Genomic DNA, 68777 nt, shown 5'->3' with positions numbered 1-68777 from the left:
TATTTAAGTGTGAAAATTCACCTCTGCGTTCTCCCTGCTCACGTACATATTCAGGAGTGTTATTTTTGCACAGCTGTGTAAGCCACCTGTGTGTACAGTGTTGAGAACAACCAGGCTGGTCTGTCTTTATTTATTTTCAGGAAGCCTGTCACTTCATTAGCTCTCAGTCAATAAACACTGTTCCTCACAAATGTATGTGTTCAAGAAAAGATTCAACATTTTGACAAAAGCACATTTTGTACAGGGCAGTACTTTCAGCATCATCCAGGGATTTGAGGGCCAGCTTGTTCTGTGTCCAACTGTTGTCAGATTATTTATTTTTCTCTTTGGGGGACAGCAGATACTTATGATAAATGAGTCTTTCTAAACAGTCAATGTATATTTTCAGTAATTCACTCATTTGTATTCTGTATTTCTAGCTTGACATTCATGTCCAATTTATTATACTGCTGTTATATTATGTACCTTCTAGGAACATTCCCCCAATTGGAGGACATAAAGCACCACATCTATTTTTCTAGCAACAGAGAAACTTGATGGAAGCTACATAGGGCGAGAGGCAGGGTACACCGTGAACAGGTCGTCAACCTGACACAAGACTAACAGAGAAACAGGCTGACATTTACACTCACGTTCACAACTACGGGCATTTTAAAATCACCAATTAACCTAACCTCACTAACTGCATGTCTTTGGACTGTGGGAGGAAGAGGAAGCCGGTGTACATGGATGGAGCATAACCGGCATATAAAATGAAAATTAAAAAAAGGATCTAAAATGGATCCTTGAGGGTCGCCACAGTTAATAGAAGCTGAGGATGATGAGCGATTTCCTATTTGGACAATAAAGGTTCTGTCTTTTTAAGGTAAGAGAAATCAGTGTAGAGCGTAACCATTAACAATACAAGAGTCAGAATCAACACAGTGCACAGATAGATTCATTCAGCTGTTTAGGTGGAGCTATGTTGTTGATTATAATGGAGCAAGACATGTTAAAGAGAGTCACGAGATACTAGGTGTTTGTGTAAGCGGCATCTATGCTAGATTGTTAAAGGCACTGGAGAAACTTGAGAGTAACAGCAGCTGGAATAATAAAATGAGCAAGGGAAGCATAGACTCATATGCAATCATTAAGTAGCCAGAGACACCGATATCAACAGTTTCAAAGTTAACAGAAATGCCAGAGGATAAAACAAGATCTGCTGTGTAGCTCTTCTGATAGATGGGACAGATCCACTAAACATACTGTGAACCACAATATTAGCAAATATTAAAATCCACTCAAATTAAAAGACTGAGTGAGAAATCATCCAAGATAAATGCTCTGAAAGCTCTTGAATAAAGTAACTATTCCCTTTCATTTCCATAAAAGAAAATAAGCTAAGGATAGAAAAACTTAGCATTTTTTATCCTTAGGGTTTGCTAAGGATAAAAAAACTGAGTTAGATTCAGTTTGTTATCCTGACAGTAAATGCATCACTTTTTTTTAATAAAAATTTGAAAAACAGTTTTGAATTTTGTTTTCATAAGATCTCCATTCACTTTGGACCAGTAAGTAAAATTATTCATATGCAAAAGACTTTGAAAGAGGTGACAAGGCTACAGAGGATTGTCACTACTTTTAAAGCTGCAGAAACTTAGTGAACAGCAGTTTTCAACAAACACATGAAATACATCCCATTCAACCATAGGCAGTATGAAAAAAAGATGGACACAGCTTCTGGGTCTGAAAAATGAACCCAATACAGAACTGCCTTAAACCTGCATTCTTTCTAATGGCCTGGAGAGGTTGACTCCTCTGGTTCAAATAGAGGTCAATTTATATAGAATCCTTTGCTTTATGACCTCAGTAAATACTTTCCTGATATGATTTCATAGTTTGAATTTTTATTGAATACAACATAGAAGTAATTTTGTAATTTCCATTTTGTTGTGTTCAACATTAGAGTAAAAAAAAGAGGATAAAATAGGGGATGTTTTTGAGCAGGCCTACCTTTTGACTGAGAAGTTTCCTCCATATCATTATCCATGAGCTTAAAGAGCAAAGCTTGAGTCTTAACGAGACTACACTAACAAATGAGGGCAACACACATAGCAAAATTTTAACTTTAGCTAATAAAGAGTTAAATACAACTCTCAAAGGAATAAAAATCCAGTGCTACTTTCATTTACTCACCTCTGTTTATCACGCGCATGATCTGATTTCATTCAGCAGTGATTTGGCTTATGGAGCGCTATGATAGTTTTAGAACTCTGAGGAAGGATGATACAATAATTACCCACTTCGCTGACCACTATGTTGCTTTAAAGGCCAGCTGCGGTTCAGTTTAATCTCAGCATGGTCAAGAGCTCAGTGAAAAGTGATTGCGGGTTCTGGGCTGAGTCTAGATGGAGGAACAGCAGGAAATGATATTAACTCAAAGGTCACGGTGAAACTCTGGTGACAGTGAAAGCGAGCTAAGAATGAAAGTTTTTTTCCGTGTTACTTGGCACTTGGTAACTCATCTGGTACTACAGTCCACCACAAATATTCATCCCTCGACCTCTGTGGCTCTACAGGGTTAGCGGTTCAGTAAAAGTAGATTGTAAAATGATGGTTATCTACTGATTGTTATAAATTTAATCTAGTTTTCTGACTAGATCACTTGACGACATTGCTTGTCCTAACAAACCTCTTTGGTTACATTGGGCTTGTATTTGCAATCATTACTGATGATATCATGTACTGAGTTTTGTCGCATTTGGCTCAGTCTGAGCGCACAGAAGCCTCCTGCACCACTGCATTTGTGTTTCTTCCACCGGCACTGAAATCATCAATAAATGTCAGCGTACTGGTTCCACCAGCAAACCATACACACTCAGTAACAGAAGCACCACCATATTTGACAGATGAGGTGTTGCTTTGGGTCATGAGTTGTTCCTTTTTTCTTACTCTTTCTTCTTTCTGTCATTTAGATAGAGGTTTAAAATTTTGGTTCAATCCACAGAACTTTGTTCCTCAACTCTACTGCTTTCTCTCTGGTTTCTGTTATTTTCAGCACCCTGACCTTCATGTAACCTTTCATTCATCTGCATTACACTGATGTTTTTTTTCTTTTTCCCTCAGTGTCATTCACAAGGAAACATGAATGCTTACATTGAACATCAGGTACAGATACCCAATAGGTCTTTAATGTCCAAGTTTCTAATTGCCTTAATGAAAGACAAATAACAAAACAAATAAATAAGCAGAAACAAGAGGCAGTAACTATAGATTAATAATTACAGGTCACAGCTAAATAAATGTCAGTAAGGGATATGTCCCTCCTGATAACTTTCATCCTCAGAAGTCCTTTCACTAACACACTGTGACCCTTTCCATAGTTATCATAACTTTAATTCCCATCACAATCAAGAAAAAGTTCATTTAAGTCTGCAAAGACTACTTGTTTAATGAACAAGAAATCCATAAACCACTGATGCCGACACTATAATAACACTGAGATAATAATGAACCTTTTTTTCCCCCCTCAGTCACAGTCAGTGATGAGCAGGTGTTGCTTTAAGATGCTCCGATTAAACATACCAACATCAGGATTAGCGTTCAGTAAGTCCAGTCTGTTTAGCTGTAGATACAGTGGATTTGTCTTTTTGTGAGCACATTCACAAAAGGCTTTTTACATTTTGTTACTAAAGAGAAAGGCAAGCCAAAAACCAATGGTGAAAAGCAGATTAAGGTTGTCTTCAAAGCACAGTGCTGTTCTGCATACAGTAAGAATTGTGTTCATTTTATTTTTCTTGTTAATTTTTTTCTTACTCTTTTTGTCTTTATTCTTCCATTTCAGGTTTGAAATTATAATGTATTACGCAAAGCATAACTTTATTGCTTTATTCCTGAAGTTTTCTAAAGTTCAGTGGTTTAGCACAGCTCCAAATGTACCATTTTTAATGGCCGTTTGCCATTTGTAAATATATCCACTCAGTTCACATTATTTAGCTTGCAAGGTCATAACATCTTCACTACAAGCACTCTGTAGGAGTACCTGATCAATAGGTTGGACGACAGATGTTTCAGTTCTTTGGTCATATTTCCTTTTACATACGAGCCGTCAGGCTCTAACAACATTCATCTCAAGAATTCTGCCACTGGCTGTTGGATACAACGAGCTCCTTGCAGCTCAGCAGCACACCACACACCAATTAAAATAAATAGCACACACTATTGGGTTAGTAATATTTTTAGAGAAGGAAACAGCATTACCCCAAGAGCTTCCTACACTTTAAACTGTACATTAAAACTCATGCACTCCAGTCCAGGAGATAGCATGTATTAACTGTAACATCAATAAGTAAAAGGTCTTACAATACTTCAGTTCTATTTTAATGTCTTAGGACACGTAAAGTACTTCACCATATAGTAAAAAGAAATAATATTAAATCATTAGAAATACAGAATATTCCTGTGAAGAACACAAATCTTGGATAGGACGTACTTAAAACCTCTCTGTGATTGAAAATGATGCTACTGACCTTGGGAAGGGCAGATGGCCAAACACTCATACTTTAAGGTTCATTTAGTATGTTATGTATCACATGATGTTAAATGGACATAGTTGATCATGCAGATTGACAGTTTTATGAAAGATGAATGTGACCTTCTCCTGGCTTTTAGCAGTGCCACTAGGCCTGATCTGAGATCGTCGTGTTGGTGGTGTTCCCAGATCATCATGAAAATATTGTTCCAGGTTCAACATTGCAAGTGACCAATCACATTGTTGTGACGTTATTCTTTTGCGCGCCAAGCCATTCGTGCATTTATGAAATTCCAATGTTGCAAGGAGAATATCAATTCTGCTTAGCGTTTATTAAAGGGTTAGGGTTAGGGTCAGGGTCCATTGATCGGCGGACAGAGGCGGTTTCTCGCAGCTTAAGTACAGCTTTTTGTTTTACGGCGGTTTTTCCTGAAGTCGCAAAAGTATGACGTCACAACATTCTGATTGGTCACTTGCAATGTTGATCCTGGAACAACATTTAGTATGATGATCTGGGAACAACACCAACACGACGATATCAGATCGTGGGTTTACTAGGTTTATTGTTTTGCTGTCTGGCTAACTTTCTCTCTCTGTCTTATAACTTGGTTTTCAGCAGTTGTAGCAGGCACCTGCTTTCAAATTAAAAGCTCCCAAAAATCCAATATGCAATATCTGCGCTTCTAAACAGAATTTAAGCACTGAACAGCTACTTCCCCAGGTCTTATTAGACATCAACTGAGCTAAAAGAGAAATAACATTCAGTAACACAACTTAGTGCATAATCATCAGGTATATCTATGCTGCTATCCATTTGTTTGGCTCCAGATGATTTTTTTCCTTAGCTATCCAGCTCCACGGGTTCATTTTGAAAATGACATCTTTCATGGTTCTGCCTGAATTATAAAAACATGATCATGCTGCGCAGAGTCGCTCTCCACCACACCTCCTCTGTAATGTTGACCCAGACTCACTCTGCATTCCTGCCACAGATCAAAAACAGCATCAAGGGTTTCAAGACAAATTGTCTGAGTTTGGTGTTATTATGTGTCTTCTCTTACGTGACACATTTAACTCTGATTGTGTGTGTGCGTAAGGAGGAACTGGTGGTGAATCATACTGATGGGGGTGAGTGAGAGCCTCAGGAAGGATTAGAGGGATTGTGAGAAAAGACAAAAAGGGAATCCATCTCTTGTGGGTGTGCTATATATGTGCATGTCTGCTGTTTGTTTAAAAGAATATTGAGGATTGATCTATGCACATTTCGGACTATGCTATCAGGATTAAATGTAGCCGAAACAATTTGTATCTGTCAAAAGTCAATCGTTAACTTTTTGATTGTGGATCTGTGCTTTGCTTCTTCCACAGCACATTTCCTTTATCTCTACATTTCCTACTCAGAGTTCATGATTTTACTTTCATGTAGTCGGTGTGACTGTAAAGTGAGCTGTGGTAAAGGAAATGTGGGCTTGCAGAATATCATAACATTGTAGCGCATTAATTCAATAAACCGGATTCTTCATTCATGCAGAAAAATATGCACAGGCAAGAACAGACAATTTGCATATATGCATATGATGAGTTTGTTTGGGTTATATTCATCACAAGCAAATTTAATTGGAACTCCATAGTAATAATAATACCTTTAGCAACTCAATTAGTTTTTAATGCATTTCAAGAAACTTCCCGGAGAGCTGGAAGTTGGGCTCAACTTTTAGGAGGGTTGAAGCCCAATAAAATTAGTTGCAGGACTTTAAAAACATGAAATCAAAGAGCCATCCTGGTGGGAAATGTTGTTCATTAATGCCTTGGAAGTGTGAAACAAAATTGAATGGAATCACTTAAGGTTAAAATGCAGGAGATATATGGAGCATTTTAACATTTTTATGTGCTTATATTGGCTTTAACACTTTGGTATCTTTCCACTGTTCTCATCAGTATAATTTCTTTGATAAACCACTTACACTTACACACCAAATACAAAAGGAAAATGTGCTATAACCTCAAAGTGCCTTAAAATGATTTAATGCAGGTTTTGCCACATGCATCTTTTCGAACAGCACTGTATTGATTACTTGCAGAGGTGAAGATAAAGCATAATAATACAAAGATGCTAGAGAGTCACTGCATCAACAGCAGTAGCTACAGACATCACAGATGGGGTAGACTACAACTTAAAGTCATGTGCCAAACACAAGAAAATAACTGTGCCAGTCACAAGATCCTCACCAGCTATGACTGAAGGAAAGTTTTATCAACACCTCAAAATACAGCAAAAGGGAAAAACATCTCCACGCAGCTGACTCGACACCTCTGGCTGTTCCAGTTTATGTTAATTGATGTGGTACTGTACGACATTAAAGTCATGAAGACCCGAAGTCTTTCTTTCTTTTTTCTTTTCTTTTTTAAATTTGACATTAGGTGCTCATAAAAAGCACAAACCCATAATCTATCATCCATAACAGCAATCCCATAATGAGGATGTGTTTTAGTAGGATGCTATTAGATAAGTTGTAATATATCACAGACATTATTAATTTATATCTTCTTATCTTTTTAGAAGAAAATGTTTTCATTGCTACAAACACATAGGCTTAAAGGAGTTGTTTTATTTAAGAGGAAATTAAAAATACTTATTGGAGTAGAGGGCAGTCTGGTGGGTTGTGTAACTGCCTTACAGTAAGACGGACCTGGGTTCAACTTCACCATCTTCCTGGGCTTTTCTGTGTGGAGTTTGTGTTTATCAATGCAGTTAGTGGGGTTAATTTGTGATTTTAAATTGACCATATGTGTAAAATTAAGTATGAATGATTGTAGGTCTCTCTGTGTTCAGCCCTGTGACAACCTGGCGAGCTCTTCAGGGTGTACCCTGCCTCTTACCTAAGGTACCTGGGTTAGGCGGCCATTAGAAAAAAAATGGATGGATAGATGGTTTGATGAACAGCAACATGGTGGTGCAAAAAAGGCCAGGGTTGAGTGGAGCCTTTATGTGTGGATATGTTCTCCCCACCAAGCCAATTAAAATTAAAAAAAAGAAAAAAAAAAAGAAAAAAAAAAGGTAATCAGGTAGGGAAATGGAGAAACCTTGGTCAAGTGCTAATCAATGAGTAACGTCCAGAAGCTTCCCTGAGTGGTGAGATGTTAGTCTTGAATTGACAGTTTAGCTCAGGCGAGACCTGAGTTACTGAAGTATCAGGATGAAAGCTTGCAATAAAGTTAATCACTTTAGATTTCTAAGATAACGTAAAGAACTAAATGCAACAATAACTTAATCAAAAAATACTAGCAGCTCAACGTTTACATAAACACAGACTCTCCTTGTTAAAACCTGCATGTCTTTTGCAGATTGTTCAAAGTCAGTACCCTGACTTTCATTTCAACCTGCTTTGTAGCTTTCATTTTAAAACCAGTGCCCAGTCAAACAGCGGTCTCATGCTCCACCACAGTTCCATAAGAGCCCACAGGTCTTATACTGATCACAGTATAGCCTGATGTGAGCAGGCTAATAGTTACAAGTGAGTTTGGAGTCTTCATTTTCTGCAAAGACCCAAACTTTTAAGGTCTCTCCAACTTATAATATCTGTTAATTAAAATAAACAAATATATTTTCACACTTATATGAGTTTATAGGTATTGCAATTAAACTTTCTGAGCTTTCAGAGTTTTTCAGCGCCTTGTGGTCCTAACAGTGGTTTGGAAGCCAATTAGTTACTAATAGTCAAGTGGAAACTTGACTTTTCTGCACCACATACATGGAGAATGGATTATCTACGTGACCTCAAATAGTGGTTTCCACGAACTGGTTAAACCTTTGAAAGTCATAATATTTGCCTATTAACTGAATAAGGAAGGGGGAAAAAACAAGTTATCCTTTTTTGTGGAAAAAGTGTATGAGACAAATTTTGATTCAAAACAGAGCATGCCTGGAAAGGGGGGGGCAGAGAGAGACCGATGTCATAAATAAATGATTCTTTGTTCATTGATTAAACTGCTCTCAGCTGACTGGAAACTAGATGTTTCTGGGAAATATTGTTTACACGTTAATCATTCAGCTTCCAACTCTCTGTGAACCTAAACATTTAATTCAATTTCACAGCTTGAAAAACTGTTTTTTATCGTTTGTATTGCAAAAAATAAAACATAAAACACTGCTGACATTCGCTCGTGTGTTAGCAGTATTCGTCCTTGCCCAGCATACGTTTGAGAATCTTGCTTTAAGATGAAGCTTTAGCAGCTCAAGGTCAGAGGCAACACTTACTGATTTGCACCACCTACAATACGAGGAAAGAGGAGGCAGACTGAGGAAGGCAGAGGAGAAAGACAATAATGTCTAACATGAAATAAGAGGCTAACTCAGAAAAAAAAATATTCAGACATATCTGACAGATTTATGAAGCTTTTTTGTGATTTTCATGCAAAGGCTGTGGCAGCTGATGACAGGCTTCTCAACTCAAGGTCCTGCCATGTGATTTAAAAACTAAGCCTCAACACTCAAACCCATTCCAGAATCGTGATATGACTGAGCTGGATTTCATTCTTCAGCTCCTATCACGGTTAATTAATTACCACGAGGAATTAAAGTGACAATCATCAGAAAACAAACGCTTTTAATGGCATAATGTGGAAAAGAAAATTCAGGGAGTAGATTAAACTGCCAGATAGTCGGACATTTTTAAAATCTCTGTGTTTAAACCACTTATTTGAAAGAAGAAATGTGCACTGTAACCTTTTTTGTATGCACAACAACAACTAGCCCACGTAGATAAATGGGCAAAATGTACACGCTTAATGAGGAGCTTTCATAAACACTGTCAGGCGCAGGTTCGATATGTCTTCCTCCTCACGTACTTATTCCTCTGCCAAACAATGTTTTCGCTTCTGTTTGTCTTGAAAATTGATAGGTAGGACTCAAGCCTTCTGCAGCAGACCCCTCACTGGTCAGCTAAGTTTTGGCATATTTTACTTCTTACTGCTTCATTCTCTGTACCATATTGCTTCATTCATTACTCCAGTCTAGCCGTGCCTCGTGGCTCCATTCATTTTTTCCCCTGAATCATTGTGCTATCAGTTTAAAATTCACATGGCGGCTCTCTCCTGACCAGCATCACCGATGCCAACGTACAGCACCCACCTCCTCTCTTTACTTTCTGTTTATCACTGTCTGTATAAAAATAAAGGGCTGCGAATGTTCAAAAGAAATGAGCAAAATTTAATGCTATTTTGTCATTTTTATGAGCATCACCTGTGACACAAATGTCAGCAGTTGAATAAGTACGTGTTTTTTGACACAGAAGAGGCAAATTGTCTTTTAAAATGAGTGCCCTGAACTTCCATTTAACCATATTTTCATTTTCCTGATGGTTGAGGACCCTGTGTTACTGCAGGCATATAGCCAGTTTACAGAGCTGAAATTGAAGATACTGGATAATAAACATGGTTTCCAGTATCATTTCCCTCATGAATCTTGTTGCTTTATCAGCATGTGGGTTTTCTACATGACCCCCACTTTCATGCTTCAGCAGTCTCAGTCGCCTACAAGCATGTTATCTAACTTGTTTCTGTATTACTACATGGTGAAATTGTTTTTTTGAAACTGCTTATTTTAAAAAACTTCTGTATGATATAAAATATGAAAACTGATATTGTGTCATTACCTATTCTCTACACTGCCAAACCAAAACTGCTTCATGGACATTCAGGAAGGCAAGAAAGTCAAAGTAATAGCTGCACAACATACTGTCTGTAATAAAATAATAAGAAAACATGTTCATTATTATATTATGCTCTGGAATACCAAAATAGATTACATTTGTTTGCTATAGTTATCAATGATGAGCTCAATATCATGAACAAAGTCTTTGAAGTCTTATTTTATCGTATACAAACAAAACCATGTAAGGTCTTCTGTGTAAAGAAACAAAGGTCAAAAAGAGAAACGAAAACCTTGCTCATATCATTTGTGCCATTGTTTGCCACAGAACCAAGCAGGAGAGCGCTGTCCTTTGATTGGTGAATGTCATGTAAAAGTCAATGCTTAATTCAAAATGCAAACTGACATTTTATATTTCTAACATATAAACTCCTGTCAGAATTCTAATATACTGTAGATGTTTAGGTTGTTGTCTAAGGTCATTTACTCTTTCATATATCATGCAACAAAAGACAAATCAAATGTAATTTTGGTTACTTTTGATATTTCACTTTTTTCCACTTGTTTTTACTTCCTCAAGCTGTGATCAACTCCTGGGAGTAGACAAGTCTGAGCAGTTTCTCAGCTGTTCTTATGAATGCACTGTTCTTAATAGAGAAATCAGATGAGCTGTCAGGAATCTTCTGAATTCACACCCCTAATTTCTTAAAATCGTATTCCTGCTGGCACCCATCGGAAAGGGCTTCCTGTGGTATTCTATATACCATATACTTGCTATTTTCTTTTTCGTTTCTTTTTTGTTGTCTTTGATCCGTGTTGATAGGTAAATTATGTTTTGCCCCATTCAAAGCATTTCTGTGCAGATATTTCTGAGTTGAGTTGCCTACAAACATCTATTATACAGGATTAGAGACGGAGGGGATTAGTACCTCACACAAACCCACTTTAACACAATAAAACTCGGTTATTTTCTGACCAGTAAATGTCCAGACTATGAAAATGACTTCTTCATTTTACTTGCTACTTCTTGTGTTTTTAAAGGTTTGTGATTTTTCTCATGATTTTAGAGGTTTACATAAAAACATGGCTTAAAACATTTTACAGTGTGTTTTCTATTGCAATGTTGCATGTAACCATCTTTTTAAATGCATCCATGGCTAAGAGTGGACAAAATTCATTTATTTATTTATTCATCAGCTAAATGTTGCCTCTTATTGACGTTTTCTGTTTTTTTTGTCCCTTTTAAGATACTGGGGGTGGAATCGTGATGGAGTCCTTACTCCCAGCAAACCACTGGAGCTTCAGTGTTAACAAACATTAAAAAGTGCACACAATGAATCTCTTAAGATGTGCTGACTTTGGAGTCATTTATTCGTGTTACCTCTTGAGTCTGCTGGATGGTTTTATTTTTTGCATTTATTTAATGATGTCTATTTTCACTTCTTCCCACCCACTCCCCACTCCAATCACTGTGTGTCACTGGTAACCATCAAGTGATCATTTATTTATTATTTTATTTTTATTATATATATTCCAGATGGAAAACTCTGCTGTGATCACCTCTTCAGGGCCAACACTTGAGTTAGAAAGGAAAAACATTCAATCACATTCAGTTAAAAGTACCGGTGGGAACGGACCTACATAAAGCTAACCGCGTTTAGGAATAAGGCTCCCGGAAGTTAAGCGAATTTCGTTTCATAATAAATCAAATCATGCCAAATTAACTTTTGTTATTATGGATTTACGAGGGAAAGGTGTAAAATTTATAGCCTAAATAAAATCATACAGTTGTACTAAGAAAGCATCTGCAATCGAAGCACATGTTCAGAGCGAATACCAGTTTTGCAGGTAGCTTTGTATCACAACATGTTGTGACATTTGTTAAAAGAAAAATGAGGAAAATTAAACACCTTTAAAATAAATGTATGACACGTTATATCGTCGGCTTTACCTCGACTGCTGAGAGCGTGGGCTCAGCCTGGGTGTCACTGGGTTTTATATTTCTTACCTTTTTTTGAGGACAGCACGATGGCACGGTGTAGTTAGCTATGCTGCCTCATAACATGCAGTGGGTTCAAATCCACTGGTTGGTGGAGGCTTTCTGTACGCGTTTTGCACGTTCTCCATTTATCTGCGTGGGTTTCTCCGGGTTCTCCAGCAACTGGTGATTCTGAATTATCCATAAGTGTGAATATGAATGCAATTGGTTTTATGTCTCTCTGTGTTAGCCCTGGACAGACTGGCCTATAGTAGCTGGGATAGGCTACGTTCCCAACGACCATGAAGTGGATAACTGGTAGGAAATGGATGGATGAACAGTTATTTCCTGGTTTGTGTCCAGTCATTTGATTTGTTATACCTTCCTGTTTTTTTTCCTTATTGTTTTTTTTTCTTTAACTTTAACTGAACAATATTTTATAATTTCTGCTGAGTTGTATATATACATATGTGTGTATATATATATATATATATATATATATATATATATATATATATATATATATATAGGGAGAGAGAGAGAGAGAGAGAGAGAGACAAAGCTGAAATCAAACTTAATATACAGTAGATGTGCACTGATTTTGTGAAGTCTACTTAGACACAATATATACAGTCCTACATGATAACTCAAGTAAACCTCCCACATAATGCAGCAGCATATTTAACACTTGGGAGTTATGGTATATTAGTGTAGCATTTTGGCCTGTTACTTAAGACTTAGATTCATTATAGTTTCCCTGCAGGCCTTTTTTTCTCCAGCATCTTTATTCTTGCACATTTTATTCGTGCACCTAATGTTAAATGACCTTCTACTGCCACATTCATTTGTTAAAGTCTAATCATTTTTATTTATATGGGTAAACACATTGCTCCTGCCGTTCATCATGTGGAGTTGTATTTTGAAACTTGACACCGGAAGTTGGACTCCTCGTTCTACATCGCTTTCTGTCCAGCTCCAGGAGCGGAGCGCCATAAAGAGCGCAGCATTGAGTACAGCGCACAGCAGACCTCACTGCAAAGAGAGCGACATTTACTTTAAAAAGTGGTTTACAGACATCAAGAGTGAAACAAACAAAAAGACCCAGTGCTGCTTAACTGGACTAGAGCTAATTTGAGAACTCACAGTTTGTTTTGTCTTTTTTTTTTCTTTATAAATCTGCCTCTGGACACGGTGATACATAGTCTACTGTCTGCTCTGGACCTACCTGCTGTGATGGGCCGGACGAACAGCGGGCAGTGTGGGGGTGCCAAGAGCGCAAGAGGAGGTCTGGACGCATAGGTAAAAAAAAGAAAAAAACGAAAACAAACTGGTTGGAGTTTGCACTGTTTATCTGATTTTCTGGTTTCTGTCATCACAGAAAGTGATGACTGATAATTCTGGGTGTCACATGCGAGTTTCGTTTCTGTTGAGGGACATTGTTTATGTGTTATTCATTTATTTTTTGTATTTTTTGTATTTTTTGCATTATTTTTCTCCGGCATCATTGACTGAAAAGTGAAGCTCAGCTTTTAGAAGTGTACAAGCTAAGGCTTTAGGTGATTGTTTCCTTCTTTTTTAAAAAGTGTTATGACTGTTCTTATTGAATGCCTTTACGCAGTTGCAATCCTTCTTGTCATTCACAAAACAGAGTGCAGTCACTTCCACGCCTCTGTGCACTTGTATGACTGCTTCTCAAGGATATGTGAGTGCGCCGTGCACATAAAGGGAAACCTTGCAAACCTTGTTAAATGTGCCTCTTCTTCCGTCAGTCATCATCGGAAGCAGAGATAGCCTTTAATATAAATTCGGACCAGTTAATTTGGGCTTTTTTAAAGGGATGGAACATCAGATAACTAAATAATATGAAATGCCAGTGTTAGTTTATCTCGTGTGGTTTGTTAATGTGGAACGAAAGGTCCGTGATCACTTAAATCGGATTGTGGAAAAGTTGAGTTGTGATAAATATCTCTAGCAAAGCCATGAAGTAGACAAGCTCTTCCAGCAAAGCAAGTTTTAGTGTTTTGCACTAACACAAAACTGCAAAGATGTAAGTTGTATATGAGAAGAATTGATATTTCGTTTTGCTTTGCTGCAATGTTACTGCTGTATGTGCCTAAAAAGTTCCAGTTTCCTAACATTTTTCATCTGCAGCTAAGGACGTTGTAACCTCAACAAGTAAGGTGTCTTTTCTTTAACCATAAATTTATTGTTCTTATGTAATCACTTGATTTTATAAAAAAAGTGACAGTAAAAATCGTCAGACCTTAGCCAATATCTGCAGGTAATTTACAGCTTTCATCTCAGCTGTCTAATGCAGCTTCAAAAAGAGCTCATAGTGTAATATGTCAGTGGAGGCTGAGAGTGCCCCTATACAGATAAGTCAGTCAGTGTTGTAGTTCTGTAAGGGTCTAATGTTGTGCTTGTTGTGATCATTTCCTTGACTGTGATATAAAAAAAGAGCATTACAACTAAATAAGAAAACCGTGACTGCAATTTGAATTATCTAATGACCTCACAAATTAGTCAAAGCTTTTTATAGCTATAATAGGACAAAATTTAGTATTGTTATGTATTGTAATTGTGTGATCCTAGTTCTTCAGTGTCTTAATAAATTAGTCAATCAGGAAGGCCATCTGGGGTAAAATTCTGCCAAATCAAATGTGCAGAGCTACGCTGTGGGCACCTCTTGTGAAAAATAGACCAGCTATGTGTATATATATATATGAGAATTCCTTGGTAATATAACTGAATATATTACCCATTCAGCATATAATGATAATATAATAATAGAATTCTGGATTGATTATTAATTAGAAAACTCAACAGTGTAAATAAAGCATTGAAACACAGAAAGAAACGAAAATAGTTATATAGATGCTTTTCATGGCTTTCTGTCATTTTGGTTTTTGTATTTGATGTATTTTTATTTGTGTTTGCACCTGAACACTCTGCACACTGATTGGTTTGCCCTTAGAGAAGCCAACTTGGCCTCTTGTCCCAGGGGCATTTTAGATTAGGTTATGACCGGCTACTTTCAGTCACAAGAACACCATATTCATTTCATCCATCCTTAACACCATATATGCATAGATACACCTGCTCTGAATTTCAGTCTTCTGAACACAAAATACTCAATGTTTGATCTGATGCTTGCATCCAATTTCTTAAAAATGGAACCTTTTCTCTCCTCTTGTGTCTTCTTGCCCTCTTATATGTTTTTTTCTTTCCAATAAAAAAGAAATGTCTTGGCTGAGGGCTCAGTGCTTTCACCCAGACATCAGACCACTCTTTTGTAATGGTATGATGGCCAGAGATTTGATTTACCTGGTCAGGATGGGCCAGCTGTATGCAGGGAAGATTTATAAAGGACAGATATTGATTCACAGAGACTGGTCTACAAACATGAAAGCAGGTGAAATAAGCTAAGGACATTTATCCATTAACCATTTCTACCTGCGACGATCATCGATGTTAAACTCTTAGGGCTTCACTGGCAGAACTTTTTCAATCAATAGTCAAAGACAGAAAGGTTTTGCAACCCCAAACCGGGGAAATCTCATTAGTTGGATTTTACATGGACCCTTTCGAGTCATTTATGATATACGACTGATTTTATTTAATTTAATAGACCCTTCTGTACTGCTAGAAGGTACAGTTAGGTCCACAAACATGACAAACCTTTGCCTCTGTACACCACCACAGTGGATTTTAATTCAGACAATCAAGATGTGATCGAAGTGCAGTCTTTCAGCTTTAGATCAAAGATTTTTTTTTTTTTTAAAGCATTGCATTAATAATTTATGTTTGTGGGTATCTACCTTCAGTTTTCTCTTCAATATCTGAAAAGCATGCTCTTCTGGGTTGAGATCAGGTGACCAGTTTAGCTATAGATGATTATCCCATTCCTTATCTTTGCCCTGAGCAAGTCTGGGTGTGGGTTGCTTTGGTTCATTATTCATTTGCACTGCTGAGTCCCATCCAATCAGTTGTACAGCATTTGTCTGAATCGGACCAGAGACGGCAGCTCTGTACATCATCAAAAAACACTAGTGCGTTGTTTCCACTGGCAGCATTGGCGTTTGTTAATACATTACATTCGCTAAACTCTGAAAGTCTGCCCTACAATCACATCTTAAATGCTTAGTTTAAAATCCACTGCACAATTGTCCAAATCTGTCAGTGTTCAAAAAGTGTATGGACCTCTTCATCTTTCTCAGTGGAAGTCAAGTCAAACATATTTTCAGTGTGTGACATTTACTGGGCTCGCTGACCGTCCAAACCATAACCAAGCAATGTTTACTTGGTTATGAGGCAGACGGCCAGAGGTCTAGTCTGAAGTTGTACAAACACACTCTCTTGTACAAAGCAACAAGTCTCGATGACATTTTTACTATGAAAACAGTGAATGTGTATGTGAGGTTGTGAAATTATTGTTATAAAAACTCTTCACAACCTACACCTGTGATACACAATTCTTTCAGATGAGAGAGTATGTTAGGCATTTACTTGTATCTACAAGTCAATTATGTTTATGTTTTTTTCTTTTTCCATGCTTGGAGATTTCTATGGATTCCTGGACTTTTAACAGACTTAACATTTGTTCCTCTAGTCTTCCTTAAGCAATGCGACCCTGTGCTCTGGTTCTCTTTAGTATGATAGCCATACTAAGTGGCAGAGACCACTTTACTCCCAATCCCAACTAACTACCCTAAGATATAAAGGCTGTGAAGGTTGTAAACCACAGATGTAAATTGTGCAGTTGTGGTTTGACAGAGTAACTTGTTAGGATTTGCCGCTATCACCCCATGTCACAGCATGCCAATTGTTTAGAAAATCAGCGCTTACTCCCTGGAATATCACATCCTAGCCATCATACCTTGATTGCCTTTTCTGTCTGCGTGGCGGGAACAGCGTGTGGGTGTCAGTGTTGCAACTCAAGTGATTTCATGCTTAGGGGATGCAGCCAGTGAGTGATCGCTGATATGATCCTTGATATTTTCCCGGGAAGTACTCCAAGAATGAAGCTAGGGCTACATACAGAGCCGATTAAGGTTTTTAGCCATTCTAAACATGCAACTCTGAGTCAATATCAGTGGAGCTAAATAAGATTTAAGGTTCGTCCACATTCACTATAATCACACCACGCCCATGTATGATTACCACCTGCACACACTGGCCATGTTACTTGCCCAAACATACATTCAGCACCTACTTGTGTGAAAATGCAAAACATTTTGCTTTTTTTTTTTTCAAATCTTATTGGTTCGGGAGGTGTGATCCATATGCATACAGGTGGGACAGAGAACTAGATTATGAAACAGCTGATCTGGAACAAAGTCTGCCTCTTCTTAACAGATTTAGGCATGCATCAGTTTACTTTGTGTGGTTGTGGGATGCAGTTTTTTATTGTTAAAATTTGATAAAAAAAAATGATGGCGTGTGGAGCTTGAACTTTTCTTGTTGGACTTTTGAAAATGAGACATGCCAGGTTTAAAATGGTTTTAAACCGCTGTATCAGAGTAAAGTGAAAGACTGTGGAAGCACCCTGATTGTTACTGTCCTCTATGCTATGCTATTATAGTTGTACTTAAGTTGAATGCTAACATTTTCATGCTGTCATGAAAGTGTTCACAAGATATTAGTTAGATTTTGTTGGCTAAATATAAAATACAGCTGAAGCTAATAGCTAGGGCAGGGCAATATGGCCAAAAATATTTATCACGATATATATTTGAAAATTTGCGATAACGATATAATTGACGCGAGACAAAATACTTTACAACTCCACAACTTTGTTAGTGCAAAAAAACCCCATCAATGTATTTTCACTCAAACAAGCAGCTGTTTTTTATGTGCATTAAAGTTATATAAAAATTTAACAGTGAAAATGCAAATTCCTCGCTGACAGTTTAACCAAAAGGCATTTCCAGTGGAAATTGGCCGACATATCCTGAGCATAACCATGTATAATATCCACAAAACTTAAGAAGAGGTTATACACACAATACGGTAATATAATGTTGAAGCACAGTACTTATCACTCTACGAGGCTCCTGACTGCATGCGCCGACAATCCATCAAGTGGTGCGACTTCATAGCTTAGCAAAGTCGTACTAAAACATTTTTTGACAGATTTTTGAGCGTCGTGTACCACATAAAATCGGTTCGGTAATAACGGTAATAATAACGGCCCGCTTGCATGCTCTACCAAAAAATGTGCTTTGGTGTGTATCTGAGGGACGAAAGCCAAACCAGTTCCACACCACTGAAGTTGCACCATTTTTACAAACCAATTCTGGTTCATCTGTTTCATTCAACAATCCGCTTTCGCCCTTCTCATTCTCCGTCGCCGCCATGCTTTTTCCGCCGTGTGTATGAAAACAAAGGCACTGCGCATGCGTGTTTTACCCATATTCTATTGCGATATTTCATTTATCATTGCCTAACATTATACCGGTATTACCGTGTACAGTATGATATGGCGCAGTCCTACTAATAGCAATTACTTTTATGACAATGCTTTATTTGCCATTATACTAAGATTTTGAAATGAATATGGACCTGGAGATATAACCCCCCCCAAAAAAAACCCTAACAAAAATCAATAAAAAACACAGACAAATGCGCACACACACACACACACACACATACGCACACACACACACACACACACACACACACACACAGCCACTCACCATTCTGGAGGTTCAGAAATGTCTGAATACAACAATCTATTCAGTTGACGCTGAAATATTTGGGTTTGGATTAAAAAGATGTATGAGCAACAGACTAGCGATGCATTCATTGTGGTATTGGTTTTTCCCCCTCAGTCGCCAAATGCTGGTGGGGTATTGTCCTCACCCGCCAGGTGGGCGGCATGGACGCCTAAGTTTTTGAATGTGATAACTTAAGAACGAGACGATACAGGAGCTTTGATACCAAAGGTGCATCGACTAAAAATATCAGATGAGTTTGAATTACAGTGACCTTGACCTCAAGGTCAAGGTCAAAAGTCAAGTTTTATGAAAATCTTGTGAATGCTATAACTTGAAGGACCAAGGGATTCTCAAACTGATACTATGGGTGCACTGACTTTGACCTCAGGGTCAGAGGTCAAGTTTTCTTAAAATCAAGTTTTCTGAAAATCTTGTGAATGAGATACAAAGCAATGTTTCTGTAAGTGGATCCCAATTGTATGTCCTTTGCACATCAGTGTCAGAGTCATTACTCAAAACTGTAATTTAATGTATTGTATTGCGCATTACTTGCTACTTTTCTTAAAATCAATGTAGTACATTACATACATTACATTACACTACTCTTTAGATTGCTTTCACATTACTTCATATGGTGATCTGAAATGTTTACCATCACTCTGGGTTCTTTGCTAGCTTTCTGTGCAGATTCTTGCAAAAAGCCGGAGTTGTCTTTGCAGTACAATCCACTTATTTCTGTCCTGGATCCAGTTTTCACTTTACCATTGTGCTCCTGTTCATTCGACTGTTCACTCCACTCCTCAAAACGTGTAGGGGGAGCAGTCTACATGTTTTTCACTCCTCAAAAGGTGTAGACTGCTCCCCCATTTTCCTTCTCCTGCTCTTGAACTAAAATAAAAGATTACTGTAGCGCAAGTGCAAATTAAGATAAAGGCCATGTTTGAAGTTTTTTTCATTCTATCCACTTGCCATGCAGATACAGTCACTTCAGAACCTCTGCAATGCAAGTAATGACATAATTGTAATTGTGTTGTGATTACTGAATTTAGCACAGTAGCACATTACATTACTGTGTTACTGAAAATGTAATTTGATGAAAGTAATGCATTACTTGCATTACTTGGTGCACACAACAGCATAGGGGCCGTAAAACTCAAAACCTGCCACTTGGTTTTCCATGAATTTACAGCTGAAGCAGTAATGTGCCTCGTAAGCTGAATTTGTTGCACCAAAGGAAGGAAAATTTCCTATATGCTAGTAATCAACCCCCCCCCAAACAAAACAAAACAAAACAAAACAAAGAAAACAAACAAACTGCATTTGAGGGTTTTTTTATTGTATAAATTTAAAAAACTATCTGTTATGGGATTGCTGAGATTATGCACAGAGAATATTTAATTAAATGCATAAAACACCAAAGTCAGTGAGGAACAGCTGAGATGTATTATGGCTGTTGATGAACTGGAAGGCTTAATTAATACTTAAATTACTCCACTCTAGAAACAGCTATAAATAAATAAATAGTAGCTCCACTGAAGGCGATAAGATTCTCCCCTGTTTGCTGTTTGCTTGTGCAAGGATGAACTCCAGTCTTTTCAGCAAATGTAAAGTCTAGCAGGTAAACTACAAGGAGCTGTGTTTGACTTCTGGTTTAAGCAGAAAGGATGATGTAGACATACACTGACATTTGCCGCTTAGTTGAACAGCCAGTTATTATTCTCGCTGTCTTTTTTATCTGTGGCATCACGCAAGAAAAACAGAGGCCCGTGATAGCATTATAAGAAGTGAATGGAAGCCCATGACAACATATTCAGTGATGCATTCAAACCACAGGCTAGACTCACACTCTTTTCTATAACCAGAAAGCACTGAACTCCGTGAGACCTAATTACCAAGATTAAATCAAACATCATAGGTTACCTCAGATCAGAAAGCATAAATACACACATGCACAGGAGCGCATTATTTTTTCTGCATTACATTACAGCATTACACGTTCAAAACAAAATAACCGACTGCTTAATGCTGATTGGATGGTTTGTTTTTCTTGTGTCGAACTTCAAAGTCCCTGAGTGTTGTTAACATGCTCAGAAAGAGAAGAAGGTTTATGTTAAAGCCAGCCTTGCATATTTCATTTTTATTTTCTTTTGTAGAGTCCTGTATTTGATCCTGCATTTGTTATTATTTCATTACAATAAGTTAAAGAACAGAGTGACTGATTACACTCAGAGTCTATTATTAGTCATTCTCTCCTGCATACAAATGTGCACATGTACGCTTCAGTCAGGAGCAGTTTGGTCAAGAGAAGACTGTTCCAGTTCCTTCTGCAGTAATTTATATTTGGCGGCATGACTCTGTTCTTGGAAATAAGAGCATAGACCCCTCATCCAGGACATCGATTAAGTTAGAGAGCATGAAATGGATACGCTAAGGTGAAGTTGGGTTACCAAACCTGGTGGTACATTGTTAAACAAACTTAAATGGTGTGCCCAATAAAATATTTGCCAATTGGATTTGTGAAGGGTAATTAGTTGAGCCATCAGGAGATACGGGCTGGCACTGAGATGGGTTGTTTCAGCTAATGTACTGGGATTGCTGGCTGACTTGGACTTTGTGACTTGCCTGAACTAATACTGATGTGTGGTTTGTGGTCACTGCATTGGTTGTTTTGTGTGCCAGCTGTGTCACCATAGCCCTGTCACTGTTAATACTGGAGCTCCAAACCTGATGCAGTACTCTGCTGAGTGATAGGTGTCGCCACTCAGTAGAAGAAATCAATTCAAAAAGCAAACATCAGCACCAGCTGAAAACATTGAGGAGATTAGGGGCTGCAGAGGGACGTAACATCCATTGAACTGGCGGCAGTGACGGACACAATAGTACAATTATGTCTTTAAGTTGCCCACGCCAGCCTGCCCGCTGCTCTCAGCACTGCACATGGCGGGTTACAAAAAAGTGAGAGGTGCACAACAAACAAAAGCACCAGCAAAGCTCTGGCACTTACAGGGTGAGAATGGTGTTATAGGCATTACTTTCCCTCCTTGAGTTTTCTCATTACATCAGAGGTCCTGCCTTTTTATTTTCTTCCCTCTGTTATGGTAGAACTCAGTATGAACTGTGCAAAATGTCAGTTTCAACAATGAGCTTGAAGGAAATGTACTAATCTCGGATTCTTGTGAATTTCCTTTTTTTTTTGAGTGGAAAATTGAGGGCACATTTGCTTTGTTTTCATTAGTTATGAAATAAAGACAGGATAGCGGAACATGCTGATGGGTGAAACTTTGTTGATCTGTGGGTATTTTTTTGTGCATGCGTGTTGAAAGAAGGCCTGCTATATAAACACAGTTGTTTAATTCATCAACACTGACCTAGAGTGGCTTGTGAGGCATTCTTTGTATACACACACACACACACACACACACACACACACACACACACACACACACACACACACACACACACTATAAGCACAGATTGCCCCAGCTTGCTCAAACAAAGTTGGTGTACGTCAGCTAAAATCATAATAATTTATCTCCTCAATCTGATGTCATCATCATGAGACACCCTTGTGGCTATTTAACTGGCTGCAGGGCAATGTGACATGAGGCCTTACAGATGTCTTAAATTGCTGAACTTTTAGTGTGTTTCACAAACACAGTTAGCTTACAGGGATATACGTCCTTGTGACTGTCAAAAATAAATTAATAGGAATATGTTGGGAATGGGGTATAAAAGAAAAAAATGGAATTAATACAATTTTGTTGAACATTTGCAATGATAATAAAATGCTATTCTATACCGTTCTATTCTAAGTAACACACGGTGTGTGAACGCTGTCTCTGAGTTGCTAATTGTTGAATGGTACAGAGGGACGTGTGCAAGAGTACCCGTGGGATGTTTGGGAGTGTTTAGTGCATACTTATAAAAAAAATAGCGATTAAAGAATTGCGAAAAGTTACTAACTCTTGCTACAAAGTTTGTGTTATGTGTAATGAAGCATGGCTATCATTGCTGTGAGTGAGAGGGATGTCAGGCAGACAAGCTGAAATGACAATAATAATAAAAAGCTCAGCCTGTAATTACATCAAACAAAGAATCTTGGCAGATGGCCTCATGTCTAATTTTGAAACTGTGACATTTTCTAACAAAATCACCACATATGAGTTAAAGATAATGGATGTGCTGTGATTTGGACTAGAGTCACATCTAAAATTATCCCTGCGATAACAAGTCAGAAACAGCAGAATATCTCTGAGGAAGTAATGTTATGTGAATAGGCTGAAAATGTAGAAGTTTTTGTTGCATGTTGTTGCAACAGTATTTTTTCTAAATTAAAAAGCACTGAATTGAAAATGTACACTAAAGAAATTCCTTTCTGCATTTTCTTAACTGTTTCACCTATTTAGGCTGCTGGGAGGCAACAGTGCTAACTACTGCACTGCTGTGCTGCACATGCTGAACAAACAATTATCTGACTAGTCAAATATGTGGGCACAGACCCAGCAGACTTTTACATTACTATAGCTTAAACACGAAATTTCCCCTTGTGGGACTAATAAAGATATATCAATATCAATGTCAATATCAATCAACAAAGAACAGTAAATGCTTTTCCATTTCCAACCTATTTCCATATCCTCATTACAAAGGTTTTATCTTTGCAGTGAATTCATAATGACAAAAGATAAAATGTTAAAAACTGTGTTAAACTGCTTGTTTCCACCACTATACAATGTTATAAACACATTGTCAAAAAAGAGAGATGTGTATATACAGTATTACCATCAACAATACATTACACTCCCTTTTCTCTATGAATGTCATTTTTAGAAATGCGGTGCTTAATATAGCATATACACGATAAAATTAAGACAGGGTCATCATTTCCTGCTTGTTACACTCATTATAAATATAGCTAACAGCTTGTTAACTCACAGCAATTAACAACAGTAATTTTTGATGGCGGCTATTAGCTATATTTAGTTTTATTTCTTTATTTATTTTATTCTGTGCAGCTAACTGTGACATTCATGCATGTGCCTGTGATGCCACTGTGGCTGCATTCATTAATGACTATCTGTCCATTCTGGAAGTTTTTCTAACTGGCAGCAAAATTGAAAAGAATAAGACCTTCACATTTATCACTACCTGCGTCATCCCCTGCTCTCTTTTGTCATTCTTACTCTCACAGTTTTCTGGACTACATCTATTACCCTGTAATAACCCTCCCTTTTTAAATCTAAAGGATTGGGTTAAACACACTCCCTTTGTTGTTTGGCTGGATTTCTTTCTTTTTCAGTTTCCCCCTATTGCCGTTATCTCTTCACACTCTACAATAACCATCTCTGTAGCCTCCATTATGCTCTCCCACACATCCTGCAAGTCTTGCTTTCAAATTACACCACTAGTATTCTTCCAATATTTTTTCATTCTCTTTCTTGGAGCGTAAAATTGAACTTTTTCTGTCTTTAGCCATCCCACAAACGTATGTGAGTGGGTGTTACCTAAATCCTTGCCCTTGACTTTCATTTGACCTTCACAAGACTCCATTCAGCCTTGTGAAAAACTCAGTATGCCTCATGATTTAATAGCTTGTAGAACTTTGTAGAGAGATGAAGCTTTCTTCTGACAGTCCTTCCAAACAAGCCATAGTTGTTCAGTCTTTTTAAATGAACTGTCATGAACTTTAATGTTTAACAAACTAACTGAGTGTGAGTTGTAGCTCTTGTGTTTTTTTTCTGAGCTTTGCATGCAGTGAATTTGCTGGAACATCCACTCCAGGATTGTGACATTGCATTAACACAGACCTGAATAAACCAGACCAGCAAACAGCCAAACTTCTGCTTTTATACTGGAGTTTGTTGATGATCCCTTAATCAAGTGGATTTGTAAATGTGCACTTAATTTCTCACAGGATTGCATAGCATTCTGTGGAAATCTTCTTTTCTACATGACTGTAAAAATTGTATATTAGTGTTCTGTCTCTCGTGTCTAAGGTGATTGACAGAAGTAATTATCAACAACAACTTCATAAAGAGAAATGAGTGAGAATAACTCATGTTAGTGTTCAATAAAAGGTGCATTTTTGGATTTCACTGCAGATTTTAATGCTACATTTATTTGGTTGCAATTATTTGTTACAATATTGTTTTTAATATAGCTTCAAATCCAGAAGCCACACAGGAAGCCTATCAGCTGGTGGATAATATAATATTATACACGAGTTCCTCTTCCACTATGTCTCTGTTAGATACTTGTTAGTACACTTTTGACAGGTACACTGTGTATATAATTGACTTACTAATGTAGTATAGTGATAGGATGGTGACGATGGAGTTGCTAGGCAGGAGGAAAAGAGGAAAACCACAGAGAAAATTCATGGATGTAGTGAAGGAGGACATGCACAGGTTTGGTGTGACCAAGGGGGATGCTAGGGACAGGATGAAATGGAAGTAATGGGAAGGAAGGATGGAATGGAGTTACACTGCTGTATTGGAACAAATGTATCACATCCTGCAGTAACTGAATTTAGTTGTCTAGTTTGAAAAAGGCTATTTTATGACTTGTTTTATCTTATATCTTAGATATAAATAGGAAACCATGTTTAAACTGTGAGAGTCAAAGCTACAGCCCAACATTATCATAAGATTGGCATATTTTAATGATTATTGTGTTTACTGTATGTTTTCATCGATGCTCATTGTCAAATGTTTCAGTGTAGCAGAGTCTCTTTTCTTATCTTTGTCAAGAAACCATTAAGATATCCTTTGAGCAGAAATATAGAGGAAAGAGTTTCTTAGTCTTAGTGTTAACTAAATCCTCAGTGCAGACAGTTTTTCCTGCAGCGACGTATCCCTCTGTAGTTTTCTAGTTGTGCAGCAACTGGTCCAGAAATATGCTGGAGAAAAAGTGGAATAAAAATAAGGAGAATCCATCGCTTCAGAACTTATCCATTAAACATGAAGAGCTAATATACATCATAATGTGATCTATCCTGCATAGCTAAGGGGGAAAGACAGAAGAAGATGGGGGAGAGAAAGAGTGAAAGATAGACAGGAAATTGTAGAGAAAAATAGATGAGGTTTGCCTGTGCTCTCCGGCACTTGGCTGAGTCAAGTCGGACATTTTGACACAATCAACACAGATCTGCTGTCACTGCTGTTTCCTGTCAGGAATGAATCCCAATAGACAATCCCCCAGTGCCACTTACTCATTAATTACTATATATAAATAGGCAGTAAACAAAGGATGATGAATTAATTCACTGCTAGATGCTTTTCCAAACCAGTGTGGGCACATAAACATTTTTATGTAACTCTATCTCTAAGATATGCACGCATGCCTGCAACTCAAGAAATGAACTGGGATGCGTCAAGGCTTATCGGTGCTGAGATCGCACAGGTGTTCTGGTTCTGTCCATCTGAGCTTTACTGAATGAGGTTTTATCTGGCTTGTGCACTCACCCGTGCACTCTCTGTATTGTCTCTGCGCTATTATGTAAAAGATAGTAGTGCTCGTGGAGACAGTATTTAGACTCAGATGGGCGACCATTTACCCTCCGGGATATCACTTACCCTTCCGTGTCTTTCACAGACACCTAATGTTTTAGTCATGCTGCATGTCTGTCGTCATGACTCCTGTTGTTGGGACAACCAATATCCTAGCTCTCTACAGGACACACAGGGCAGCTAAAGTTTACGGCAGTCTACTCTGGTACATGCTTTCCATCCATCACAAGAGGGATGGATGAAAGTGATGTTAGGTTAAATAAATTGCTAAATTACTTTAAGGCTGATCAACAGCCAATAATATTAAGTTGCAAATGTTCTTTTTTGTAAGAATAAACTGATAATTATAGATACAAATAGAAACCACAACAACAATCTGACCAAAATTCCCATCTGTAAAACTACATTCATGTCTGATAGGAGTTAGAAAATATGACTGTGGTAATTAGGGAAGGGAATTGATAAGGATTTACCGATTCCGATTCCATTATTGATTCAAGAAGCTGGAAATCCACCGTGCAGCTTTTCACTTTTGTTTTAGCTAAAGAGCCCGCACCATCTAGGAAACGTGTGCTGAGCACCCTGCATTCCTTCACACATAACTGTTTCTGTACAGAAAACATGCCCTCTACCCTCTGGAAACATGGGAATGCAGTGCCTATGGAAGCAATAGAAAAACAGTGTCTATAATGAGTTTGAGTTTGACATTGAAAAGACGTCCACAACAATAAACGTACAGTAGATGTTAAACAAAAAGATGTTGCCAGTGTACCAAAACTGAACATATTGATTGAACAAAACTGACATATAAAAGACGTCACCTCGATGTCAGTTTGCACAGTGGGAAGAGATCTTCATGCAATGGGTTTCCATGGTCAATCAGCCACATCCAAGCACAATGCAAGGCATTGGATGCAGTGGTGTAAAATACACCACTGGACTCTACAGCAGGATTCTCTGAAGTGACAAATCACTCTTCACCATGTGGCAATCGAATGGACAAGTCTGGATTTGGTGGCTGTGAAGCGATGTTTGACTGCATTGTGCCAAGTGTAAAGTTTGGTGGATTATGGTCTGGAGCTATTTTTCAAGAGTTGAGATTGGTCTCATAGTTATAGTAAAAGGAACTTCTCAGCATACCAAGACATTTTGGACAATTTCATGCTCCCAGCTTTGATAAAACAGTGGTGGAAGGCCCCTTCCTGTTCCAACATGGCTGCCCGTCGATGCACAAAGCAAGGGCCTAAAATCCTGAATGAGCAAGTTTAGTCCAGAAGAATTTGACTGCCCTGCAGAGAGTCCTGACATCAACCTGGTAGAACACCTTTGGAATGAATAAGAGCAGAGACTTTGAAAATGAATTAAAAATTCCCATAAACACGCTCCTAAACCTCTTGGAAAGCCCTCCCAGAACAGTTGAAGCTGTTATAACTGCAAAAGTTGGGCTGACATCATATTAAACCTATGGATCAAGAATGGGATATCGCTCAAGTTTACATGCATGTGAAGAAGACGAGTGAATACTTTGGCTAATAAAGTGTATGTATTCAAAGTCAATCAACAAGTCATGATGGACCATGTATTTTGTTGGCTTGTTGAAGGACTGCACATTGACTCTGCATTTCCTTTGATTGAATTCCTACAATCCCTCTTGTTGTATAGTTTGAGAGCTTAACTTACAGATGTAACTTTTTCTCAGTAGTTCAGAAAAAAACATTTTCTTTTGGTAAAATTTATGAAAGTAAGAAAAACTATTACAGTTTTTTTTATACAAATGATCATTTGTCATGACAATTTTCACCAAGCTCAAATCTTTTGATAAAATAATTACAGCTTTTTGTATTCTGTGTCATTTTGGCTGATGTGAGTACTTGATCAGATGCAATCATACTGTCAGATAAGCGGAATAATTTCGACAAATTTTTGTTCTGATAATTCGGTTAAACAAAATGGGCGTTATTTCACGCAGCCTGTTTGTGATTCATCTAGCAGATGGTGACAGTGAGAGAAGACAGAGTAGTGGCAGGGAGAACGCCGTCAGGTCAATAGAAATTTATGAATGATATCTCAGTATCAGACTTGAGAGGTTTGAACATCTGTTTGACTGAACACAGATGTCCCTGTAGCATTATTACACTGATTGCTCTCTTGCTTTGATTACATTCCAGATAACATGGAACTTGGAATTCAGCTGCATTTTTTTTTGTACTTCCAAGCAATACAATACATAGACATTATCTAGTTAAAGATGAAATGTAAAGTGGGTAATGTAGGTGCCAAGTTTTCATAATGAAGAAGAATGTATGAAATAAAAAACAATATCTGTAGTTATGCTGCGCTGACTGCAATGTCATTAAAGTGCAATGGTGCAATAATATTTTAGATGCTTCATCACATCACTGGAATGCACTAGAGCCCTCCAAACTTGAATTTTGCAGATACTTCTGTCAGTAAACTTTCATATAGTACACTATCTACACGTCTTGCTTAGGTGATTTTTTTCAGAGGTGTACTTTTGTCTTAAACACAACTAGCTGTATGTTTACTGGAAATGATTTTCATGGCTAACATTTACCATTTGCCTCTGACCGGAGTTGTGGCCTTGGGGGTGTTGAACTGCATCTCTGGAGGGGTGTCTAGGTTCTAAGATATAAAATGGATATAGTATTAGTTACCATTTGTCACATTCTAATATAATTCTACAAAGCTATGTCAGTCTTTCAACTACCAGAAGTACATACAGCCAAAACTTAACTGAAATGGTCCACAGAGCCAAGAAAAAATATTCTGGCTTACAGAAAATACTTTAACACTAATGACAATAATTAAACCCCACAGGGCACACATGTCACGCCCAAAAAAGGGTGAGCAAATCCATTATGAAACCATTAAAACATATGTCAGTCTTCCAACTATAAGTCAGACACAGCAGTCAAGGCATACAGTCAACCAATTTGCACACAACATCGATAACATTTTACTTGGCCCGAAAGACAGATTTACACAGATAGTCTGGTAACTTTTTGCAAGAAATTTAGGACTGTGAAATTACTGATTAATTACAATGTTAAACTGCATGGTGCCAACTCATAATAAGATTTACCTTCATCTGCGTGCAGGTCATAAGACTCCAAATGTGACTTGGAGATCAGATTTTTAGGCGATAAATATCCTTACGAGTGACATTGATGCCCAAAGTGTTAAAAAAATCTGTGAGGACATTTAATTGGCTCATTTTGGAAAAAGGCACCACTTCTGCTGATGTCTACTGTGTAACGTCATTTGACCATGATGCTTTACATGGGGCTTTACTCACATATTTCTACAATGAAAGCCATATGGTGTGGCTCTGAAGGGGGTAGCATTGTTGACTCAGAGGATGGGGGCTCGTGATTTGAATCCACTGGCTGGCATGTTTGAATGTTCTCTCCCGGTACTACAGCTTCCTCCCATAGTCCAAAGACATGCATGTTAGGTTGATGTTAGGTTGACTGGTGTTTCTAAATTGGCTGTGGATGTAAATGTGTGAGTGTATGGTTGTCTGTCCCTTCAATAGACTCAAAACCTGTTTGTGGTGGTTGTCCATTAAGGGTTATTGAATGTTTTGACTGTTACGGACAGCAATGTTTAACTCAACCCTGATGTTGCTTAAATGATGATTCATAGTCTTTTGCTCAGAGTGAGGAATACAGCTTGTTAATTTTACATTGGTATTAGATAGGTACTCAATACCAACAGATGGCTAAAGCCAATAATGGTATTAAATTGAAACTAGAAAAAGTGGGATTGGTTGAGCGCTAGCTTCAAGTTATCTAACAGGATGTTTATGGCTTTCCTGATTAAACTGTATCCACACCAGAACTGTAAAATGGAAAAAGGAAGTTACAATAATAGTTAAAGGAAGTGGATTATATTTAGCATCTGTTGTATCTGGGGATTAGAGCAACGCAATGAGGCATGAATGACAGAGTGGAACACTATCTGACAAAACATTGAAAAGATTTATCTAAATCTTTTCAAATTAAACCAAAGAGGCTCTTAAACATTTAATACCCATTTTTGAAGTGCTAGAGTTAAAGTGAATAGTTAAAATTTTAATTAATTTCCTTGCTACAAAAAGTCTGACAGAAATGGTAAGATTAAGCTTTCATTCCCACAATAGCTGCTGCTGTGTGCGCAGGTTTGGCTTTCTTTATGTATGACTAAACTCACAGATGCTGGAGTGAGTGTTCAAGGACAGCAATACACAGAGCAGCAACTGCATTGATCTTGAATAACAACAAGTCCTCTAAATTCAACCTTGACTCACACTTGAGGTCTTTTGTGAATCACTGATGTTTCACTTTATTGCACTCTTAAAACAAAATTTCTCCCAACTCCAAACATGTAATCAGCCTACACGTTCACAACTGACTATCTTCTCAATCACTGTGTGGAACACCTGTCCAGCTCATGTCATTATGCTGCGGAGCTGAAGCATGCCAGTTTAAGAGGCTGATTCACACGGGCGCACAGCCACCTCCTGTCACCGCAACCACAGTGAACAAACAGACACTCAGTAAAATGAGTACACAATGTTCCATGACATTCATTCCAGATTACTGCTAAAACCACCTGATTAAGAAAATGATTGAGAAAATAAACTACAAAAATGTCAAAAACAAGCTGTTCTGCCGTCTGAACTGAGCTTTTAACCAAATACCTTCAGGATGTCACAGTCCAAGAAACATGAAATAGTTTCTCACGAGCCTAAAATAAAACGAGAAAGCAATATTGAATGCACCCAAAAGATGTTACTTGCCTGATGCTTCTTTTAAAGCAGCTGTCACGGTGCTTTCACAAACTGTGACGTCAGGAAAGTGCCATAACCATTTGTGCCCACTCTTGAGGCACACTTGACTCACCGAGCTGTTCTCCTATAAACTACAGATGTTGCTGCACAAGTTAAATAAATAAAAAATTACTTCACAGTCGGAATAGAAATATAAGATGTTAAAACAGGAAACAAATTCATAAAGTCACAAAAGTTTTTCCATAGTTTTCTCCCAGACGTCTGTAGCCACCACCCACTATGCTGTCTTGCCATCCCTGTACTTTCAATTTATCCATCAGACAGACTGATGTTATAATATTTTGAGCAAGATGATCCACTGTGGTGACCCCTAAAGGGAGCAGGTGAAAGAAGAAAATAAAAAGACTGATTTTCTGTAGCCGTGTTAGGCGCCAGGTTGCAAAAATTACACTGGAGGGTACATTGTCAGCCTAAACAGTAGCAAAGTTTACTCAATTCCACCAGTGATGGCATCAATTCTGGTATTTGCCAGTGTGCAATAACAGCAATTAATACAATTATTAATTCCTACATCTTTTGTGTCATAAGAAAGCAGCATTAATATTTCAAATCCAACTTGTTGTATTGCTTCATATACACTTACAAGCTATAGGAAGCTCACTCTCACATTTTGGCACTGTATTTGAGCTCAGAGTCTCCCATCTCTCCTTCTAACATGCATGACTGGATGTTGTTTTGGCCGCTTCAGCCCCTGGTGAGCTATTTACTCATCATGTCCCAGTTTCTCAGTGTAACATTGTGGGTTAACTTTTGGGGAAGCTGATGAGCTCTGGCCCTAGACAAATAGAATTTGGCATTCTGTATTTTGCTCCTGTAATAAATAATTTTGGGTTGTCTGAATGAATTGTGGACAAGGTTACAATCTGTTATCTCACAAGAAAAGAGTTTTTACTGCAATGGAAACATGATGTCAGTGTGACATTTACTCATACAATCATGTGGGCCTTTAACTCTTAAAAATACATTTGATAAATAAACACATGCTTGCTGTCTGCATTTTTTTAAAGGAAATTATCTTTTATTTACTACAATGAAAATTTGATATTTGTGTTTTTTCTGTGCTGAGTAATCAAAGATAAACAGGTAACAGTTGAAGGAAAAACTTAAGGAAAAAGTCAACAAATTTCAGTTTCACTTTTATTAATTTCTGTCTTTTGGGCTTCATTGGAGCATATAACTCCATTATACAACTTGTTCAGCAAAGACATTTTAATCCAAACTCACCACTCAGCTCTACACACAATGGCACCACAACAGGTGTTGTGTGTAGTGCTGGCATCTAACTGATCTCTGGGACAGGAACTTTGATAGACTGCTGCCTCTGGCTGGGTGAGCTTCATGTTCAAGTTCAAAGAAATCCAGATTGGCAAGAGAGCCATGTTTAGCTTCATGAACGTGTTTGGATGTGCAACATACCTAGAGTGCTGATGTTGTACTGCAGTTTATGCAATGTTTGACCGGAAACTTCTTACCAGTATGTGGATGGGTGAAAAATATGACTTTGGATCGGTTGTCTGCATTGACTTCATATTTGAAGTTTCTTTTTAAATGAAGCCAATTATGCTTAGGTTTGCTTGTAGTATCTACAAGGTTGTCTCGGACTGTTTGAGCCCATAGAAATGATGGAGGACTTACTTTCAGTGATGGTTCTGCTTTTACGATCAAACAGTGTCTATTAAATTGATGACCGTTGTTAAATTCAGTGGTAAAAGGTTTTTTTAAAAAAAATGTTTTATATATATATTTATGTCAGAGAATTAATGACCTTAGGTCTGAAAATTGGTTGTCAGCCACAGCTCAAAAGGTCTTTAATTTAGAAGGTTGCTGATTTAGAAAAATGATTTAACTTAAGAATTAATTTTCAGATGTCATAATCTACTTTTTTAAAAACAAGCAGTGGTTTTTAAAATTAGTTAAATCTTTTTTTAAGGTAAAAAGAACAAAAAACCATGTTAGCACAGAACTACCATCTCCTGTTTTATGTTTTTGTAGACCGTTTCTTTTTGTGTCTGTGTGGATTTCCTTCTTATTCTTTCTTCTTAATCTGGCAATGAAAAGACCAAGAGGCTGGTTTAAAATAAGGGTGAGGCATCATGTTGATATCTTAATGAAGCCACTCATCTGAGCTCCTCTGTTTTGACACTGATGGTCTAATGTTATGAATGACATCCATCGCAGTCACAGGAGCTCTCCACTTTGTTTTTCTTTTTAACTTACTTTCTTATCTGTTATTTTTCATCTGAAGCAGAAAGACATCAGACGGAGAGATGTCAGTCATACCTGTCAGATCTAATTTAATTCACTCTGTCATTTACTTTTTGACTCTTCTATTTCCTTTATTTCACTCAAACGCACACACACATACACACAGACACTTTTTTATTGGCAGGTACCTGGCCTGTGTTTAATCCACTATGATTGGTTTTGTTGTCAAAGCAAAACTCCTGCTGAGTTAGTCTACAGGTGTCAGTGCCCTGCACACACAAACAAGTCTTGCTGTTTTCATCTCATGTGTTCGAGGCAGGTCTGTGTTGGTAATTCACACAGCTTTCTTTACTCTGATACACAAAACACACTATGAACTCCAGCAGGCACATCCTTGAGGCTGTTGTGTGTAAATATTTGTGTGTGGTTGATTCTCTGCAGAGCACTTTTAGTGCCATTGATGAACAGTATAATGAACCCTGGATAAGAGAAAGTAGTCCATACAGGGTGATTATGGAGGAAGACCATAGATTAAGCATACAGTGTATCCTTGTATGCATCAGGCTTTCCTTTTCTGTCACTTTGACACTACATGAAGTTCAGTTCAGTTCTATTTGAATAAATCTCTGTTTTTGCAGAGCAGGAAAATATGGGACTCACATCAAAACACTGAGAACTTAGTAGAGAGCAATAGGACAGAGCCAAGGTTTTGTCGCTGTGCTCACAGATTTGAGACATCCAGGGAGAGATTTTATCAGAATACACTGATTCTGATAACATTTTCCCCTCTTGTTCCAAATAATTAAACACTCCTAGCGGCAACAATCACACACATATCAGATGCCAAATAAGACACGCTTTTCTGTGTTAAATTTAGAGTGCAATTTACAATAAACTGCCTGCCACAAATCTTAGTTACTCAGGTTTGTGTGATTCATTACATTGTATCCTCACTTGGAGAAATAAATGAAGGAGCGGATGAGTTGCTCAGCGGCACAAACTGACTCTGATTATAACGTGCTAGCAATCTGTTTGTTGGAGGGCGAGTGGAGTCAGTCTGAGGTAGGATTCCTCCCACCAGGTGACCTGTGCAATTGTCTTGTGTCCAAAAGTGGTTGCCAAGAGGTTTAGGGTGCCGCATGCTCAACCTCTAGGTGACCAGTTGGAGGTTGCCATCCTGTTTTAACGCTAGTCTGATTGTAATCATGTACAAGACTGTTTCTCACATATTGCAAAAACAGTGGATACTGGATTTTTGGCCATTTTGTTAGTTAATAGGGCAACAGTAGTTTATAAAATCCCAATAATGGAGAACACCAACAGTGCTTTAAGAGCTGGGTTGAGGTTTATTTATTTTCCCCTATAGTTTTTCTTGCATTAAATCAGACAGTAGAAAATATTACAATATAAAAACACAGGGTTGTAAATTTAATGGGACTTTTGTATTGGCCAAAGGTTTTGATTCACCCCTCATTTCTCTATGTTCGTTTTCAAAGAGCCAGACTTGTAAATTTTAAAGGGGTTTTGAGCAATAGTTCTCCAGGCTTTCTGAACGTCTTTCAAAAAATGTCCTTTGAACATGGGCTGCTTTTTCCCTCTTTATAGGATCCCAGTGTTTTGAGTCTTTATCTACCGTGCATATTTGCTGGCTTTTCTGCATTTTGATATTCAAAAGTTTTCTTTCTTGTGAAGTTTCTGGGTTTTATGTTTATATTGTGTCCCTTGAGTCCTTTATGTATTTCTGCCTCCCTTGTGTTCCTGTGTTGGGTTAAGTACCATCTCTGTATTTTGTCTCTTGTCCTTTTGTGTCAGTTTAGTGGTAATTTCTCAGTGTTTAGTGTTTCTAGTTTTATGCATTTGGGTTCTAATCTGGGTTATTAGGTTGTGCTCCATTCATAGTTTTCATTATCATGTTTCCCCTGTGTTTTGTCTTTGTCTTATAATTGTGTGCATGTGATTCCAGGTTTTGTTACTTCATGTTGTACATTAGTGGTTATTTGTCTGCTGTGTTTGTGTATAGTTTAAGTCCTGTTGTCTTATCATTCTTAATTTGTTCCCTTCTGTGTTCCTTCGTGTCCCAGTCTCATCTGCTCTTGTCCTTTTATATTCCCACATTCCCCTCTCTAGTCATCTTGTTCTCCTCTATGCTGAATTACCTTCATTCACTGTTCAGATGACTGAATTTTCCCTTTATGCCAGTCAGTCATGTCTTCATGCTTGTTTACCTTTTTGTCTGTTCAGACGTGTGCATTGTAGTCCTGGTCTTTGTCGTAGTCAGTGTTGGGAAGGTTACTTTTAAAATGTATTCCACTACAGATTACAGAATACATGCCCCAAAATGTATTTTGTAATGTATTCCGTTACGTTACTCAGTGAGAGTAACGTATTCTGAGTACTTTGGATTACTTAATATATTATCAGGCTTTTTACAACTATATGAATGTACTATTGCTGTGTGATTTATTACTATTACTGAAGGTTACTCACCATACCAATAGCAACTAGATTTTTAAATCTTAATATAAAATGAGTAACAGTAGGGTGGACATTAGGTAAGGCTGCACTTTTTGCAGCGATCTCGTATAGAAAACTATTCCGTGCGTATATAAAACAGGTCTGCGGCTCCGAACCGTAGTAAAGGGACCTCTGGCTAATGCGTCGGGTTCTGTGTCAGGCTCGTAGCTGAAAACTAGCTTTACTTTATTGTCTGGGTCAACTTTGCTAGCGAGAGACAGAGAGAGGCGTTGAAAGGCTGCTCCAACGGAACTTATTGTTTTGGAGGAAAACACAAACACAGTGTACAGTCGAGTCTTACTAGCTTACTTACAACTGGGCTCATCAGGCACTCTTTTTAGCTGCAGTGGTTATTATTATATTTACATGCTTCCAGCTCCCGTTTTTGCTCAGTGACAACTCGTACTTTTCGACTCTTTTTTTCCCTCCCTCGCTCACTGACACATAACGGGAAGGCAGTCCCTTCCCCCTGCAGCACGGACTACACTGTCCATGAGGCTACATTCTTTAGCGCTATGCCTCTAACACTCTTCCTTCATATTAAATCATTTTTTGAACAGTAATTTCTGACTCATATTTTGTATTTTAAATACGTAACGGCGGTACATGTATTCCGTTACTCCCCAACACTGGTCGTAGTTACTTCCTGTTTTGTTGTTGTTGTTTTTTATTTATCTTGATAATCCCTCATCTCATGCACTTAACACTGACCTGCATATAAAGGCACCCAACTCAAGGTATGAACCCGTGTTGTGTCAGCACATAACAGACAGCTTAAGACCCAGTTTTAAATTTTATCTTCTGTAACTAGCAGCTTGTCACAAAATATATAGTTAGTTCCAACTAACATTGTAGCATCCATTGTAGCATTTTGCGACAACAAGTAGGCAGATGAACAGTACCTGAAAGTTATGGCCTTAAGAAATAAGAAAAAATCTAATAAAGACCTGACACAGGATCTGAAAGCTGCATCTGGCCCTTCAGCTGGTTAATCTACTGTTCCCCAAAGCTTCATCAGATCACAGTTGAAAAGTAGCTGTTAAGAACACGTTCTTAAGGAAGGGAAAAGGACAGAAAATGCTGGTGTATGCCAAATATTCAATTCAATTCATTTTAAATCAGTTTTATTTATATAGCACCAAATCACAAGAACAATTGCCACAAGAATAAATATGAATAATATAAAAATTATATCGATAGTAAATATCTGAGTTTTATGTATGTGGCCAGACTCTGTGGGTTTACACGTTATTAAAGTTGATGAGGAGTAAAATTGAATATTACATGAGCAAATGTGAACAGTTATCTACAACAGCTGAACCTCCTCTCTTCGACACTGTATCACCAAACACCTCATGTTACCAGCTTCGAGAGCCCAGCATACGTTGGCTAATGTGGCCAGTGTTTGAAAAGCTGCTAGTTTGATTTTCTAATTTATTCAGTTCTTTTCACTTTTATTGAACTCAGAAAGAAATAACAGTTGGTAATACTGCAGGAGGCATGTGTGCGTCTGTGACTGTGCGTGTTAGTCCGATGAGCTGCCATGTTCAAAATGAAAATGAGAATATTAGCTGCACAAACCAGATCATATTTACTTAAGGTCACTATTTAAATGCAAATAGAAAACCAACAGTGGTTGAAACACTGTTGATAAATGAAAAAATGGCAATGTAGAGATATGGATCAAAGGTTTAAACATAATTACATACAGTTTTAGACACAATTTATACACTGTTTCTTTAATACTTTTGACCAAGAGCCAAGTTCACTGTCTTCTAATTCCAACTACAGTCACTATCGCTGCAAAATTTCAGTATTTGGTTATTAATTGGCATTTTTTATGACTTTGCAGCATGTCAACTCACTTTGTAAAATGAAGTCTGCTCTGGTGCGTGAAAATACCTACTAATCATGGCTGGAGTTCCACTCCTGTTTCCTTGTTTTGGTCATAATAACAGCTCTCATTCTCCGGTTGTACAGGATCGTTTTCTTTTTATTGTGTCATTATTAAACAGTTTTGTGTGGCATGCAACTGTAAACCACCCATAACCCTAAAATACATGAATGTGTATGTTATGTGCAGTAATGTGCTCTCAAGTACCACAAAGAATTGGTTAATTAAGCTTCTTGAATGATATCTTATTTTACATATTTATTACATCTTTCTCGACATTGAAAATATGTCTTTTTCTCTGTGGGTTCCAAGCAATAAACATGGATATGTACAACAATTTTATTTTTAGCTTTTATTTTACTGTCAGTATGTATTCATATCTGTCACATATTCATCGGATATATGTAAATTCAAACCTTCATGTGAGAGTCTGACAAAGAAGCTTGTGCTTTGTAACTACAGTCAGTTGGAAGCTTCACGTTAAGTGAGCTGGAGCAAATACTCCCAGGGTGCAGGTGAAATGTGATAATAGCTTAATACCTTACAGACCTTGTCTTCGCTGAAGGCCTTTTAACTGTAGATAATGACATTAATTATAACTGCATTCCATTTAGTTGTGCCGGCTCCAAGGTCCTGGCATTGTTAGTGGTGTGCACTAGGTCACCTGAGCTCTTGAAATGAGATCGCCTGACATGTAAACTGTGAAAAAATGAGCCAGCTTCATCCTTAGCTCTAATCAGACCAACAACTGTACAAATACACTTGTTGCTTTCACACAGCCAGGATGTTTCAGCTTTGATGTCACCATATGCTGTCTTTAGTGCCTTCCCTTGACCCTGCAAATTCGATATTATAGTATAATGGTCTTGAATAAAACATTTAAATGCATTTGAAATAAAAGAAAGTCATTTTGTATTGCATTATGTGTTATCATACAAAAATCTATTTTTTTAAAATACCTTAAAGGACGAGGATGATCAGCTAGATCAGAGATTGTTGCTACTGCATTCGAATTGAGGATTGCGCAGTCATGGTTGTCAAACACGTGCTAGCAGTAATGCATGTTCTTGTGTGATCAAAATCAGGACCTGTTAAACTTGTTTTTGTGATTTTCTGCAGATTTTTAATTGTGATTTGCATCACAAAACAGCACCGTCTCATTGTGTCAGCACTGACACAACGCTGACTCATTTGACTATCATCCTTGGTGACAAGAGCTAGGACGTCACACAGTCCTTGGCAGTAGAATAGCCCAAAGAAGGGTGCAAGTCACTTGTGTCATTACAGGAAGGCTCTGAGATTTCTTCAATGTTCACAAAGTTTTGCACCAAGTTTTTGTTGTAACGTAGGGAGTTTGAGGGAGAGCATTAACAAATGACCTGATGAGATTTTGTTGTGTCACTTTGACAATGCACCCCTTGTGACACATTGAAAACATGCATATTTTTGGCTGCACTAACAAAATCATCATTATCCATTTTGCACTCTTTGTAAAAATACATTTGACACCGTGAAGCTTCCAGTGAAGCATCATGTGATGCACGTGGTGCTTCTAGCACTGAGACAATGCTACTAAGTAGGATTCCAAGTTTGGGAGGAGTTCTGGGTGCCGGGTATGCCAACTTAAGGCAACTGCTTTAAAGCTAGGGGTAACAAACTTTAAGTCAGGTACACTTGTTGCTTTCTTACAGCCAACATGTTTCAACTTTGATGTCATCTTGTGTTATCAGTATTGCCACTTTTTGCTGCTACTTGTAAAAGAAAAGTCAAAGCTGGTGTTTTTTGGTTTTTGTCACAATGATACTCAGTCTGGTTAAGTTGTTGCTTCTGTGAGTACCCCACACTCTTATTTAGGAAACACATAATTTAATTGAAGCAATAATTTAATTTTTAAAAAGAACTAGAAAAGAAAGATTACTATATTCATGTAGAGTTTGCAGAAGGTGTATTGAATTTGATGGCATAGTTCATTCATTTAGATAAATGTGCAGTGGTTAAAATTACGTGGTTGACACAGTTTGATACATCTCGTTTCTCAAATAAAATTCCTTTGCAGAAAACTGATTTGTGCCTTTATTATCTTTAATTTAACACAATATGTCGCTGAGTTTTTAATGCACTTTTTTTTTTTACCCCTTTGAGCTTCTCTCAAGCCAGTTAATTGAATCAGATTCCCTGTAATGTAATTTAAGAGGAATGGGACTGCTCCAAACACACTAGGTTGAGTTATGGGCTGGCCCCTCAGGATGCAAATTCATGCACATACAGTACAAACACACTCTTTGTATCTTTCTGGCTTGCACGTCAACAGTTAGACTGCATTTTGTGTCTTGTGATGCCTGTGGCGCTTATGGGTCTGTTTAGTTTTAACATAATTATGTTTCCTCGTTAAATCCAAAATGTATCTAATCTGACAGAGATGAATGGAGCCATTTACTTCACTCACTTTTCACAGTTACTGTTGAGCCCATCAGAGAGCACTGAGAAAATTTAGTGATGTTTTTTCGTGGATTTACCATTAATTATAGTAATACTTTAAACATATTTAATTGAAGGACAGTATCATTTACTGTGATCAGAAACGGGCATGCTGAATGAATGCTTTCAAGGCCCAACATCCAGCATGTAAATCAGCATTTTTTCCCTGTTCGGAAGAGCGGATTAAGACATTATGTATGCATCATTCTTCGCTACTTTGTAATTTACATCTCAACAGCTTAAGTCGCTGATGCAGCTATAGAGCAGTATTTTATACCATGAAATCACTCAATCTAAAGATGTTTTGTTTTCTGTAGCAACGGAAAACTTGGTCTTATGCTAACTCGGTTAGAAATATTACAATATGTGAATGTGAGTATTTTATTGAAAATAACTCTCTTTGATATTGAATGAGACTCATAAAAGTTTAGACTTAGCAGAGTGCATTTTATAGGCTTTGAAGGAGGAATGAATAATTGAAGCAGTACAACAAAATACACCATCCAACACTGACAGTAAACAGTCCCCTGTCCCTGGATCTGGCAGCAAAGATTGAAAGATTTAAAGATAACCAGACGAGGCTAAGCTGTTTTTCTGCTATCAGATATAATGAAGAAATGTCACCCGAATGAATTGAGGGGAAAAAAGAAAACTGTTTCAGGCCTTCCTGTGTATCAGATGTGATGATTTTCCTGTTTTGTTTTCTTTCTTTACTACTACATTGCCACAATCAGCATCTAACACTGTGTAAATCAGAGCATCCCTCCCAAGTAGGATGACATATTTTGTAATATAAATGCTTAGATTTTTGTGATTTGGTTGTATAAATATAGAAAAACAGAGACTGAAGTGTTTGAACAACCCTTCTGTCCACTTTCAGGTGTAAATTGAAGAGCATCTGTCAAAATTATAACCTGTATTCGAGAAACAGATGAATTTGGGATACGTTCTTAAGGAGCCATGAACAAAATCAAGGATTTTAAGATGGGAAGAGTAAATATTTTTTCCATTTACTTTAAAACAACAAAGTTGCTTACCATCAGTGGGGTGGCAATTTAAACTCTGAATCTGACCAAGTTGTTCTTGTCTGAACCTAACCAAATCTGGATCATTTAAATTTAAAAGATGTCAGACTCAGTGGAAAGTGAAACGTCAGAGACACTCATCTCTTTGTTTGTGTCTGGATGTGACCAGAACAGCTTGTTTGTGTGAAGACGTTAAGATTCATTGAGTTTAGGCTCAAAAACAACAACTCAACTCAACTCAAAACCAGTGAAATACTGACTGTTTCCTACTGATATGAAAAAAGGGATCAACAACAGAAACTTTTAGGGAAAACTTTTTTAATACTGCGCATTTTGAAGTACCAAGAAACAAAACACAGATCTGTGAAAGAAATTCTCAAATACTTAAACACATCATCAGGCATTTATCCAGTGGGGTCATCTAGCATGTTGGAGCTTCCTGCAGCAGGTGATGGTGTGAGCTTCTGCAGAAGACAACCTCACCGGGAGGACATAGAAAGCATACTGGCAGCCTGTACTTCAAAACTGTGGGGCACATTTTGACTTTGCCTTGAAAAGAACCTGTAAAGTAAAGGTTAATGAGACTGAGTGGAAGTAGAAAAAGAGCATGCTGCCAAGTTCTGGTTGACCAGGTCACAGTCTGTGTGCAGATAGTCTTTATGCCTGATAGTGGATCTCTTCTCCTAATCAAGAGCTATTCAGAGGACGCCTCTGCTTCAGAGGAGAGAGAACCTGAACATTTTTCCACAGTTTAAAAGGGAGAGACCATTTGATCATTTGAGTTATAAACTATTGGGCAATTAGACTGCGATGAAGCAACAGGGCGGAGTCCAATAATGGACAGAACCCCCACCCATCAGCATCATTGTCAATTAGATTAAAGAAAAACTTATAAAATATATAATTTATGTATTCTTTCCACTAACATGCAAAAATGTTGCTTTCTTGTTTGCATACTACTTTTTCTTTATTTACTACTTAAAAAAGTAGGAATCTATTCGAGTTTAAAGAAAAAGAATTTAAAAAAGGAAACATGAAGCCAAGACAACAAAATTCTGTACAAAATTAGTACATGATATAAAATGATAAGAGGGATTAGAGCCACAATCGATAAAAAATTTAATGTTAACAGCTAGCTCAAAATACCATGTTTAAATGTCTCAAATCTTGAAACACTTTTTTGGGTAATTGTTTGGCGATGGTTTTAATCCTTTACAGATACACACTTATGTGAGGGGATCTGATCCACTGCTGCCATGGTAACTATAATGAAGAAACTCACATCAGTATCAAACAGTTATAGTTTAAGGCTAATTGGGAGTGTTGAGTTCACAATAGGCACATAGTTTTGGGGTTTTTTCCTTGTTGTTCTGTGCTACATGTGTAATGTAGAGGTTGTAGAGGAAGATAGTATGTGTAATGGAGCGCCGTCTGTAGTGCCACTGGTTGCATTGTGCTTCCTCAGTGCTTATATGTTTTTGTGTGTTGGTCACAAGAATCAGACACCTGTGTTTTTACCCTTCAACCATCATCTTTTGTGTGTTTCTGTGTACCGTGAAAACAGTGCGGGTGCCGTGATTGTCCTATATGCCTCTATTTCAATACACATGAATGCACTGATAGCATGTATGCAGGTGCACAAATTCTTTTAGAATGAGCAAAAATACAGAATACTTATTGTTAAATTTACAGAATCCTTAATATTGTTGGGATTTTATTATTATATATCTCAATCAAAACCTCAAATCTGAAACACTGCAAAGGACTTTCATTTTATACATCTTCCCTCTTTTGGAGGAACAACTGTGTATAAAAACGTTAAAGATGAGTGTTGTATGTACGAAACAATTTAATAAAACAAAATAGCAGTCAAAAATACATAATTATTCATTGTTTTTAAATTAGAAGAATAAATCATTGGCACCGGCTCTGCTGTGTCTCTGATTAATTCTTTGTGCCTAAACTAACCAATTATGTCATGTGTCAAACTAACCTCTTAAACACAACCCAATCAGTGGCACTTTTACAGTGTTGTTTTGGAAAAAAAATACTGAGGTCCAGATCTCGTGACCTGTTACCTCGTTAGTTCCTCAAGATAAAATGTTTGCGATTACTAATGTCAAACAAGTGCTAAGCTAATGTAACACAACCAATATTGTACCTTGATAGTGTGTCCTGTCCAGTGGTGGGCAAGTTACTTTGAAAAAGTAATTAATTATAGTTATTAGTTACTTCTTCAAAAAAGTAACTGAGTTAGTAACTGAGTTACAAGATTCTAAAAGTAATTAATTACTTGAAAAGTAACTATTGCGGTCCAGGTATAATTGGCCATTTTTCACTACTTTTGATTTGACCTCTACATTTCACCTTTAAAAACTATTTACTTTGCCTTGTTTGGTATCATCCTTTTCAGCACAACCTCGCGTGTCTGAATTTACAGTTATGTTTTCAGTTTCAGTTTTGACATACTGTATTAACACAATTGATCTAAAATCAGACAAAAAACATAAAATCAGAGTAGAAAAAGTTATATTTTTACTGTAACAACCATAAACATCTTTAATGAATCCTATTTCATAACTTTAAATGCAAATTGTCAATTTTAAAATCCTATGCACAAGTTTTTGCAAACAAAGTTATTTGCAGCCATTTACCTTTTACCCTTTTTTAAATAACCATTTCAAACAATTTACATAACAATCAGCTGTTCTGCATTCAATAAGATGCCACACAAATTATTTGTGCCACTCCAAATATTTCTGTCCACTATAAAGGAGAACATCACCGTCTGATACCTGCAGGTCTGACAGCAGCAGGTGTATCAGGTGTATCACTGCTGTTCTCTACCTGGAGACAGCAGTCGCCTCATTGTTCTGACACACAACACTACACACTAACTACACAAGACAACACATTAACTACACACAACAAACACGCTAAACGTCACAAATCTCTCACATCTCAAAACTCGCTCTCTCTCTTTTTCTGCTCTCTCTCTCTCTCTCTCTCTCTCGCCATCACTCCTAAAACTTCCCCTCTTCCTAAACAACCAAATGTCATGTTGCGATATCATTTTTTGATTGGTCGACATGGTGCATTTTTCCACCAACACAAAAGGGCTGATTTTTGTTTTGTTTTTTTGTGTCATAAGCACAGAGTGCTCGCTAGCGCTGTCCTTAGACAGTAAACGTGACGAAACTATTCAGCAAAAACACGCGTATATATTGTTTATCGTGACTCTGGTTTTACGTAGCCTATTAGCACAATTAAAAAACTGGTATATATCACCTTGTTGCTTTGTCATCTTAAAGTGGTCATGTGATTGGCTTACCACGACTACTTTATTCTTCCTCAGTCAAACAGCAGCACTCATGCGATTGTTTTGCCCCCTGAGCTCCAGGTGTTGTGCCAGAAAATGATTGCCGCCCGCGGGAGCGCGCAGCTGCTTAAAGATGTAGCGCCCAGATTACTTACAGCTACTTCCGTGCAACTGATATAAGATGCGGTAAGCTGAACACAGCTTCAATCGTCTGTTTGTTGAAAACTACTAACGCAACCGCACCGCATTTTTTTGTTAGTAACGGTAACGGCGTTGTAACAATAGGAATAGTAATTAGTTAGATTACTCGTTACTGAAAAAAGTAACGCCGTTACTTGTAACACCATTATTCCCATCACTGCTCCTGTCATCAAAAATATACAGTTATATTCAAATCATACCAGTCGTTTGAAAACCTTTTAATAAAGAGGTTTATGTTAACCCTAGAACACTATCGCTATAAATAGTAACACAATCACTAATGCCGGGTGATTTTTACCCGACATAATATAACCAATAAAAAGTAATCAAATATATCAAAATATGATAACACATGACAAATTAGAGTGGTCGTCTTTTACTTTCAACTGTGCCATGTCTAACAAAATGAAAAAAAAAACCTCCTAAAACAAAATAATGACTCTGGAAAGCTGGTCTTTGGTCCACTCATTCCTGGGAAATTTGAGACTTTCCTGGTGAAGGCACAGGCTCCTCGACACGCAAACAGCTGCAGGAGAGAGAAATCATGTAAATGTATTTGCTTGGGTGTAAATCACCCGGCGATAGTGTTCTAGGGTTAAAGTACATATAATGCATATTATTTTGGTATTGAATTAGATAGCCAGAATCATGATACTACTGATATTGGTTCCAATTGCTACATTTCATTATTTAATTTCAATTCAGTTCAGTTCAGCTGTACTTATATAGCACCAAATCACAACAACAGCTGCCCCGAGGCACAGACAGCGCGACAACAAGCAAGCATTTGGTGACAGTGGAAAGGAAAAACTCTGTATTAACAGGAAGAAACCTCCAGCAGGGCCAGGCTCAGGGAGAAGCAGCCTTCTGCTGCAACTAATTGGAAGTGAGGGGGAGGAAGACAGGACAAAAGACATGCGAGTGTGTTCTTGAATGTTTTTGTCACTGCTGGTCACTGTGGTTTATCATCCTATGTCATCACTTTACATTACACTCATGTTTACAGCTGTCACAGGAGTGATGGTGCGTGTCTGTAGATGCAGCATTGGCAGAGACATGGCAGACTGGTTGGAGGGTTAATTTAGATATGACACACACACAAACATTTTGACCCACAGTTCAAAGATTGCGGGAAACACTATGAATCAAAGCCACTTTGTCTGGCTTTTTGTCCTTTTGCACATGAACCTGCTGTTTGCGTTCAAGTGTGTATGTATCAGCCCATAAAGTTGAGTCGTAATCAATAACTAGAATTCATTATTGGATCCATTACTGGAACATAATTGCAGTAATCGATTAACAGAGTAAGGAATAATAATTTAAACTATTTCAATTGCTTGCGGGTTTTGCAGCCATTGTTAAATAGTTTAAAGAACTGTGCAACATTCTTGAACAGTTTAAACATCTCCATCTGTAGCCACATAGAAAAAAATGAAGACAAATAATATACGTAAGCTGTTAGATTCACATTACTTATGTGCCTCCAATTTGTCACACCCTGTTCAAAAGAGTAAAGACAAAGATGACTAATATTACTATGTCTTCATCACATGAATGATTAGACAGGGAAGTGCAATACACAAAGGAAATTAATACTAGAGAAACCTCACACAACAGACCGTATGCCCAGAGAGATATGTGAGCAAAAGAATGCACCAGCTTGTGTAACAGAATAACAGCCAAGACACATTATTGGACTGTTGCTTCATTCCCAATTCTGGCTTCACTCCCAAAAAACAACACTGTGACCCTCATGCAAAAACCCAAACACTAAATCAAGACAGCTTTGATAAGAAGTCACTCCTCATACACCTGGCAATGAAACTAATGTAATGAGGAAAATATATGATAAATATGTAGACAGCTTGCCAAACTCTGTGCAAAAGTAAGAAAATATGTTTCTAACAGTAACTTCTAAGGAGTTATGTGCTGGATTATTTTCCTGCTGTCTGCAGAGACTTCAGAGCCAAGAAGTGGCACATCACAAAACCCTCATAAAATCACAAATTGTCATTTTTGCAGTTTATTTTTTACAATAAGGTCAGCTGTTCAGTTCTTTATCTAGTACTTTATACTTTTGGAGGTAGAGGAGCTTGGAGATCTCCCCTTCTTTGACATAGGAATCTACTAAACGAGACATAAGATACTGAGCAACTGTATTGAGCAACTGGGAGCAGATTTATTTGACAATTCAACCAGGTCACTTTGGCTGTTTCATTTCCTGTCCTTGTCCCAGACTGAGCTACAGTAACAGGCTGCTCTAGCACCTTGATGATATACACCTTATTATTTTTTATGTTTTTATTATTTCATTCTTCCATTTCATTATACAGGCAGTCCTAGTGTGGAGGACGGGTGCATTGTATTGTAAAGACAATAATTTTATGAAGCCCAGAGAGCATAGTTCTGGCATGCTCCACTGGACACTAAGAATGGTATGTACTGGCCAAGCCTTTCCCCCATGTGCTCTCTCCCTCTCTCTGTCTTTCTTTTTTCCTTCACACAACTTTTGTGATGCTCATCTGGACACTGCGTTATGCGTCATTCCCTAGTTGGACACCTGCCCTGTGGTGCAGTATTGCCATGATTTGATGACATAAGACAGAAATGCTACCTTATTGTGAATGTAGCAATCAGCTAAATGCTGCTCAGCCCATCTGCCATGGTCTCAGTGGTACCCAGATTTCTTTCCAACCCAAAGTTGAAGTCCTGATATTTCACATGAATCGCAAAATAGAACTATTTTAATATCTGAATAATGGAAAAAGAGAGCTGACTGCCTAGTTTTCTTTGGTTTAAGCCAATACTGAAAATTGTAAACACACGGTGTGAAAGTAGCTGATGAATCTGGATAGCAAAGAACTGTAAGCCTCACATTTACATTTTCTGAAAACTTTGGCCACAGGCATTTGTCTCCCTGCATCTGACAAGCCATTTTGCTTCTAAGTGGTTCAAGGATCATAAAGTAGAAGGATGGTGGAAGCAAAAGGTGAACATATGAGAGAAGGTGAGAGATGAAAAAAAAAAAATATGGCACTTGTTCTGTTTGTGAAGCGTAACATCTGCTGAAGGAGCAGATTCTGGGTCGCTTCCATCACACACCTCAGGTACTCATAAAATACAGGCTCACTCCCTTACATGCACGCACACATAAAACACACCTAAACACACTCTTATGCCAAGTGCACCTAATCTGATGAAGATAACAGTGATCCCTTGAAGACCATAATTCGAGCTCTTCTATGTGACTTCACCTTCTCTGTATAAGAGTCGAATACACAGCATCCAAACACTGGAATCCTATTAGCTCAGGTTTTGATGCCAACACAACACATTAGATACGAGTTTCATTTTGGCTTAAAATTTATTGAAAACTTAAGATTAGTACTTCTTTCCATAAACATCGCCCCTTTTAAATAAGTTAATCTGCACAGTGGTTTTCACTCGGACTATTTATTTGGCAGAAAATACTTCCAAATGTTCATAGTGAGGTCTGTGAGAGAAGCAGGAACGTTTTGTATGGAAAAACACTGTTATTGCACAACGTTTTGTGCAGCTCAAACCCAAATTCCAATCACTTCCAATATACTGAGGTGCAGACAGAAGTGCTGCAAATATTATAAAAACATAAACAGATGCTACTATAAGTCTAACTACTTTAAGGCTAGATGTAGAATTACTGTATGCATAATCTAAATTTATTTCAAAGGTTTTTATAGCACAGAAAATGGTGCTGTAGCTCTTTGATTGCAGGTTAAATTAAATTCTAATGAAGAACTTAACATTTGAAAAACACTGAAAAGAAATGACCACTATTAATTTAAAAAGCCAACTTATTTGACTCAGCTGATAACCTTTTATGCATCTAGTTTATTAATCTTATGTAGCCTCACGTATTTAAATGCAAGCAGCTTAGCAAACCAAAACCACTCCAGTGCCTCCTTTTCATGCTGTGTCTGAATGAATCAGCGTCATAGGCGGTGTCACCGGCGCCTGTTCAGTGCAGGATTCTTATTCTGCCTGCCACAGACTTTGCAAATGTGCATGGAAAAGCGGGGAGAGCCCAGAACAGAGTCATACCTTCAAAGATAAATCAGTGCAGACAGAAGAAATCTTTTTTTAATAGTTTCATCCTGACTGCAATGTGTTTTTTGCATTCTTGGGAGGTACTGATAGAAAGCATTAAAAACACCAAGCAAACACAAAACAAACTAAAATGAGAACTACGGAAAAGTCCTGCAAAGAATATTATTGGAGTTAAAGACCGTTTGGCTGTCAGTCACCATATGGGGCAGGAGGGTTCACCAAGGCAGAAACAACATAATTACAGCTCTGCGTTATAGCCATTGCACTCCTGTCTCTGCTACCACCTACATACTCTCCATACTATGCCTAATTGCCTGCTCCTCCTCACATAGGGAATGATTATTGATTTAAACAACATAATTGGTTGGCACTCACAGCAGATAATGCACTTATCCATAGAAACTATGGCCTGAATACAAATGTACAGTTTGAAGTAATGGTGATGGGGAACCATGTGTTTAACAGCTAATTTTCATCACTGGTCATTACTTTGATCAACTGTACTTAAAGTCCATAATGCCTGAGAAGCAGTAATCACAAGGCTATATTTCTTTCCCTCACTTTCTCTTCCTGCAGTTTCTGTATGTTTTTGTTGTCGTCGTTGTTTTTGTTTGTCTGTTGTGCGCTTTACACATTGTGCGGTTAAATAGAGATGTGTGGGAGGAAGAGAGTGACAGGCACGGCCTTAGCCTGCATCTGGTACATTGATACAGAGAGAAGAGGAAAATGAAAGATGACATTTTTTAATGGAAGAATCAGATTGACCATTTGACTTTCTTCATTCATTTTATAGTTAACAGTTTAAACAAAATTATAAAGAATTGCAAGGTATAAGTCCACAAGAGGTACGTAGGAAGCTCCTGTAGTCAACTGTCAATAATTTCTGTTATGAGCTAACAACACAGTGATTAGAGAGATGTTACACTTACACCTCTTTCTTCCCTAGAAAGCAGAGGCAGAGAATGTGTGAGAGTGATAAAGACAAATGCATAATTCAGGTGAAGGCTGACATTCATTTTCTTCAAGTAAATAACCCTAGGGAGTAACAGTAGTACTCACCATACACATGCACATTCACATTGTTTGTGGTCTGTCATTTGTTTTGATTTACATGCGCATTCATATGAAAAGGATATTTTTCAGGAATAATTTAATGGGAACGCGTTGAGTCATACAGGCTTTTGTAATACAGATTAGAAGCTGGGCAAATATCTTTTTCAATTTCCATCTCTGGCTTTTTTTTTCTCTGCTTAATAACACACAGAGACTCCTGTATTCATCATATCATCATTGGACAAGAGCACTGAGCCCTTTCCATTTAATTACCGTGTAAAATGGGCCCAAGCTGGATACTTAAAAGAATGCAAGCATTGGTTTACCTACAACAGAAGTACATGGAAAGTTGGTTTTTTTTTTCTGAGTAAATGTACCATATAAAAATATAAAAATAAAAGGAAATCGAGTAAAAGCAGCATTACACAGCATTACACAGTGTGGTGCTCACTGCTTTAAATACATCCTGTAGTCTGTGGATACCAACATTAAATTTAACTGCCACTAAATATTCTATCTACACCCAGTGAAAGGCAGGTAAAGTGTTTGCAGGGTTGGAAATTAGGGTATACATGAAGTGCTGCCTGAAACTAAGTTTTATAAATGCTGGAAAATACATTCAAATATCAGCAGTCCACAGCATGTTAATGTGTTTGTGTAGGCGTGTGCATGTGCAAGTGTTTTATACACGTGTGTTTTATGTATGTGTAATGTAAAATCTCCCTGTGTGGTTGATAAGGCTATCAGTTTGAAGCAGCCTTGTAATTTGCACTGTCCTCTGGTCTCTGTTAATATCTAAAAAGAGATACACAGATGCTTGTAGCCCAGTGGGTTTGCATGCACAGACATACTCATAAATGCACACTTGACACACACCAACTTAAGCAGGAAAAACAGAATAGAGCGATTGCCAGCAAATACTGGGCACAATATCCTCCATTCAGCCAAGAAACTGAAAACAAGCTTCTCCTACAAAATAAGAGTGATCCAAACAGACCACTCGTTGTGGCTCTCAGAGGTCTGTAGAGCATAAACATTCTGTGTGAGCAAGAAAAGCCTAAAAAAACCTCTTTGCTATAAAGATCAGAAATGTTTGCAATTTGTGCTGAGTACTTTAAAAATTGAATCTAAATGTGCATTTGAACGACTCATTGTGCATTTGCAACAGAAGGTTTAGTTACTGCTTTGTGCTTTAAAAATGAGCAAAACATGGACGCTGCCCAGAGGTGCCCAAAAGTGTCATAAAACTGCAATTTCAGATTTAATACTATGTGATTAGAGAACTGGAAACATTAACAACAATTTTCTAGTTTCACTAAGTAGTGGAAAACAAGTGAATATTAAATCGATAAATCCAGTAATGTTGTAGCTTGTGTCAATATTTTCTTATTTTGAAACCCATCTTTAGTACTAATCCCACCCAACTTTAAAACAATAAAACAAGAACTTAAAAAAACTGTTATTGATATTATTAGAACTCTATGGAGTATTGAAGGAACACGTTTAATTTAGATGAATTCAAATGAGTCACATGATAATTCCAAGTGAAACGCAAACTTATGCATTTGTGTAGTTCAAGGTAATGTACACTTTTTGGACAACAGCTGTGTTGTGAAGCACATAGCAGGAAGATATATCAGGCTTTGAACACAGGATCCAATTATTGCTGGTCCTAAACACTTTGTTTCAGTTTTTTTTTATATACTCTTGGCTTTTTACCGAGTTTGTTAGTGTAAATATCCACAGTATGGTCATCTCAGGCACTTGGCTGCTGTTCAGTTTTTTTTCTTTCAACCCAGAGAGGCCTCCTCTAACAAGGAAGTTAAAACCCTGATCCTTCATGTTGTGAGGTGACAGTGCAAACCACTGGCTCACTCATATTTTTAATATTCATAGATTAATTCCGATATTTCACCGTAAACAGTAGCATAGTCTAATCTCTCAGATTGTGTCCTGTGTAAGAACTTATGAAGTGTCTGTCCTTCTTCTGTCTGTCTGCTTGACTTTGTTGCTCAGTCAGTAAAAACTGCATGTGGTTCTAAGGAAAAATAATGTTCCAGCGCTACAAGATAAAAGGTCTGTTGTAGCAACAAAGGACAGCAGCATTTTGCTGTATTGTTGTTTTTCTCAGCTCTTAGCTCTTAAAATGAAGGTGATAATCTTTGTGCCCTGATAACATGACAGGCTATTTATGTCGAGTTTAGTTCACTTTAGATCACTGTCACAGCAATTTAGCGCCATGGGGTAACCACACACAGAAACACACACCCACAGCCCGAAGAAGAAATTCAGCAGAAGCAAAGAGACTGGAATAGAATGGAATTTGAAACGTTTTAGCTAAAAATGTTTCCATGCTCAAGGTGTTTTTTGCAGAAACGTTTCAGATTTCGTTTTGTTCTCCAACTGCGTTGGTGAAGCTGGTCAACTGATGCCACAGGAAAGCCACCGCTCGTTGAATTTAGGACATAGACAAAGGATGGGTTTCATTCAGAAGTGTATATATAGTTGTAGTGTGGAATTCTAGATGTGCGGGTTGGCATAATCAAGTACACAAACATACCAGGAGTCTGAAAAATCTCCCTGAAAGCTGTCCTCTGACCCACTTCCCCTGCACAATACTATTTTTCATTATGTGTTGAGCTCCAGTGAATCAGAATCAGATTCAGAAAACTGCATGTTTTCAGAGACATGTAGAAAAGCAAGTGCCTGATATGACTCTCCCATAGTTTCATTACTTTATTAATAATAAATCTTCTTCTTCTTCCTCTCATTATTATTATTATTATTATTATTATTATTATTGTGCTAGCAAAGTGATAGTCATCAACTCAGTAGCCCATCTTACTGATTGTGTTTTATATCCTAATATTGAGGTCAATAAAACACATTAATAGCAAAGGATGTGTTTTTAAGCAGGTATCTCGTAGGTGCATATAAATTATTTATGTTGTGATTGTAAAGGAGAAGTACATCACTGATTACTGCCTGTTTTTTCTGTTCCCTGTTTCACAGTCCCTTTGTGTAGATAACTTGAAATAACAAACACACGCCTATAACAAGCTTCTCCGTGTTGTTTGCAGGCCAAGTGGTGAAATAGAGCTGAGACTGCCTCATGAGTTGGGCCTCTTCTGTGTTTTGGTCCCCACCCCCATCCTCCCAGCATCAGTGGGATGTCCCAGGTGTGTCTCCTCTTGGCCTTGCTCATGCTCTGCAGCTGCAAAAAGGTATGCCTCCCAGCATTATTCACTTCCACATGCCAATTCTCAAAAATGTTTCCTTTTTCTTGATTCACACCGTCTACTTCTGAGAGTTCTGAAAAGAACTTTCCTCTCTCCCTTCAGGTCTCCTCTGCTAACTCTCTTGAGCTTGTGAAGGAGCAGTGGAGCAGCTACAAGAACCAGTGCCTTGACCACCTCGGTGCCACGCCCCCTGCAACAGGTGGTTCGATTTCTTCCCAGCACACAAGTCCATTAAATGCATCTGCACCAGCACAGACTTTAAAGATTTGCTTTCCCTTGTAGGGCTGGTGTGTAACAGAACCTTTGATTTGTATGCGTGCTGGCCCGATGGACATCCAGGAACCACTGTAAATGTCTCCTGCCCATGGTTCCTGCCATGGTACCATAAAGGTCTGTGTGAGTATATCTATGTGAGGTAGACAAAAAATAACAAAAGAGTAACTACTGCATCTGTTGCTACAGTTTGCAAATGTACGATTTACATCTAATCTTATCACCCTTATCTGTAGCATTTAATTATATGCCATAATATTAACCTGTTTGTTTCATTTACATGGATAAAACACTTATACCTAACTCACTGCACAGTTTGCCTGCTAATTAAAAGGTTTACTATAACGAGCATATAAGGTGATAATATGTAATTATTGTGTTTGACATGTATGCGCCACATTTTGTGCTCACTCTGGCACTTTTTTTAACTATTAATGTGAATAAGTACAAACAGTGAAACAGTGAAAAAAAGGAAGTTAAGAAAAGCGTATGATCACGGCAGCCTGATGCTGCTGCACCTGTGTGTCAGGGTTTAGTGCAGCATTTTCTATCATATTTCTATAAGATCAAGATCAAGGTTTTTAATAATTAATCGGTCAATCTGCATTACATAAGTGAATGACCCACTGTAAGAAGAGATGTTTCAAAAATTGCTCATGTATTTCAGGGTAACATGACCAGTTTTCTGACAAAACATATAATGTATTCAAACACTTGGCAGATTGGTTTCTTTTCTTCATGTACATCAGGCAATCGGTTGGAAGAATGATGTACTGAATACAATGTACTGAGGTGCACTGAGGTTTCAGAGAGTGCTTAATTGAGTGTGAAGGCCAAATATTACTCAGCCCTGACTTTACTCTCAACCTATGAGTGGTGTAAAGACTTCACACTGTGTCTCCGGTGGCAGCACACCTGTCCTGTGGAGCTTTCTGAGTCATTTGCCTGTGGTGTGCGGGCTTTTGCTTCAAACAGTTTTGGTTCATAGCATGAAAAGCCCGGGTTTTGACTGCAGCTGTCTGTCTAGTATCTTTGTTTCCATGCACAGGCTTCCTCCAGGTTGTTTAGGGCCTCTGAATAGGTGTGAAGGGGGGTTTATCTTCGCTATCTCCGGAGGACTCGTAGCCTTGCAGGGGTGTGTGTAAACATCTAATGTGCAGCGCTACTTTAGACCTAACCTATGTTTCACTAACTTTTGTTCGAAAACATATTATTCTGCTGCAAGAAAGCTACAAATTGAGAGTTTGTTAAAAATGTGAAAATTCATCTTCTCGAGTTGTTGAAAAGACTCATACAAAATGATGTCTGTTTGTGTTTAGATTTGGTTAAAAAAGGTGCATTTTCCTTCTCTGCCAAGTCCTAAAATAAGCGGTGGATTCAAACCTGGAAGCTTCATGCTATGAGGAAGCAATGCAAACCACTACACCACCATCCCACTATATTGCTTAATGAATTCATTCTAATTCTTAAGAGGCCTATACATATATGTTATGGGAATACTCTGAGATAAAACTCCATGGAAAACATAATTTACATATCTGAAAGGTAATAACATGTTTTTCAATACATTTTTTAAATACTAGTCAGTGTATCTGAAGTGGAGGTTGTGTGGCTGTGTGAGCACAGTCAAAAAAAAAAAAAAAAGAAGACCTCTGCCCAATATCTTGAGGTCAAGGGTACTGAGATTTGAACACAATCGAGATTTTTAGTAGATGCACCTATGTAATGAATTGGTGACTTCCTTCTTGATTTATCACATTCACAAACTCCCCGTCCGCTTGCCCAGCAGGGTGATGACAATACCCCATCAGCTTTTTACAGCTGAGGGGTAAAAAGTGTCTATCAAATATCACAATAAATAAAAAAAGAAAGACACAGTCATCTGCATTTCTGAAATAATGGCTATGTTTATTGTAGCTATCTGTTAAACTTTGGAATGAAATTTATCTTTTTACCCTCAGCTGGAAAACGTTGATGGGGTATTGTTTTCACCCGATGTGACACCCAAGCTAAATGCAATAACTTGCAAACAAGGCAACGTAGGATTTTGAAATTGATACCATAAGCGAATCTACTAAGAGTCTCGGACAGAGGTCAGAGGTCAGGTTTTCTGAAAATCTTGTAAATCTTTTTTCTTTTCTCTTTCCCTCCCCAGAGCTATGTTATACTAGAGGTCTCTTCCTGCTAAAATGGAGTTCTTCCTCCTCATTGTTGCCAAGTACTGCTCAGACAGTCCCTATCAAAAGTTTAAGACCACTGGAAAAATGGCAAAAAATCGCATTTTGCATGGTTGGATCTTAACAAGGTTCCAAGTAGAGCTTCAACATGCAACAAGAAGAAATGGGAGTGAGACAAAAAAAATTGGAGCATGCAATTAATTGAAAACAGCGTTTAAACTGAAACAAGTCACATTGTTGGGGTTTTCTCTTTAATGCTGTATTGGTTGGCACTATTGCAGTACTGATCTGCGAATGTGACCACAACATTTCCTCTGGGATTAATAAAGTGTTTCTGATTCTGGTTCTGTCTTTGCCTCACAATATAAAGTAGTCAGTGTTGTGAATTGGTAAAACTATAAGATTGAAGTAAAACTGAATTGAACTGCATAACTTTAATTTAAATCCAAAAGTGTCACTGTGTTTAGGCGACAGCACTATTTGCATAGTTTACAGATGCCACTCTAATATAAAATCTTACATTGGTTGTTTCTTTGTGTGTATAGTTCAGGATGGTCTGGTTTACAGATTCTGCAGTGAAGATGGCAAATGGGCACAGAAGAATACCAGTGAATGTGAGGACGACCCTGGTGAGGTGTGTGTACACAGTGCAGTACTGTGTTTTTGTGTGTGGCTTTCTTGTTAATTAGTGGCCATTTTTGAAGCTGCCTGCAGTGGCAGATTGTTACATGGTACTGCAACTTAAAACGTTAACTCATTATGATCTGAACTTACTGCCGCATGTGAAAATCCTCTATCTGTTCAGCAAATTATTAGGATCTTTTTGTATTCATTAAATAAAGCTGAATATAAATTGTGTGTTTGTATTTATGTGAATGCAGTGCATGTATGTAAAGGACTTTATCTCTTTCAGCAGCAGTATGGCCGCATCCTCACTCAGTTACGGATCATGTACACAGTGGGTTATTCTCTTTCACTGGGGGCTTTGCTGCTGGCACTGGGAATTCTCATCTTCTTCAGGTACATCATGTAAATGGATATGTTAAGGGGATTAAGCAGCAGGAAGGGTAAGAGAAAAGTGAAAGGAAAAGGCTAAAGAACGAGTGATAATTGAGAGGAATTAGAAGGATAATGACTGACAAATGTTTACAGTTTTTTATATACCTATAAAAAAGCAGAAACGAATGAATAGAATAATTACAGAAGCAGAAATGGAAGGAGGAAAAAATCGATTTGTGATTTTAGATTTATGAGCTGTGTTTGACACAGCTGCCCAGTCGTTTCTGCACATTCTGCAAACCTGGTTTGAATTAAGGGATCTGGTTTACATCTTCTACCTTCTTACCCTCACTTCTTACCTCTTAGGAAGCTCCACTGTATGAGAAACAACATCCACATGAACCTGTTTGCCTCATTCATCCTGAGAGCTGTGTCCATTCTGGTTAAAGATGCTTTACTGACCCTCACACTGGATCCCAGAAGCAACAGTGACTCACAGGCACGAAGCTGGGTCAACATACCGGTCAGCGAACAAACACACATCCAGCTCACCTGCAGTTGTAAAACCTTAGCTATAGCCACCATATTGCAGTAGATATAGAGTGTAGAGCCTGTTAAATAATAATATTAAGGTGATTAGTGATTGGAGGAGACAAACGTATAGATAACTTACATTATCCGTTACTTTTAATTGCTCACTTTAAACATCAATGTTCACTGGATGTTGCTATTAAAGTTCGATCGCAAATGTAATGTAGTGCAGTATGTGCCACAAACACATACAGAGACTATTCTACCACAATATACTTTTTATATTCAACAGTGTGACTTGCACAGCTCGTCCTGAACATAAATTCCATGTAGATTTTAACAACCACCACACATATATTTCAATAAACTGCTGATTAGATATTGATTGGGTATGTCTAGACCAACAAATCTGTGATAAGAAAGACATATTCTACAAAACATTATTGATGTTGTTGGTGTTGTTTTTCATGTCATTTCCTGTAAATAAAGCTTCAGTAAACGAATATACCCCATGTGGACAAAAGTACTGGGTCACACCTCTTAGTATTCAAAATGAGGTGTTTTCAGTCTCATTGCAAAAGGTGCATAAAATCAAACACCTGACCATGCAGCCTGCTTTTACAAACATTTGTGAAAGAATGGTATCTTCTAAAGAACACACCAGCCCTAACGTGGCACTTATAGTATTATAGTATTTATAGATTATATACTTTCTTCCTAAAAGCAACTATAAGTAGTGTTGCTGCAAAAGAAGGGAAAGGAAACTACAGCATCTCAGCCACAAAGTGACACACAACATAAAGTTGAAAAGCGGGGTCGCCGAGTGCTGAGGTGTATAGTGCATAAAAGTCGCCAACGCAGTGCTGACTCAGTAACTGCAGAGTTCCAAACATCCTCTGGCATTAACATCATGTGTTTCCATAGCCGAGCAGTTCCAGTAGGTGTAATGTGTGGGTGGCCCAGTACTTTTGTCCATATAGTATATAGTTTATATATGTTTGAAATTCACCTGCTATTCTAACCTGTCATGAGTTCATAAAGGTCCATAAGAATTTAATTTAAAGTTCTGATATGCGGTTGCAAGAGAATATAAAGAAACATAAAGGTCTGACCACTATCTAGGATTTGTTACACAGAAGATGAGCGAGGGCAGACACCTGTTGATGTCTGATTCCACTCAAATGTATACTGCTATTGCCCATCTAATTACCTCTGTTGCTAAAACACACAGCAGAATACTTGCACTATATTAGAGGCTATGGGCAGATCAACATTGCTTGTATTTTTGGATAAATACTTTACATTTCATTTGATACATCTCTCTACAACATAGAAGTAAAATATATGTAACACAAATTAACTTTATTTGCATCACTGGCAATAAATTAAATGAACCACTGTATGGATGTTCTGTAGCCACTCTTAACGGGTAATACCATTAACTTTACAGCTGAAGAGCAAAGTAGCATATACCTTTTACACACTACAGTGTGGGATGATTTTCTACTTTATTATAAGTGGAATAAAAACTACAGTTAAGAAAATGAACAGCAGTACAAAAAGATTGTGACTCAATAAAGAGAGTGGACAGTGCAAACTCAGCTATGGATATCTTCAAGTTCCCCTTGCTTCTTTTTACATGAAACGCTCCACATTTGTCGAGGAAGATGTCAGATAATCCACATTTAGCTCAATCATTAAGAAGTAAAAATCACTTAAAAATATTATCGGTTGCTTAAACAGTTTTTTTGGTGGTGGTGTATAGCAAAGGGGGAACTACCCGTGTATTCCACAATAAAACACCCACTGTGCTGTACTGTAGTTGTTGTCCTTGTGCTGGAACAACACATCCTGATGCTGTTAAACTAATTCATCTGAACTGAAATATTTGTCAGCTTTTACCTTGTGAAGCTTTGTTTAAAAGCTGCATTTGCTACATTTGTGCAAGCAAGGATAACTTGTTATTGTTTGTGTTCCCATCGTATCTGTCTTGTGTCAGGCTGTGATGTGGTGCCGTGGTGCCATGGTGATGATGCAGTACAGTGTAATGGCCAACAACTATTGGCTTCTGGTGGAAGGCATCTATCTTCACAGCCTCTTAGTCATCACTGTATTCAGCGAGAGGAAGTACTTCTACATTTACCTGGCCATTGGTTGGGGTAAGAGCATAATCTGCTAAACAGCAGCTGAACACTTGGCTTTGTGCTTATCAACGTAATGCAAAAGGTCAAACAGTGAACAGCGCTCTGACTTTTAGCCAGTCTTTTGATGGGTGATTTAGTCAGATGACAGACATTAGCAACAAGAACTCAGCCAACAGTTATGTTAATAGCTCTGAGAGAAGGAGGAGGTACAAGAAAATCAGCGGCCTCTAGCTATTGTATCCCATAAACAGCTCGAGACTACTAAAAACTCTACACCTTACCTTCTTTTCATGTTTGAAGTGGGAATGTATCCTTAGTGGTTTTCTCCTGCTACCAGTATGTTTTGTCTGTCTGTCTCCCAGCTGTTAGGTGTAACAACTTTCTTGTATATATAAATATTATGCAGCGAACAGCAGAACTAACTTATCAGAAAGGTGTATTTTACCCCAGATCGTAACTTTGGAATAGTTTTCACCCCCCAGCTGTTAAAGGCTGATGGGGAATTCACATCACCACACCAGGCGGGCGGATAAGTTTGAATCTCAGTGACCTTAACCTAAAAGTCAAAGGTCAGAAGCCAGGTATTCTGAAAATCCTGTGAATGCAATAACCTGAGAACGAGGCACTATAGAGTTTTCAAATCGATACAATAGGTGCGCCTTCTTAGAATCTTAGGCGGCTTTGAATCTCAGTGACCTCGACTTCAAAGTGTTTTCTAAAAATCTTGTGAATGCAATAACTTGAAAACAAGGAGACATAGGATTTTCAAAGTGACACCACAGGTGTTTCTGCTAGGAGGCTGAGGGATACCACTGACAGTTACAAATGTGTTTTAGACTTAAAACTAAGCTGAAAATAGAAAGTTTTCAAAAAAGCCCTGAATTCAAACTTCTCTGACTAACCAAATAATCTATTTTTCATCCTTTTTTAAAACCTAAAGCCTGCATTAGCATGTCTCTCTCTGGAGACAAAGAAAGCTATATACAGTTTTTTTTTAATTTCCTTAACAGTAGCTCTCTGCAAGACCTGCAAATTGACTTTGATGTATAACACCCAGTTGTCTTTAAGACGGTGAGATATCTAATTCATACCCACGAGACACTGAAAGAAAATATGTTTTGTTTTTGTTTTTTTACATCACTGTAAACACCTAACGGCGTGGAACTCTGTCACGTATTGTTTTGAAACACACAAAAAATTTTAATGAGCCTAGCTACTACTACTTAACAAGTCCTCAGATTCCATAACAAAAAGCATTCACGAGCAGATGCGCTTCTCCAGTTCAGACTTCCTAGATTCCACCATTTTTACATTTTCAAATGAATATTGAATGTATGATTTTCAGCCTCCTGTTCTCTCATAAGAACTTAATTATACAGCTGTCCATAGTTAAGTTCTTGTGTAGCTTTTAAAAATACTCACTGAAGAAAACAACTCATGCATGTCTAAAATAATAACTGTCCAGCTCACCTTGATGTGTTATTATAGCCTGACAGGACTGATAAAATTCTGAGACCACATTCATAAACACATAGGGATTGAGCTCATTGAAGCTTAGATAAAGGCAGACATGACAGAGATGATTTTAATATTTAGAGACCTTTAAAGTCTGCTTTGGATAAGACGAGAGCGGCAATATTTGAAGAGGTAATGAGATATTAAACTCACAAGGACAGAAAAAAATATTTAAATTTTGTATCATGGGCAGCGATATAATAATATAACTTGATACTGATTACTGAAGTATAAATATTAGCTAGTACTACTGCGTGTGCTTTGAAGGAAATGATTTGGGATCCTTAATCTTGGCTTTCTGTCATTCTCAGGTGCACCGCTCATATTTGTGTTGCCATGGATCGCAGTGAAATACCTGTATGAGAATGAAGAGTAAGTTTAATCAATTCATGAAATTCTCACATCAAATGGAAGACAGTTTAATTATTACCGCTTTTATCCGTGACCCCTGAGGAGACAGATGAGTGTGGGTCCTTTTTTCTCCTGGTTTCTTTTAAGGAATTCATATTGTAGACATTGGAAATGTTGATGAAATGTTTTGCCCATATGTTTGTGTGTTTGTTTCTGTGTCTAGGTGCTGGGAGAGGAACATTAACATGGGATATTGGTGGATTATCCGATCTCCTATACTTTTTGCTTATCTGGTAAGACTCTCTGTATCTCTTTTTCTCTCTCTCGCCGTCTCTCTCTCACCTTTGTGTTTAACTTTGTCAGTTTACATTTGGATAATGTTTTAAAGACAGTTCAAAACAATCTATGTCTTGGCAGATGCTTAGGAGCCCTCATAAAGATACCAAATGCTTTTGTCTGCCTACTAGTATTTGAATGTGTGTAGATGAGGCAGCTGTTGAAAATAGGACTGCAGGAAAAATGTAAGTAGTGTAAAAATAGTGACTCTTATTGTCTGCAGTTGATATTTTATCAGTTCCTACATTCAGTGCTGTGTGCTGTGCTATTTCACGTTGCTCAGTCTGTTGACAAAATATCACTTTACACAACCACATGAGCAATATTCACAAAATATCAGTATTTAAAATATCATATAGGGAAAGATCATTATGTTTACACACCCTCTGAACAACATCACATACCAAAACCAGCTGAGGCTTTCCTTTTGTGTGTTTCCTGATTCTTGTTCCCAAATAACATTATGGATGGACGCACTTCAACATATGCAGTGCTGTGTACTGTGTGGGAGCATTACTTTTTAATGCAGTTGCTGAAATAGTTGGTAAAAATCTAGTTGTTGTAAAGTCTTTCGTCATTGTGCAACAACCCCAGAGCTATTCTGCAGTTCGACTATTGTGCAAACAACCAGATTCACACCTAAATAAACTGCGTTTGCGTACACTCCACTATACATATTTACACGAATACTTGTGTTGAGACAGCACACACACTTTACCAAACTTGGAGCGCCAATAACTTGAGTGCTGTGATAATAAATGACCTGCCATCAGTAAGTGTCCTGCACTAGATCACAGTGTGTGCGCACGTGCACATGCTTGCTCTGTGCGCAAGCACTTGAACTGCTCGTGTTGTGGGGACGTTAATCCATCTGCCCAGTGCCACTGTGAGGACTTGGTTTAAAGTCAGGCTGAGTGTTAACGACTAACGCGTTCCAAAGCGGCCAATAATCTTCTCTCTAGCACCACATGCTAACATATTTTATTGTGTTTGCTTCAAAGTTACTTTCTTTATCCTCTTTTTTCAGATTAACTTCTTCATATTTATCCGTATTATTAAAATTTTGATGTCTAAACTTAGAGCTCACCAGATGAGATACACTGACTACAAGTTCAGGTGAGAAATGTGTTCCTTTATTTCTTCTTTCTTTCTTCTTTTTTGTTTAGTTTTTTTTTTAAAGAAAATGCAGACAGCAAGCATTTGCTTAGTCTTAGTAGCTTTTCGCTTTGGAATTAACTTTTTTGGTATTATAGCCCTTTTTATATATAGCTCCTGTTTTCAAAGTTTTCTTGTAATCTCTAATACCCATTTGCTTCCCCTTTCTCTTTTCTTCCAGACTGGCAAAATCTACCCTGACTCTCATTCCCCTGCTTGGGATTCATGCCATCCTCTTCACCTTTGTCATTGATGAATCTGTTCCTAAAGGCTCTGTTCTGCGCCTCGTGCGCCTCTTCTGTGATCTCCTGTTCAACTCCTTCCAGGTATAAGTTCAACTTTCACTTGTTTCACATGTGCCCATAAATATAACAGAGGGACCTCAGAGGATCAACACCCAGGAAGACATAAACCTGATATTAAAGTAATAAATTGTCTGCATAATTCAAAGAGGTCACAGAGAACAAAGAAATTGGCACTTTTATATGTTGTACATTTGCGTATAAAAGCAAACATAGGTGAAGAGCTTGGGTTCGACATTTCTTTTGCCCAGCAAACTCCTTCGTAATCCTCACAATTTATTTTTTTAGACTATTTCTTACTCAGGCAGCGCACAAATCCTACCCTTCTGTCAGATACTGCTGGTGTTGCAGGAAATGTGAACAAGCTGTCCTGGCACCCGTGACTTGATGAACCAGATGTGGCAGCATTCGTGGCTGAGAGATAAAATTATTTTTTGAAAAGACTAGGAAGTACATTTATTAAGGTGGAGATGAAAGGTGGAGTAAGTCACAAGAGTTTGCACATTAATTTCACATGCTCTTGTGCTGTTGCTTGTAATTTAGGTCTTTGCACCATAAACTTACCTGATTGAGTTTAGCAAAAAATTACTTTGTGGTACAATGCCCCCCCTCATAACAATAACTCTACACATTAAAAATGGCAGTGTATTTAAATGTGGCGCCACGGGCTTGTTTGCAGGCATCCATATGTGACAAGCTGGGAGTGAGAGAGTGTCTCTCTATTTCTATAAGACAAGTTTCTGTGCATCTGTGAGATCCCAGCGGCTCTGACAAAATAGTAATAGAGATTTTGACACCCTAGGAATGAGATTGGGCTGCATTAATTATATTCTCCATCATTCATACTATGCCTCTGCCTTTGGCAGTTCAATGATCAAGTGCTTTAGCTGTCCAGTGCAATAAAATGACTCTCTTTTTTTCTTTTTCTTTTTTTCCCTTCTTGTTTCAAAAAACTATTTTTACTATTTTATTGTGGGGACTAGACGAGAGTAATGAGGCAAAAATAGTGATTTTCTGGGTATTTGTTTCTAATAATGGGAAAATGTATTCTAAGTACAATAAGCATATTAAATGTTCTTCCATTTCAGGGCCTGCTGGTTGCCATCCTGTACTGCTTTGTCAATAAAGAGGTGAGACAGATTCGTTTCGATGTCAAAAACCACTTTAATTTTAAATGTATCTTCTTTGTGAAGATACATTTTTATTGTCTCTGTTCCTGCTGCCTCCCTTTATTTGTTCTTTTGTATCTCTAAAAACATCTTCAAGTTCCACTTTTTTTTCTTTTGTCTGCAAAGACCAGCAGACACGACAGGATCCATCTGCTAATATCTAGTCTTTTAAATGCAGTTTTTGGCAAGGAACATCCATCTTTTGATGTCCTCTGTGTCTTATTCAATCTTCATCACCACTATCTCTCTTGTCTCTCCCATCACTTCCTCTCTCAGGTGCAGTCGGAGATGCTGAAAAAGTGGAAGAGGTGGAAACTGGGTAAGGACATTGATGAGGAGTACCGCCACACACACAGCCAAACGCCACACGTTAAAAGCGGCAGTATCGCCACTGGCAATGTGCCCAACACCAGTGACCCAAGTGCTGACTGGCCTCGATTCAACAAAGCCAACAGCGGCCCGGTTTGCTCCGCTGCAACTGAGGAGAACCGCAAACTCGTTGTCTCCTTTAGCAACGGGACAGGGAAATGCAGACCTGTCAAAAGCAGGCACACCCTGCACTTCTCTTTCCAATCGCACAGAGGCGCCACCAGCAGCACCGCCACAGAGGATGTGTGTCTGGAAGAGCGCGTGAAGTACCGCTCATATACTCTGGAAGGAGAGGAAACTAATGTCTGACTTCCCTGGGACCTCATCGCAAAAACTCTCACTGATTGCGCTTGTTGTTTCGGATCCGTGCTTATCATGTGGCAGTTGTATAGCTTGAGCAGGAAGAGGATGAGGAAGTAACAAACAGGGATCATGATGTTCACCGATTCAGAACATTGCAGGAAATACCGTTGAGTCCTGCCCAGCTGCAAATGAGTATTTATTGCTTCTGGGAGATGGAGGAAAAAACACTTATTGACTTCAGACATTAGGAATGATCAAATAAATTAAAACTTCTGTGGCGTTCAGTGTGCGTACGTGTGTCTGCCTGTGCGCATATGGACGACGGCTATTTCAACACCAACCCTTCTCACATCTTATCCGGTGTAACCATTGTGGCACATGCTTGTGTCGTGTGTGTTTGCGGCAGTTGGCAATAATCTGTGGTACCGAAGAACCTCTTGGTGTCAAAGTATGATTTTATTTAAACTTTTGGTTCGATGGAAATGAATGTGAATTGCACCATGAGAGACTCTTGATGCCTGAGTGGTCAGGAGTTGCAATTTACTGGAGACCTCTCTATTTTATCGTGCTGTGATAAGAGTCAGTGTTTGTTATGCTGAGGCAGGCACACAGAATATGGACTCTTTCACCTTTAGAACGAACATGATACAAAGTTTAACTTATTCTGGTTTTAACGAGCCAAAGCCAAACAAGAAAATAATAATATATCACAGGTTTGTCGTTGACTGCATAAAGCACTAAATCCATATTTTTATTCCTCTACTCCATTTTTAAACAAATTTTGATTGAATGTATATGGACAGAGGAGTAATTTGGTTGAATTGAATTTTAACTGAATATTTAACTGTATATATGTAATTAGACGTACACGCTCTATCCAGAGCCTCTTGGATTTGTCTGACACCTAACTCAAATTCCTCATTTGCCTTCAAGATTACTCATTGTAAGATTCATGCTTACACGGTTACAGTCACTGTCAGCTGCACAATTTTTCAGGCGTACTTTAATTTTTAGAAATATAATTTTTGCACAAAATCTACAGCTTGTACAGATGTCAAAAGATTGTTTTATATTCCAGGGAGGTTTTTAAAGAAAAGGTTTTGCATTTAAAAACATAATGTATGACTAACATTTTTTGTTAATGCACCACATTGACAATGAAAGTAAGATTGTTTTTATGCTTTCTATGTCAAACTTAGTAACGCAGAACAAAAATTGTGCCACACCCACCCATATTTTTTAGTTGGGTTTTATAAATGAAGCCAGCAATGAAACACTGCTTAAAAAAATGAAGAGCAGATACAATCTTCACAGTATAACACAAAACCAGTGAAACTTGTGCATTATCAATTTGTCTTGTTAGGAAGCATACATTTTCTAGGGCTGTAGCAATGATGGTCATCTATATCTATCCCAAATTATTATAATAATAATAAATAATAAATAATTATTATAATAAACAACACAGAACTCCTCTAAAATGTATGTTCACCAAGTGTGAACTGCTTGCTAACAGGCATTATGCACACATGAGTTTGAAAGCTATTAGTACCTCTCTTATAGCAAAGGTTTTTCAAAATTAATTCTTGTTTCTTTGTAGTTCGTGCAAAGAAAGAAGCAGAACCTGAAACCTGTGTTTTTTAGAATAAATGTGGACAAAATATTTTTATTAATACGTTTATATATTATATGGAGATATATAGGAAACCATATAAACAAGAAATAGCACCTTGAGGCGACTGTTTTGGTGCTATATAAATAAAATTGGCTTGAATTGAAGAAATCATTGTGAATCAGTTTCAGCTGATTTCTCTCCAGTGCATCAGTGCTAACACTTGCACTGGAGTGGTAATACCAAGACACCCCTCAAAAAGGAAGTAGTAATAGGTGATGGCCATGGACCACTGGCATTAGATGGTAACTGCAGCCCATTCTAGTTGCAAAAGCAGCTTCTCTAGGATGGTACATCCATATCCCGTCACAAGAGAGTGAAGCAGGCAGGATGCTACATAAGGAGAGCTGGAGAGGGCTATATAGGAGCAACAACCCAGCAGCAAAACCAGCATGTTTTCGATTACGGAAAGAGCTATAGGAGCCCCACAAAATCACCTCCAGCAGGCTACTCATGTACATGTCTCTGACTAAAATGTTCCTCCATGAGGAAGTCAGTCTTTAGCAGGACCTGTGCTTACAGCCCAGCACTGTGCAGCTGTGTTGGAATTCACCTGAGAACACCAGCGATGGCAGGTCAAACAGTGGATCCCCAATGTCTTGATCTATCTGTGACATGCGTGAAAGCTTCTGGATTAGCATCTCCAGATGTTTTGTCACTCTCATTTGCACCAGAGCAGGTGAAATGCAATCATAGCGGTTTATGTGTCAGTTGGTCAAACTGACAGTTTACCTGATTATGTGTTATACTGTGATGAAGGTTTCTTTGTTTTATTGAGCAGCATATATACCTAAATGACCTTTTTTTCTTTAAATTCAGAACAGAAAATAGACACTCTTTAAAGAGTTAACTATACATATCAATAAAGCTAAATAGACAAAAGCAGGTGGGTGATTGGGTGTATTGTTATGCTAATGGTTACAGTGCAGGTGACTCAAAAATGAAAGCAGTAAGAATTATTGTGAGAAAAGCATGTTTGTAACTATCATATTGTGTCTCTTTGCTTCAAGTATTGTAGTTGTCAAAACAGCCCTAAAGCAAACATTGTCATTAAGAAAAGGAAGAGGTTTTGTATAAAAGCCACATTATTGTGTTTCATATGCCTCTGTGGATCCAATTAAATTTGATTCTGTCAGCAAAAAGAGTCTCAGTGTATGTTGTGTCAAACAGAGAGCCATTGATGCTACTCTGACTGAAAGATAAGTAATACACCTGTCTCAGTTTTGTGACATTTAAAAAGAAATACTTGGATTTAACTGATATTTTGCAGTTTCTGTAGAACTGCTCCTGTTCAAGATCCAAGTTCCAACCTTAGTTTAAAAAAGCACACAATAAGCTAATGAAATGGTCTATGTGCACACATGCATGAATAACACTCTCAGTTATTGCTAATTACATGTGACATAGCCGATTAGCGGCCTTATTATTAACCATGTTTCTGATGGAGATTACTGCAATGTGAAATGGTTACTCATATATCTGTGTATTGTTGTGCAGACGGTAATGAGTTGATGAATTATGTATTAGTTAGTCATACATGTGTGCTCATGTGTGTAATTGATCTCGAAGTCTCTCTGAAAATATTGCTGTGCCTGTTTGTGCATTTACATATAAGAGAGAACATAAACCACCAGAGGCAGAACGCTGCATTCCAGCATCGAATATTGTAAGTGCCATTCTGCTTATAGAAAAAAGGGATACAGGGAAAATTACAGGGTTGGACAGGCTCACGACAACTGAACATTTCATTTCCAGGAAAAAAAATCAGGATTTTGTCCCACTTGGATTATCAGCTTCAGGAAGTTTGTGTCTGACTGAAGGTTTGTCCACAACTCTGGAGCAGAGTTGACCATGAATTATTTAATTGTGTACTGTTGGCAAGTTCTCGCTAGGAAAAGCAAACTGTTCTACATCAAGAATAATAGGAAAATTTACCCTTTGGTTCATGTGCAAGCCATCTGACATTGGCTACTTACCTCACTTAGTAGGCAAGTTATAATTACTGATTACAATAAAAAACACAGTTTTTTCTTTTTGTTTAAAGCAGAAAATCTGGTGTGACGTCAACACTGTGAGAGACACAAGGCTGCACTGAGACCCTGCCATTAGAGCTGGCTTACAAATCCAATTTCAATCCTTCTATTTAATTTAATTTTTTTTTCTTGTGCAGTTTTACTTGAAAACTGAATGTCAGAATTTGTCCCAAGCCAGTTCATAGCCACAAAGAGGGGAGACAAGACAGGAGTCAGAGGA

The 68777-nt window shown here is 37.9% G+C and overlaps 1 protein-coding gene across 3 annotated transcripts; it reads left to right on the top strand.

Annotated features, from left to right (window-relative positions):
- The first annotated feature begins 13120 nt into the window (after positions 1 to 13120).
- Positions 13121 to 67494, top strand: gcgrb (glucagon receptor b). Of its 3 annotated transcripts, none has more exons than XM_003450021.5 (14): positions 13121 to 13437; positions 53070 to 53213; positions 53331 to 53427; positions 53511 to 53618; positions 56224 to 56312; positions 56595 to 56698; positions 57044 to 57200; positions 59208 to 59367; positions 61179 to 61239; positions 61442 to 61511; positions 62582 to 62670; positions 62891 to 63035; positions 64100 to 64141; positions 64457 to 67494. In XM_003450021.5, the coding sequence occupies exons 2-14, from the start codon at positions 53160 to 53162 to the stop codon at positions 64856 to 64858; spliced, it is 1578 nt and encodes a 525-aa protein (XP_003450069.1). In that variant the 5' UTR covers positions 13121 to 13437; positions 53070 to 53159; the 3' UTR covers positions 64859 to 67494. The 3 variants fall into 3 exon arrangements, with proteins under 3 accessions (XP_003450069.1, XP_005454889.1, XP_019203059.1); XM_005454832.4 differs by having other exon boundaries at positions 56592 to 56698; XM_019347514.2 differs by lacking the exons at positions 13121 to 13437; positions 53070 to 53213 and having other exon boundaries at positions 53335 to 53427; positions 56224 to 56307.
- Positions 67495 to 68777: the final 1283 nt, after the last annotated feature.

Source organism: Oreochromis niloticus, linkage group LG6, assembly GCF_001858045.2.
Source record: "Oreochromis niloticus isolate F11D_XX linkage group LG6, O_niloticus_UMD_NMBU, whole genome shotgun sequence".
Classification (NCBI taxonomy): domain Eukaryota; kingdom Metazoa; phylum Chordata; class Actinopteri; order Cichliformes; family Cichlidae; genus Oreochromis; species Oreochromis niloticus.
This window is presented reverse-complemented; position numbering and strand designations above follow the sequence as displayed.

Bases quoted from the DNA above. Each gene is read 5' to 3' on its own strand.
- gcgrb (XM_005454832.4), top strand. From the start codon at position 53,160: ATGTCCCAGGTGTGTCTCCTCTTGGCCTTGCTCATGCTCTGCAGCTGC. The intron at 59,368-61,178 runs GTAAGAGCATAA...TGTCATTCTCAG, and splicing joins TTACCTGGCCATTGGTTGGG to GTGCACCGCTCATATTTGTG. The intron at 61,512-62,581 runs GTAAGACTCTCT...CTCTTTTTTCAG, and splicing joins CTATACTTTTTGCTTATCTG to ATTAACTTCTTCATATTTAT.